This window comes from Ruditapes philippinarum, unplaced genomic scaffold, assembly GCF_026571515.1.
Source record: "Ruditapes philippinarum isolate M1 unplaced genomic scaffold, ASM2657151v2 ctg2581_1_1_1_1, whole genome shotgun sequence".
In the NCBI taxonomy this organism is placed as follows: Eukaryota; Metazoa; Mollusca; class Bivalvia; order Venerida; family Veneridae; genus Ruditapes; species Ruditapes philippinarum.
The window spans coordinates 1993-74081 of record NW_026852124.1 but is presented as its reverse complement, the minus strand read 5'-3'; the positions used below and the strand labels follow the sequence as shown (position 1 = coordinate 74081).

The 72089-nt window shown below is 32.5% G+C and overlaps 3 protein-coding genes across 4 annotated transcripts in view; 2 read left to right on the top strand and 1 right to left on the bottom strand.

Moving 5' to 3' along the window:
• Positions 1–6014, top strand: part of LOC132750041 (neurofilament heavy polypeptide-like) — a gene marked incomplete at its 5' end in the record, with an annotated part of 22935 nt that extends 16921 nt beyond the window's left edge. Inside the window, 2 exon segments of one of the 2 annotated variants that reach the window (XM_060739984.1) lie at positions 4–66; positions 5321–6014. In XM_060739984.1, the coding sequence (XP_060595967.1) occupies positions 4–66; positions 5321–5352 (95 nt within the window). 2 annotated transcript variants of the gene reach the window in all.
• A 10684-nt stretch (positions 6015–16698) lies between these two features.
• On the bottom strand, positions 16699–30954 carry LOC132750031 (lactase/phlorizin hydrolase-like). Its single transcript, XM_060739975.1, has 16 exons — positions 30589–30954; positions 29670–29788; positions 28930–29187; positions 28485–28668; positions 27606–27815; positions 25808–25931; positions 24860–25020; positions 24211–24423; positions 23569–23673; positions 22850–22977; positions 22095–22352; positions 20552–20735; positions 19748–19987; positions 19239–19365; positions 17890–18071; positions 16699–17177 (listed from the first exon to the last, which is right to left on the bottom strand). Exons 1-16 carry the CDS (start codon positions 30728–30730, stop codon positions 16978–16980), a joined length of 2835 nt encoding a protein of 944 aa, XP_060595958.1. The 5' UTR covers positions 30731–30954; the 3' UTR covers positions 16699–16977.
• A 200-nt stretch (positions 30955–31154) lies between these two features.
• LOC132750018 (lactase/phlorizin hydrolase-like) lies at positions 31155–70393 on the top strand. Its single transcript, XM_060739965.1, has 53 exons — positions 31155–31508; positions 31771–31817; positions 33516–33665; positions 33880–33963; positions 34377–34521; positions 35006–35215; positions 35663–35774; positions 36009–36193; positions 36675–36838; positions 38640–38805; positions 39784–39914; positions 40101–40221; positions 41191–41327; positions 41552–41741; positions 42299–42541; positions 42771–42903; positions 43227–43411; positions 44135–44301; positions 44845–45007; positions 45603–45706; positions 46320–46494; positions 46944–47026; positions 47616–47790; positions 48121–48360; positions 48831–48960; positions 49341–49525; positions 49900–50062; positions 50449–50600; positions 50883–51013; positions 51482–51739; positions 52289–52364; positions 52631–52738; positions 53091–53333; positions 53556–53685; positions 54798–54982; positions 55339–55501; positions 55873–56015; positions 56393–56523; positions 57140–57397; positions 57952–58027; positions 59087–59194; positions 59719–59952; positions 60484–60610; positions 61001–61185; positions 61463–61777; positions 62097–62224; positions 62393–62468; positions 63201–63382; positions 64617–64791; positions 65112–65354; positions 66802–66931; positions 67925–68109; positions 68550–70393. The coding sequence occupies exons 1-53, from the start codon at positions 31352–31354 to the stop codon at positions 68939–68941; spliced, it is 8679 nt and encodes a 2892-aa protein (XP_060595948.1). The 5' UTR covers positions 31155–31351; the 3' UTR covers positions 68942–70393.
• Positions 70394–72089: the final 1696 nt, after the last annotated feature.

The following is a 72089-nucleotide window of genomic DNA, read 5'->3' as shown; positions in this document are numbered from 1 at the left end:
CAGAGGTGAAGTCTGTTGAACCTGAATGGAAGAAAGCTGCTGAGGAGAGACATGCACGGCTTCGAAGTAAGTCCGTGCAATATGCACTCCTTAAACTGATCTGATCTGTCTCTAACCTCATCTATACATTCATACATCCACCAGACTTAATACTTAATCTGTAAAATAATTATGCCATATTGACTATGTAATAATTAATATTTTTGTTGAGATGTTGATATAGCCACCATTAACTCGTAAAAATGTTATATAATAAAAGATGTATTAAAGCTGCACACCTCCAGATATTTAACCATGTTTTAATATGAAATATAATTCAAATAACAAAAGATCAATCACTTATCAAAAATAGACATAAAGATTCATAATTATTTTACAACATTTTACATCTGATGTGAAGTCTTTGACTGAATAAAGTGTACAATTTTGATCAGTACATTTTTTTCTATTACAAAGGAATTAAGGCTATATATTTTTGTATATTTCGACATATTTGATGTGGATGAGAAGTGCCTTAACTTATAGAAGCTTATATTACTTTATTTGTTCATTTCACTTTACAGTGTAACTTCTGAATTCCGGACTTCTAAAATCCGGAAACTTCTCAAATCCGAACATTTTTCAGGGTCCCGAAATTTCTCCTTCTGTTTAATATCAATTAAATCAGCTTTATATATTTTTCATCATTTCTTACTATAAAACAGTTGTTGTATAATAATTGTACTTTTTTCAGATAATTCCTAACTTCTGAATTCCAGAAACTTCTAAATTCCGAACTTTTTGGCTAGTCCCACATGTGTTATTTACTACTTAAATATTAAATTAAAACAGCCTACTGTAAAGTGCTGGATCAGACTTTATGAATGTGCAGGCAGGCCTGTGTTCTACACACAGTGGCACAAATTTGATATTGTGGATTTTTAAGTGCTCAATAGATTGATATTAGATATAAAAAATGTCTCATTTATGTTACCAATTAAATACATGTATAAGAATATCACTTATACAGGAAGATTTATTATCATTCAATTATAAGAAATCTTTAGGTATGTAAGACAACTCTGTATTGTAACTGTAAAATAAGATTTGCAGAATTCTCTCCCTTTGGGATGGTTGCATGTACATGAAACATTTCAAGAAAATCTATATCAGATGATTACTTTGCAAAGTTTTAACACGATCAAAATCTATACAAATAATATTGTATTGTTCAGAAATCAGTCCTTAACCCTTTCCCCCATGAGCATATTGTGAAAAATGGCCATTTTCACTGAAAAGCCTCCTGTTACAAGTTCAAACTGCTATAAAACTATGACAAATGCTTCAATACTAATCAAACTTGGCACAAATGTTAACTGGACCATTGCCTTTGTAACGACATGCTCAGTCTTAAATTTCCTGTTACCATGGCAACGAGGGGACATCTCAAAATTGCCAAAAATCAGTTTTTTGCCTCGATTTTTTCCATCAAAATTTATTTCAAAGTGCTGCAACTTCTCAAGGGATTGAGATAGAGTCAAAGGCTTTTCAGCGTTGATTACACGTTACCTTATGATCGACCTGGGGTCATTTTAAGCCTCTCACAAGTCCAAAATTTTCTTGGCGATGAGGGGGACTCCGCCCCCCTTCAAACCCCCCAAACAGAAGGGGGCACATCCCCCTTCTGGCAACCCCCTGATGTAATATTTGGATGGGGGACGGCGCCGAAAAAATGGTCACTTTTTTTAACAACATTTCTCAAACAAAAGACAGTGTTTGGGGCCTAAATAGGGCATTTTTTCACTGTTTGAGGCCTCAAAAAGGGGGGGGGCAAAAAGCCGTCGAAACACGCTTATATAAGGGAAAAGGTTAAGAAAGAAAGAAGCATAAAATTAACCCAAGCCCTATATTTCATGTACATTTATGTGTCTTGAAAAAGGACATATTCATAGCAAAAATATCAAGAGACTATCCTTACATTAATGTATTTATTATTGACATTGATTGATGTCCACATTCTCTACAATTTGATCTCATAATTTTAGAACAGTGGATAATCAATATTGTTTATTATATGAATTTGTAGTTCAAAACTCAGCTAGGATTTTAAATTATAACTGGTTTTTGCACAAACATGTATCTGAACATAGAAAGAAAAAAAAATGAAAGAAATATTTCAAGAGAGTAAAATACATTGTAGACTCAAATGCATTTAGATTAGTGAAACAATGTCCGTTAGTTCATAGTTGATATATTTCTTGATTGCCAAATTTTTGTTGGTTGAATTTTTGAAAATCAGGGGATTTCGATTCCACGGCGGGAGATCGGGAGACATGGTCGAAAATCGGGGTTTTTGTCCCCCAGCGGGGGATTGTAAGAATCTTACACTGGCTGCCGGTACAGACCGGAATATCTAGCTCGAGGGTAACTGTTTACGGCGGTAACGAGGCTCTGCCGAGTTTCCACTTAAACAGTAACCCCAGAGCTAGATATTCCCGTCTGTACCGACAGCCGGTGTTTGATTCTTTTTCTTGCATATTACATACCAATTATTTTCAGAACAGAAATAACAAAACTTGATATTTTCATTATGCACTTTTTAGCTCGACTTTTCTATGAAAAGGGGAGCTATCCTACTCGCCCCGGCGTCGGCGTCACACCTTGGTTAAGTTTTTCGTACCACCCCACTTTATTTCAGAAGTATTACAAGTATGGCTTTGAAACTTACCATACTTGTTCACCATCATAACCTCCATCTACAGACAAGAGTACATAACTCTGTCAAGGTTTTTGACAGAATTATGCCCCTTTTTTGACTTAGAAAGTGTATTGAGCTTGGTTAAGTTTTTTGTACCACCTCACTTTATTTCAAAACCATTGGAGGTATTGCTTTGAAACTGACCATACTTGTTTACCATCACGACCTTCATCAACAGACAAGAGGACATAACTCTGTCAAGGTTTTTGACAGAATTATGCCCCTTTTTGACTTAGAAAATACATTGAATATGGGTAAAAATCCACTTATTGCCTTAACCCTTTGAGATATTGCTTTTGAAACTTTTAATGCTATTTCACATCATTACCCCCATCTGTACGCAAGAGAAGGTAACTCTGTCAAGGATTTGTTTTAAAAATTAAGGCCTTTTATCGACTTAGAATCTTGGTTAAGTTTTTAGTACCAGTCCACTTTTTGACTGAACTGTTTGAGATATTAATTTGAAAGTTGGAATACTTGTTTACAATCATGATTCCCAAACATGTCCAGGAGAAGGTAATTCTGTCAAAGATTTTATTTGAATTATGGCCCTTAACTGTCAATGTTTTGTATTATAGGCAAGCAGTGTTCAAGGGTATCACACAATTCAGTAAAATAATTCTTCACTAAATATCTTAATGCTCATGGCCATTGTTCACTTTAAAAATACAGAGATTCTTGTATTGCCTTTTACTGCAAAAACTTTTTTTATTGGCAAGCAATAAAAAAGTCGAGCGCGCTGTCTTACGGACAGCTCTTGTTTTTCTTATAGTAGCGTATGAACTTATAACTTCATTCATAACGGTTAAGTGACGTCATCCTAAGAACGAAATTCATTCATAAAAGGCGCGCAGCAACGACGTCATTTAAAGCACGCGACTTGTCTTACATGGGGGGTGTAGGACAGGGTTTTCTAGCACCGGTGTAAACGGTAGATAATCCTGTCTGACATGCAAGAAATGGCATGTATGATTATTAAAGAAAGGACAACAGCCTAATTGAAGAAATACAAACTTCATGTAATCTGGCCTAATTAAAAAAGATGTTTTACAATTTGGCCTAATTCATGGGACACCAATTTGGAATATGGCCTGGTGTTCTTTTAGTAATTTTTATTTTAAAAACATTGTTTATGCTAAATAACACTTCTTTTTCTAATTTACACCAATTTGCGGTCTAAAAGTAAAATTGATTTGTATAAGACTAATGTGTACTTTGCTTAGCCATCCTTGTTCAATGTGGGATTTATAATTATCTTGTTTTCTTGTATAAAGAATTAAAGAAGTATTCAAGGCTATTGCATTGGTTAACACAGGCAATTGAAAAACTACATTTCATGTAAAAATTAATTCTGATTTACTTGTCTGATAATTATTATACTGTAAATATACATTGAATATGACTATTATAAAATATATAATATATACTACTTATTAGTTATTGTGATAGCTGTATTTAGCATTCCATTTTAATGTTTGATTTATACATATGAATTTTTATTAACCTCCCTTTAATTACGTGGGGATGTTCTAATTTGCTCATTGTGAAAGGTCACAAGGTAGGTTACTGTAGCTTAATATTGTAGTGTTTATCCTTTATTGGTTGCTTTAAAAGTCACTGTAAACTTAATTTAGTTACAACCCCTTTACCTTAATATCTTTGGAGTGCACACGCTATGCTTGCAATTTACAACAACTAGTTGTTATTTTAAAATATTTAAATTGTAAAATACTAAAATCAAGAAGTCAAAAGTATTGTCTGCTCAGATTGGATAACCAAGGTTTGTTATTTTGAGTGTTCAAAGAATAACAACCTTTGGGGGTCATGGTCAAGGTCATTCTGAGACTGAAAACCATTGCAATCCAGTATAAGTCTGGAAGTCTTTGACATACAGTTGCTAAACAACATAGAATGACTGCAGATATTCAAATTGTGAAGCCTCACTCACAGTTGTTTAGGACAAAATGTCATAATTAAATTGTCCTAAATGGGACAAATTGTCATGATTAATTTGTCCTAAATGGGACAAATTGTCATTATTTAATTGTCCTAAATGGGACAAAATGTGATGATTAAGTTGTCCTAAATGGGACAAATTGTCATTATGAAATTGACTTAAAAGGGACAAATTAAATGTGATGATTAAATTGTCCTAAATATACTACAGGAGCTTCCTTCATGAATGCAGATTCAGGTTTTAAGCTTCCAAATTATCAGATGATCACCAATAATAATAAATTTTTAATTACGGCAAAAAAAACCCTCAAGAATTATTTAATTTATACGCACATGCAATCTGCACAGACACTTTACTATTGACACCTTGATTTCATTGAAACTTGTTGATAAACGAATTTTCTTTAATTTTATTTATAAGCAAGGCTAAATTCATATCAATCAAGGTCATTTCTTAAATTAAACTATACACTGGTGTTCTTGAATAAAAAAAGAAAGGAAAATTAATGATTTATTGATGTTTATAAACAGAACTTGTCACTATTTATGTTTGCTTTGGCTTTCTTTATGCCATTTTGTTTCATTATATAATGTGATATGTATATGTTACATGTTGTGTTTTTACAGACTCGACCGTGCATGATAAAGCTGACCAATGAGGTCAGACCGTAGAGTAAGATTTTATTTTACCCTCCCTGTATGTAGAATGTGTAGCAATGTGTGTGTTCATCATTAAACTGCTTTTGTAGCTATGGCGACAGTCATGATAATCATTTTTGATTGGCTTTTTTAATATGAATTTCTTTTGTGAAAATGGAATTTATGCCTATGTGATACAGATTGATCTTCACTCTGTAGGATTTCTTAGAAATTTTATTAATTTGCTTGTAATACATGTGTTTGGTATAATGTTTAATGAATTTTCAGATTGATCTATTATAAATCTTATGATGTCACTCACTGCTTACAATAGTTTAGTTATGATGACTTTTAATCTGTTAAAGCAAGGCACACCATTGTATTTAAATAAATATTATCAAATTGAATTGAAGTCAGAAACATACATGAAAGATCTTACAGGTATAGCCAGATTGTTTGCTGTTTGTAGTGTATGTAAAAAAAGATCTTAACAGTAACAAATTTTATTGAATTAATAATACCATAATCTCCCTGAAATTTAATAAATTATTGAAATCATTTTGTTAAAGTCCTCAGTTTATACAATAACTACCATAATAGTCTCTACCCTGCAAAGTAATATCCACCATATTTGCCCAGAAGTATTATACTCCTTTGAAATTCAATATTTCTATCTGATAAATGTTGCTAAAACCCTTGCACTCCAATTTTTAATTTTTTTTGCACTCCAATTTTATAGTCCCTACACAAAAAAGGTAAACTAATGCCTTTGAAATATATCCCTCCTATAAAACGAGAATTAGATTTGTAAAATATTAATTGTTACTTTTATGATTTGATGTAAGTTTATTCTATTTGTATTGTTATAGCACAAAATATAGTCCCACACTTTATATCTGTGTGTCCTGGTCACGGCACCAAAATGTGGTCAGTGAATGTTTGTGTTTTGTCTCAAGTTAAAATATTTATTAATGGGAACATTGCAATCAAGCAGACATCACCGAATATCTCGTCCTCCCACCAACTGAATGTTGCCTTACGACAAGTATTATTATAGCTGAAAATATAATGCCCACTTTATATTTGTATGTCCTGGTCAGGGCACCAAAATGTGGGCGGTGAATGTAGAAGCAACTTCTTTGTGTTGTGTCTCAAATGATTATATTTGTTAATAGGAATTTTACAATCAAACAGAAAGGACCAATTATCATCTCTTCTTCCCACCAACGTAATGTTTCCTAAAAGTCCCACCAACTGAATGATGTTGTTGTTTCCACAGTATTATTATAGCTGAAAATATAGTGCCGCACTTTATATTTGTATAGCACACCTTTGGTAGGAAATGTCATTGGAACAAGTTAATTTTGTCTGATATTTATAATTATAATCTTAACAAATTTGCAGTGAATGAATAATACTTACCTTATGAATACTAACAAAAATATAATGTTTGTAAAACCTCAAAATAACTAATTTTTCTATTTTATCCAATTAGATTAGAATTATTACAACTTTTGTTGACACTAAACGTTCTGGTTTTATATAAAAATAAGTTTAATGAATGATTATCTTTACAAACTGAATTGTACATTTATTTGTGTGTCTCAAAATCCATGAATGCAATAATTTTTGTTCAAGCATTGTTTTGAATGATTAATTGTATTGTTTTTCATAATGTAAACAGAAATGGTGTGACACTACAATTATATGTAAACAGTTCAGCATGTTACAGCATTTTGATAATTATATAATGCATATTTTGATAAAAAGAGTTGTTAGGGTTTCTATTAACAAAAGTGAAAAAAAGAAAGAATGATAAAATCAGCCCATTTGAAATATTTGTGTATTGAATTAAACAAGTAATGTAATTTTATTCTCTGAACATTTGCAATGATATTGTCTTCTCAGTTTTAATGTATTGATATCAAAATTATGTTTATTTACATGAAACATTTCCAAAATTTACATGAAACAATTCCAAAATTTACTTGAAACGTTTCCAAAATTTACATGAAACAATTCCAAAACTTTACATGAAACTGAGATCCTTAATTCACATGAAAGAATTCTAAAATTTACATTAAATAATTCATTAATTTTCATGAATTGATTTCAAAATTTACATGAAACAGTTCCTTTATTTTCATGAAACAATTCTAAAATCAGTGCATATGACGCATCTTAATGTCAGTGAGGGTTTAAAGTTTAAATATAACAGGCTCATTTTTAGAAAATAATTGCTCATAGCATTGCATTCATTACATATTCCTTTCACAAACCTTGTATGAAATCAAATCTTTAGCAATAAAACGCAGTTCAAAAATGTCTCCATTATTAACCCCAAAATTTATATTAAATATATATATGGTAGAAAAATGGTTTTTCAAAATGCTTTTTTTTTTTACATAATTTTTTTTAATTCAATATAGTGATAGTAGAAAAATGCTGTTAAAACTTCTTAAAGCTTCTTTCATAAACACTAAACTTTATATATATTCAATGGTGACAAAAATGCTAGTTTAGAAATGTGATGTTTGCTTGAATGTTTCAGTTCAGATCATGCTTTTCTATGTCTTGCTGATATCTATTTTTATCACATACCTGTGCTGCTTTTGCAACTCTATAGAAACGGTATTGCACGGCTGTGCATATATTTTGAAGTGACGTCATTTGTGTTATACAAACATTGCCTAAAGACACCCTAAAAGTTAGCGTTATACTATAAGCGCATCAATGTAAAAGTGATTCTTTTTCACTATAAACAGTTCTTATTTTAGGTATGTGATAAATAGAATATTATTTCGTGTAGATTCAATACTAAAATTATTGAATCCGTTGAATAAAGCAACATCGTGCATACCAGAGACTTGCATAATATGATTTTATTCAACTTGTTAAAAAAATTTAGTATTGAACCCACACTTATTCAATATCCTATATATAATATGAATGTTTGTGTTTTAGTGCTAGTCTGAACATGATGTGTTCTTTAGATGCTTTCTGTGTACATGTGCTGGTAATGTCCTCAAATTATCATTCTGTTATATCAACAAAACACTTGTTACTGAGTTAATACTATATTGTTCTGTTTCTTTCTTATGAAAAGATGCATACAGGTGCATGGACAGTTATGTCTTGAGACATAACTTGGTTAATTGTGTACAATTGTATTTTCATATTAATTTGTGCATTTTGTTGGATTTTAATTGTGTACATTTGTATCAAGTTAGTTTGTGTACATTAGTGTGTACATTTATTTCAATTTGTATTAAGTTAATTTATGTACATTGGTTACAAGTTAATATGTGTACATTCAGGCCTCTACATTAGCGGTGGTCCGTTGGTCCGAGACCACCTGATTTTGGCAAGGACCACCTAATTTTAAAATGCACTGGTCCGTCGTACCACTTGAATTTTCTGGTTTGTGCAAAGTTCATTTGGGAGAATGGCGATTTGGTCAAAAATATGTTATATATATTTTGTTTAAAACCATTTGTCCTATGAACATGTATATGGTTCATTAATAGATTAATCTGATAAGTTAAAGAAGGTCTTAAATCATCAATAACTTTCATTTTAAGTCGCTAAAATTGTGTCTATGCAAGTTAAAAGAGTTAAGAATTTGTGATATTAAGCTAGGTACAAATTGCATTCAAATGATGATTACTTTTTTTTTAATTTTTAATAAAAGGTTAAAAATACTCAATGTAAAAAATAAATATCAACCAACAAGCAATTGGGGGTAAGAATTCTGTATTCATAATAAATATGTGAGAAAAATAAGCTAAACTATAGTTATATATAAAGTTGTTTTTATTTTTTATCCTTTAGATATTTCCTTGTTTTAAGATAATTTATTAGTTTTTATTAAAATGTTAATCTATAAAAGATACATGTAATTATCATGATTATAAGACGTACCACGTATCAGCAATGTATATTTGAATAACAGTAAGAAAAAAACCCAGACACAAATGGTTTCACTATTCCCTAACTTGAGTTGAGACAGAAATCACTTCAATATATAAGTTAACACAAATAAGAGCCCTGTTGTGTATTTTTGAATGAGCTATGAAAAAAACAAACAAATAACTTCACGACAGAATTCCTACTAACTAAAAATATATATCTAAAATGTCTGTTTTCTTTAAAGGTTAAAAATACATCTTTGTCATCAATTTTAAGCATACTTTTTTCTAAACTTACAGTAAACTGATATAATAATAATAATTGACCACTTGACTTCTGGAAGGACCACCTTAATTTCAAATCTAGTGGTCCAGCTTACCACCTGATAAAAAAGTTAGTGTCGAGGCCTGTACATTTGTATCAAGTTGATTTGTGTACATTGTATCAAGCTAAATTGTGTACATTGGTATCGAGTTAAACTGTGTACATTGGAATAAAATTTTATTGTGAACATTGCATCAAGTTAAATTGTGTTCATATGTATCAATATAAATTGTGTACATTAATATCAAGTTAAATTATGTACATTGGTATCATGTTAAAAAGTGTACATTGGTTTCAAGCTAAATTGTGTACATTGGTATTAAGCTTAATTGTGTACATTTGTATCAAATAAATTGTGAACAATTGTATCAAGTAATATTGTGTACATTGGTACATTTATCATGATAAATAGTGTACATTTAAATAATAAGATGTATAATATTTGGGCAAATTTATATATATCCGAGGTGCTTAATAAAGGATTTGAAGCTAATATTGGCTTGTAGGTTATATTACTTTTTTGCATCTTGAAAAATAATCATTCCAAACCGATAAAGCTTCCTTTTTGGCTCATTATAATTTTTATGCTTGTGTTTCATTTGTTATTTTTCAGTTGATGTATTGGGTTGACAAATATTTGTTGCATCAACTCTGAAAACAATACTTATTGATTTGTAAAAATATTTTTGAAATACACTCATTTCAAAACACATTCCCTTAAAAAATGTGGTCTTACTGTTATCTGAGGATCACAGCACTGAGCCATCTGGATTACTTATCTGATGTTCTCCCTATTAAACTAAGCAAGCTAGAATTTGATTCAAGACAATCAAGTCTTTATAAAATATGTCCCTGTTGAGAATAAAATAAGTTTACATAGTATAAAATCTGATGTACAAATGAATATGTTTTTTGTATCATATGTATTTTTTTGTGCAAATATATTCTTATAATTATGCCCCCATTTTGAAAAAAAGGGGGTATATTGCTTTGCACTTGTCGGTCCGTCGGTCCGTAGACCAAATGGTTTCCGAGTGATAACTAAAGAACCCTTAGGCCTAGGAACTTCAAACTTGGTATGGTGATTGGTCATGACCAGTAGATGACCCCTATTTATTTTGGGGTCAAGGGGTCAAAGGTCAAGGTCACATTGACCTTGAAAGCAAAAACGGTTTCCGATCAATAACTAAAGAACCTTAAGGCCTAGGAACTTCAAACTTGGTATGGTGATTGGTCATGACCAGTAGATGACCCCTATTGATGTTGGGGTCAAGGGGTCAAAGGTCAAGGTCACATTGACCTTGAAAGCAAAAACGGTTTCCGATCAATAACTAAAGAACCTTAAGGCCTAGGAACTTCAAACTTGGTATGGTGATTGGTCATGACCAGTAGATGACCCCTATTGATTTTGGAGTCAAGGGGTCAAAAGTCAAGGTCACATTGACCTTGAAAGCAAAAACGGTTTCTGATCAATAACTAAAGAACCTTAAGGCCTAGGAACTTCAAACTTGGTATGGTGATTGGTCATGATCAGTAGATGACCCCTATTGATTTTGGAGTCAAGGGGTCAAAGGTCAAGGTCACATTGACCTTGAAAGCAAAAACGGTTTCCGATCAATAACTAAAGAACCTTAAGGCCTAGGAACTTCAAACTTGGTATGGTGATTGGTCATGACCAGTAGATGACCCCTATTGATTTTGGAGTCAAGGGTCAAAGGTCAAGGTCACATTGATCTTGAAAGCAAAAACGGTTTCCGATCAATAACTAAAGAACCTTAAGGCCTAGGAACTTCAAACTTGGTATGGTGATTGGTCATGACCAGTAGATGACCCCTATTGATTTTGGAGTCAAGGGGTCAAAGGTCAAGGTCACATTGACCTTGAAAGCAAAAACAGTTTTCGATCAATAACTAAAGAACCTTAAGGCCTAGGAACTTCAAACTTGGTATGGTGATTAGTCATGACCAGTAGATGACCCCTATTGATTTTCGGGTCAAGGGGTCAAAGGTCAAGGTCACATTGACCTTAAAAGCAAAAACGGTGTCCGATCAATAACTAAAGAACCTTAAGGCCTAGGAACTTCAAACTTGGTATGGTGATTGGTCATGATCAGTAGATGACCCCTATTGATTTTGGGGTCAAGGGGTCAAAGGTCAAGGTCACATTGACCTTGTAGGTAAAAACGGTTTCCGATCAATACCTAAAGAACCTTAAGGCTTAGGAACATTAAACTTGGTATGGTGATTGGTCATGATCAGTAGATGACCCCTATTGATTTTGGGGTCAATGGGTCAAAGGTCAAGGTCACATTGACCTTGAAGGTAAAAATGGTTTCCGATCAATAACTAAAGAACCTTAAGGCCTAGGAACTTCAAACTTGGTATGGTGATTGGTCATGATCAGTAGATGACCCGTATAGATTTTGGGGTCAAGGGGTCAAAGGTCAAGGTCACATTGACCTTTTAATTAAAAACGGTTTCTGATCAATAACAAAAGAACCCTTAGGCCTAGGAACTTCAAACTTGGTATGGTGATTGGTTATGACCAATCAGATGACCCCTATTGATTTTGGCGTTAAGGGGTCAAAGGTCAAGGTCACATTGACCTTGTAGGTAAAAACGGTTTCCGATCAATAATGAAAGAACCCTTAGGCCTAGGGACTTCAAACTTGAGATGGTGATTGGTCATGATCAGTAGATGACCCCTATTGATTTTGGGATCTAGGGGTCAAAGGTCAAGGTCACATTGACCTTGTAGGTAAAAATGCTTTCGGATCAATAACTTAAGAACCCTTATGCCTAGGAACTTCAAACTTGGTATGGTGATTGGTCATGACCAGCAGATGACCTATTGATTTTGGGGTCAAGGGGTCAAAGGTCAAGGTCACATTGACCTTGTAGGTAAAAACGGTTTCCGATCAATAAACTAAAAACGCTTAGGCCTAGGAACTTCAAACTTTGTGTGATGATTGGTCATGACCAGCAGATGACCCCTATTGAGTTTTAGGTGAAGGGGTCAAAGGTCAAGGTCACATTGACCTTTTAAGTAAAAACGGTTTCTGATCAATAACTCAAGAACGCTTAGGCCTAGGAACTTCAAACTTGGTATGGTGATTTGTCATGACCAGCAGATTACTCCTATTGATTTTGGGATCAAGGGGTCAAAGGTCAAGGTCACAATGACCTTGTAAGTAAAAACGGTTTCTGATCAATAACTAAAGAACGCTTCGGCCTAGAAACTTCAAACTTGGCATGGTGATTGGTCATGACCAGCAGATGACCCCTATTGATTTTGGGGTCAAAGGTCAAGGTCACATTGACCTTGTATGTTAAAACAGTTTCCGATCAATAATAAGAGAACCCTTAGGCCTAAGAACTTCAAACTTGGCATGGTGATTGGTCATGACCAGCAGATGACTCCTATTGATTTTGGGGTCAAGGGGTCAAAGGTCAAGGTCACATTGACCTTGTGGGTAAAAACGGTTTCTGATCAATTTACTAAAAACGCCTAGGCCTAGGAACTTCAAACTTTGTATGATGATTGGTCGTGACCAGCAGATGACCCCTATTGAGTTTTTGGTCAAGGGGTCAAAGGTCAAGGTCATGACCAGTAGATACTTTATAACCCTTATTAATTGTTTGATCACTGGGTCAGACGTCATGCATAATAACCTTATCACATGACTAATTGGCTGCTGATAGGGGGCATACATGTTTTACAAACATATCTTGTTGTACTCATTTTAGAAAATCATCAGGTCTTATTGCTGATAATTCTATATTTTTGTAAAGTTATTTCATCATGTGAAAAAGCTTTTTATCTTGTAAAGTCAGTTCTTCTTTATGCACAAGTAAAAGAAAGTGTTAACATCAAATGAGCAACTTTTTTTCAACTTTCTTTTTTTTTTTTTCGTTGTGTTTTTGTTCTGTGTTGAAACTTTCTAAAAGTTTTGAAATAAACATTTTAGTTCAAATGTAGTTATGTTAGACTATAAATAGGGTAAATAGTTTTATTTTAGTATTATTTTTGCTTAGTGATTTTGCTTCTTTGTAGATAGTTTGTACTTTACATATAAGAACATATAAACTAACAAAAACGAGGGTTTGAGGTAATATAATATTCTCAAATTTCTTAATAAAGAAATAATAAAAAAGGAAAGTCAGATCTCTTTGCTCTGTGCATTCAATGACTAATATTTAGTTTTTAGTTAAAGCTACATATATAGTACAACCTGTACAGAGCAACAACCTGTGGGAGACAAAAAGTTTGGATGTTGCCGAGAGGTGCTGCTCTTACATTTTAGTTTATAGTGTACTTCATTAATTAAAATTTAATGTAATAAGAATATTTGCAATATTCTGTTGTATAATGTCATCTTCAAATAATGATTTTGTTTAATAACATTAGACAAGGATGTCTCCATATATGTTGTCTCTATTGTTTTTAGGAAGTGTAGGAATTTGTAAAAATAAAAAATCTATTTTCCAATATATGATTTTATATTTCACATATCAAATGATTTCATGTTGGCCTAGATCATCTGCCTAATTATATTTTGCTTTGCAGACTTAATTTTGCTGATTTAAATGACTTGTATTAACTTTAAACCAGCATGCCTCCAGATTTTATAATATAGCAGACTTCTTTTTTGGTGAAAAAAGTGAGATTTCTTCATAAATAGACAGCAGCCGTGTATATTATGAGTTATAAAGATTTTTAACAGGTTATATGGCCCTATATAAATGATTTTTAACAGGTTATATGGGCCTATATAAATGATTTTTAACAGGTTATATGGCCCTATATAAATGATTTTTAACAGGTTATATGGCCCTATATAAATGATTTTTAACAGGTTATATGGCCCTATATAAACGATTGTTCTGGAGGTGTGCTGATTTAAAACTTGTATTTGAGTATATTAATATGTCACCATTGTCACAATAATTATATATAATCAGACTGTGAACTATCTACTTATTGTTGATACAAACTTATATGATAACTTTTGTAATATTTTATGGTAGCTTATTGAAAGTATAAGGTTATGTTTTGTTTAACATGTTTAAAATATCTCACTGAAGTAAGAACAGGTGCCTATTTGTAGCAGGTACCTTGCTAATGTTAGTTTGCCAGAATATCTACAACATAATATTGTATGTGTTTGCTTTTAAAAAGTCTGTAGAATTTTAGTTCTGTTTGACTATAAATCATGTCAACTACAGTTAAAATGTCTGAAGAATTTCAAGTTTTGTTTGTCTTGAAATAATGTAGAATACAGTTAAAATGTCCAGATAATTTAAGTTCTGTTTTGCTTGAAATCTTGTAAACTACATTAAAAAGGCTGAAGAATGTTTGTTCTGTTTGGCTTGAAATCATTTAAACTAAGTTTAAAAACTGGAGCATTTTAGTTCTGTTTGATTTGAAATCATGTAAACTAGGCCATCCTTAAAAAAATGTTTGTTTGCAGTAACCCGACCCAGAATTTTCAAGGTGGGTAGGTAGGTCGATTTTTTTTTTTTTTTTTTTTTTTTTTTACTGTTCTCCCAAATAAACATGGAATTTCAAAATGCTGGACAATATATGCTTTGATAATCTGGTAACAATTATTAAATTGATAACTGAATTCTAATTTAATAAGACCTACATTTTATTTCTTCCATTAACCTTTAAAAGAACGAAAACAAAGCACAAGGCATAATTTTCTGAGTCAAAAAAAAATTTTTTTATCCAGACCATGAAAAAAATTTTGAGTAGGGGCAAATTTTGTGAGTCGGTCGCGTTACTGCAAACGAACATTTTTTTAAGGATGGCCCTACATGTATAAACTTTGGAGCATTTTAGTTCTGTTTGACTTGAAATCATGTCAGTTACATTCCATATAATTAGATGACAATGTAATTTAGCAAATGGCTGGTTACAATTATATTATGTAGTGATATATATGTATAATGTTTTGTTGGTACCAATGGATGTTTATTCGACCAGATGGACAATGATATTGTATATTTTATATTGTTAATTTATTCAAATAAATACCATTATATTATTTATCTATTTAGTCTTATGTTTTTACTAATCTATGATTTATAAGCTCAACTTTTGCGCTATTGTCATGTCCTATTTTGCAGCAATAGCTATCCATGCACCTTCATAAGTGCTACCTGCCACACCCATTATCTGAGCAAAGGTCAATGTCACAGGGGCCTGTAATTACAAAACGTGAATAAAAGTGCATTGACCTAAAACTACAAACACATTGTATGTGGACATATCTTGATATAAGTTTTACTTACTATGCCCCTTTGTGTAGTCAAAAGGTCAAACAATTTTTGGAAAATATGCCGTTTTTAATCCAGCACTGAGAAAAATGTAGTGTGTTGGTTCGAGGACGGCTCATGTTTTAAGTTTAAGGGCTTAGTGTTGACTTTGAATGAACTTGAAATTGCCTCCTATGACTGGAAAGCATGTAAGACCATGTGAAAGAGCTATCAAGTTCATTTTGCTGTAGGTCAGTGGTTCTACTATTCTTATAAGGTACCCATTTGTGTGTGAAATGATATTGTATGGATCAGCATCGTAAGTCTTCCTCTGTAAGTGAACCTTTAAGGTTGGTATTTGACCATGAAAATGTAAGTATAAAAGAATTCCTTTTCTCCAACACCTTAACACCTGGAAGAATAGTCGTGTATCATATGTATATACCAGAGGTTGTGATATAATTCATAAATGAGCCGCGTCACGACATAACCAACATAGTGGGTTTGCGACAAGCATGGATCCAGACCAGTTTTTCTACTTGTAATAGAGTTAGTAAGTAAACAGCATGGATCCTGATCAGACTGCGTGGATGCGCAGGCTGGTCTGGATCCATGCTGGTCGCAAACCCACTATGTTGGTTTTGTCGTGACACGGCTCAAATTTAGATCAAGTTATGCAGTGCGGCCATGCAGGTCCATCATACAGAGTACACATGTACTGCTTTAGTTTCAGTTTGACTTAAAGCAAACGGCAGTAAAAATTGTAAATATTTTTGAAAAGGAACTATTTTTACCAGTACCCGGGACGATAATAACCCCAACAGCGTAATTCCTGGCAATGGAGATATTAAACAAAGAAAAGAAACACGCATATATACATGTATTTGTTAAGTCTTTATTCGAAATATTTTTCATATAATATGCTAGGTTATATTGAAATATAGGTTAATCGGATTAAATTATCATCGATGAATGATTTTGCTATAGAATTTTCATAACTGTTTTCAAATTGATTTTAACCAAGCAATTGTTTTCGGCATAACTGCTATAAAAATATATTCATGATAAAGAAGGAAAGACGTTTTACCAGAATATAACCAATTAGAAGTCAGTATATTGTAAATTATATTTAATCTAGATATTGTTAGTTTCTTAATTGCTAGAAAATCCGTTATCACGAACAAGTTTCGTATAGAATTTCCCAGAATCCTTCAGTTCCCTAGCTCTATTAGGATCTGTAAAGTTAACTTGATACAGTCCAAACTTGATAGTGTAGCCACTGGTCCATTCTAGGTTATCCATTAATGACCAGGCCATATAACCCTTCACATCACAGTTGTCAAGATGTATAGCTGAAAGAGATGATACATTTTAAAGGTTAAATTGAATACATGTATGTCACATTAAAGCAGCACGGACAAAAAACCGGTATGGACATTTCAACGTCATGATTTCACGATTTCAACTCTATAAATTAATGATTTCAACTTCATTATTCCACGATTTTAACTTTACAATTCAACTCGTGAATTAAACTTCACGAATTCACGAATTCAACTTCACGATTTCACTATTCCAACTTCACGAATTCAATATTTCAACACACATATCATAGTAACGGAAGTTTAATGACAAATGTTTGAGAATTAGCTACATGGTTAACTTATAGTTTTTATAAAGTAGATGTTAATATTGTTACAAAACGGAATCCCAAAAGAACGCCCAAAACGACAAGATTGAAAATGTTGCAGGCTCGGTTTGATTGAGCCGGTTCATTGACGGTAATGGAAAGTGCAAGTAACTGCGCACGCCCTATAGCACCGGCTTATGCAGAATTTAACATTTAAACATGCAAATGTTGACATTTTGAATTTAAAAACAAGCATATATGTGTTCTTTCAAAGAAAATCACCACCAACATCGCAAATGACTGTTGCAAAGTCTGTGACCAAAACAGACAATTACATTAAAAAGAGACAACCCCTTATAAAAGACCAACCGTGCATAGTTGAAAATGTTCAACCAAAGCAATTTATATAAAATAAATACTACCAACATTTTTACCTTTAAGCATCTCATTCGTGTAAGATTTATAATAGTTTAATCTTCCCATGTCATGTAAGCCACCATCATCCCCAAAACCATTCTCTGTTACATACACTGGGGGATTATTGTACCTATCCCGAATCCAACGTAACAAACTTCTTAATCCCCATGGATTGACTTTTAGCCAGCCCGCCCTCGATCTGTAGCATAGGAGATATAGTTTTTTGAATTACAATATATGTCTGATTCTTAACATGCCCTTGATGGGTATCATGCCTTAAAGGCACGCTCTGCCTCAGAAATCTATATTCATGAAATTCATTAGAAATGTGTAAATAATGTTTTAATAGCTGATTAAGAGCATGTAAGGTGTTTAACAGCTGAGAAAAGAAGCGGTAAATGTACAGTAATGTGTCAAAAAGGTAACAAAACGTAAACAAATTAGTATTTCGACTTCCATACAAAATACTAATTCACTATAATTATAAAACCAATTGCCAACAAAGCAAAAGGAGCAAAGGTAATTCATCTATATGGCAAATGAGTATTTTTTATGAAACTGTAACAAGATACCAAAAATAAAAACAGTTATTCAGAAATAAAAATGACAACATTTCTGAAGCATTTCAGAGGTAATATCCTCTTTCCATTAAAGGGACTCCACTGCGGTTTCTGGTTGACATAGAGGGGCTGAAAATATTTTCACGAGATTTGTGTACCATTTGATGAAGTTCTTAACCAATAACTTATGTGCAAAAATCAAATCATTTGCTCACTCCGTTTTTCCTAAATAATATTTTTATAGTTTAAAATAACCAAACTTGAAAAGCGTTGCAACGCTTTTAACTCAAAGTTGGTTAAACACCACACAAAATAATGATTATAGTTTATTAAAAGCATATTTCTCTTTTATCTCATAAATTGCATATTTATTCATTTTAAGTGAACCAATTGATATATATTCAAGAATTTAAAAGTTTATATGTTAAGGCTTCTGTATCTCAGTGGAGCCCCCAGCCTACTTTGATACTACATGTACAATACCGTAAAATTGCTATGCTAAAAGCAAATAATGTATTTAGGGAAACATATCTTTTTATGGAGTACATGCTTTGAAGAAACTCGGTGAAATATTCAGGACAGAAAGTATAAGTTTTATACGGCTTAGCCTTTATCAGGTTGGCTTAGATAATACTTGTCTTTGAAGATAAAACTATACAGCCATCTGTAGTTTAAAAAAATCAGACTATCCAATTCAACTACAATGGCCATTGAACTTGTTTCTTTGAAATAAAAAAGTATAATAGATTTTATTAGTCGATAAGAGTAATAAATAATAAGGTTGCATAGAACAGGAAAAAAATTACCCGGGCCAGCAATCGTCCGTCTTGGTGTACAGGTCCTGGTCGCCCTCATAGTTATCCCGCCTGTTGTCATGGTTATGTCTGACATACTGGGTGGTGTAATGATTCAATCCAAAAAAGTCGTAGGCGCCTTTATAGAACAAAATGAAGAGAGAAAAAGATGTTAAATAATGTATGCAAGATAATAATAACAAATGGGAACACACATTTGATTGATATTCAGTGAAAAGTCTGATTTACATTAAATTTTAACATTTCATGTTATTCTTCTTCCACTTCAATTTTATGTTCCTGAAAGTTCTGGTGTATTTTCAAGTAGACATCAGTATAGTAAAGAATGTCAAAGTTTTTGCGTCAGTATAGACAGCTATAATTTATGCCCCAACAGCAATAGTTGTCAGTGTATATAAAATTATAATGACAGGGATGACTTTTTTCTAAATCCTAAATTAAACAATTTTCTATAAACCACAGAAATATCTCTAAAACTAGATCGTAGACTACTAAATTACCGCTGTTCATTTTGATTTCCTCTTCCGTGAAGACTGGTAACCGTGACTTGCTTTTCCCTTCCTCCCGGCTTCTCTTGTCTACTACATGTCTCATAACCGCCGGGTAATCTCCGTTACCATATATTGGATTAGCAAACCATCCCAGTTTGAATTGTAGCGCGCGCTCAGCTGCGTAGCGATCCATCGATGACGTAGTACTCGGTTCCTTCCAGTCACAGTCCAGAGTAATTCCCACTTTTCCTGTAAAATTGAAATTGTTGTAGAAATGAATGCTTTGGTATTTGTTTACTAAATATTCAAGCTGCCTCGGGATTTTAAAATTTATTTGATATTTTTTAAAAGTTTGTTTGGTTTGGAATATTCAACAGATGCAATTTGGTTTGCGATGATGAAATAAGTCAAAGAAATATCATTTATACGAAACTGAAATAAACACAAACATCACACGACATATTGTTTTCTCTGAATGATTAAAGACAAGCCATAGTTCGAGTTTGTTTGAATCCAGTTAAGTAATATATCCGGCCAGTCTGTGGATATTCGGACGTACACAATGTAAGAGCGCCGACATTCGACATATCAGTGTCTTTAACTATATTTAGAAACTAATAATTTCATCTGACGTCTATGTATTTCTACTAACAAATGAAACAAATGTTGCATAGTAAGTTTGAGAAGTCCTTTCATAGATGGCAGTGGAAGTTTCAAGCTACTGTCAACGAACCTACTCCGATACCGGCTTAAGCAGCGGTCATACGTATGAATACATTATAATTTAGTCTAGAAAGCAACAGTTACACTTACCATGGTACATGTGTCTGAACAATTTATCGTAGGTATGGTAGGCTTTTACATGTGACCTGATGATGTTGTGTGCCACTCTATATACACCGTCACCAGGGCTGTTTACCCCTGGGGCAAACACGCCAATACCGTACCCAAGCCATGACACAACAAACGCTTCGTTAAATGTTAGCCACAATGGAACCTTTAATGTGTTTTATTACATGCTTTTCGGTGGTTTATAGAAATATATCAGTGATATAAAACTGGTAATTTCACTGTTTGAAACAGTGAAATTACCACTTTGATAATTTCACTGTTTTGAATTTAAGCCCCTTACCTTGTTTCAGTGAAATACAAGCGTGCACAGTACTGGGTACCAACTTAATGACGTGACGTCGTAAATGACGTCACGTTGTTTTATTATTTGGCGCGCTTTTCATTCAGTATTAGGTTTAATGTCTTTTTAAAACGTTTATTTGCATATAATAAAAAGAAAATTTGTTTAGTTTAGTGTAAGATCGAAATATATTTCACCTTGTGAACACCAAAAGTTCATATTTCACTCGTGGCTGCGCCACTCGTGAAATATACCTTTTGGTGCTCACTCGGTGAAATATATTCCGATCTTACACTGAACTAAACAAATATCCTCTATATAATATATTTTATGTATAATATAGAATGGTGGTTGCCTTTAGAAATACTTCCGAACCTTTTGAAGAGTGAAAAATGTACTCGATTTTTAATTTAAAAAAATGGATTTCTTTTGACTATTATATTACGTACCGTATGTTGATACTGACAATACATACATTATTAACTATATTTTTGTGTTTCAAAACAGCGGTCAGAGCTTGTCGTCAACGATTTATCTTTCACAAGTTAAAATCAGTTATAGCTAGTTAAAAACGTGAAAAAATCAATTTAAAAAAGTAACGTACATATTACATATTAAACAAGTTCAACGTTATTAATGTTAACCTTATTTTTTTTGTCAGTTCTTATTTCTAGTTATAAATAAGTTTTGACAATAATATAATAGCATTACTTTTGTAAAGTGATTAGTAAGGCCAGAGCTCACTATTTGAATAAAAAGTACTAGTAAACTTCTAGATCTATTTGACTGTGTGATAATTTTGGTATATGCCAACCACAAAGAATATAGAATAGAGAAAACAGAATCCATAAAGAAAGCCTTACACGTCAAGACCGAAAATGTTGCAGGTTCGGTTTGATTGAGCCTTGTAATGGACAGTAATTGTAATTGCAAGCTACTAAGCAACGCCCCCCCCCCACCCACCCCAAAACACCGCCTTAAGCAGAATTCAACATTTAACATGAACTGGTAAATTTTGAACTTTGAAACATTCGCAGGTTTTTTTTTCACATGGCGGTTATCATGGATTATCATTCCATGAAAGCGCTATATGGAACATTTAAGACTGTTCCCTGATAGAGATTCATATCATACCTACTAAAACTAACAATGTAAAAAAGCGAATTAAAAGCAAGACAAGCACAGTGCAAATGTAAACAGAATAAAATGTTCATAAGTTTTTACCCTATCACCAAATTGTTCAAAGCAGACTTGAGCATAGTCGTTAAAATAGTCAACTATACTATCGTTCTGGAAGCCGCCTATGTCCTGTAGTGCTTGTGGTAGATCCCAATGATACAGGGTCACCATTGGTGTAATCCCATTGGCTAACAGCTCATTTATCAAGTTATTGTAGTAATCAACACCCGCTTTGTTTAGTGACGTCGCTCTTCCGTCAGGTAACACACGGCTCCATGCAATAGAAAAACGGTAATGTGACGCCTGTGAATTAAAAAAAAGAAAATGTAGTTAACGATTCAAACTTATGTAATGGAAAACGGCACATCAGTTTACGAAATAACGTATTTCCTTAAATGGAAAATTAATGATAATTTATATGCGTAATTTAAAGCAGAATATCCTGTAACAAAATCTGTATAACTGATTGCCTCCTTGGATCAGGATAGAAATTGATACAAAATCTATCGTGTGAACGCCACGATAGCACAATAGAAAAATGGTATTTTTAAACTTATAGCAACCTTGCTGCTTCGTTGCAGATTTAATTGTCGCCCTAGTGCAGTAATGGGTTAACTCCTGAACTAATTCAATAGGAATTAACCCGTTACTGCATCAAGGTGTCGAAAGTGTTAAGCCAAAGACTCCATTAAGAAGTAGCTGTAAAATATATTGACCGATAAGAGGTTAAGAAACAGACTTTTTCAAATGTCATGCCGTACAATGTTGTCATATATTGTAAAAATATCAATCGGACTTACCCCTAATCTTTTAATATTTTGTACATCTTGTTTATATTTATGATAACTATCGCAGGCAACATCTCCTGTCTGGGAGTAGGCCAGTCTGTTGTTGTGGGCAAATTTATCCCAGATACTAGGACCTTTGCCTGAATAAGGAAAACACCTGGTTGTAAAAATTGTCAGAGTCATATGTCACGACAGGTTTATCATTCTATTTAAAAGACCCTGGTGACGATGAGCAGAAAGCTTCACGTTACTGTTTGACTATTTGTTTTATTAAGCAATAGTGCCAGCATGGCCTAGTGGTAAACAGATCAAACTAGTTATATAAGGACCACTAGCCGCATGGGTTCAAACCTCCTCAGTAGAACGCCGTTCTCTCCCTAGTTGGTACCAGGAACGTATTCGAGAATGTATTTATAAGCTTATTACCTTATACACAATCGAACTAAAATAAATTCTGCACAAACTCATTAAGAAATAGTAAAGAGGAATTTTCTTTTATTTACCAACTGTTACTAAAGAGTTTGAAGCAACAAGCTGTAGAAATTGCCAGGCAACGTATTCATTTGAATAACTTAAAATGTTTTACGTAAACTTTATAATTTTTCTAAATATTATTTCGTTTAAACACATTGATCGCCAAGAAAACGAATTCGAAATCAGATAATATTAGATATTAAAACAATCACTTATATATTTGAAATTTAGTACTATATTGAAAACATTAAGATTACCATCTTCGTTCCACCCTCCTTCAATCTGATATGCCGCAGTGGCCACGCCCCATGCAAAATCCTCAGGGAATTGCCTGTACATAAACTCATCTTTTTGGCGAATAACTTGAAAACAAACCATTAAATATTAGTTTGTTATTGGTGTAAAACATGAATCTGGAGCATTTAGTGTTTTTGTATTGTTTTATTAGATAAGATTCTGCTATTTTTCACTAAAATGATATTTTTTATAATTACATAAATATATGAAATAATTATGTTTTTCCACCGAAATATATCTGTGTAGCACGACTCCTATTTTCCAGTGAATAGCATTGGCTTTTATTTTCGATTTCGAAACCCTGGTAAAGGTTCCACCTCGTAATCATAGTCAGATGGTAAAATACTTTCCAAAAGGACCGGAAATAGGATTTGCGCACATCATCCGCCATTTTGTCGCCCAAATAAAACATCCGGCATTCCAAAGACAAATTAAAAAAGCAAGAACTCGCCTCCTTACCACCGATGTTTCTCAGCATTTCCCAGGGGTTGTCTGTTGCAACATCAGAGTGCAGCAGACGAGTCAGAGGCGGGATAAATATTTTCAATCACATAACCTGTATAACATGTAAAAAAACAATAACAACACATTCATATACGTACCTTCAGGAACAAAATATTTCGGATACGAAAACACGTCTCCGTTATGTGATATAAGCGTCTTGTAGTAACTTGCCGAAGCCTTTGGTATCCGTTCTTTATTTCCAAACTCCACGTGATACAGGCCGGATTTTGTTTTAAAGCCGTTTATCCAATCAAAACCGTCCAATAGCTGTGCGGCAAAGAAACCTTTTATATTAACACCATCATGCATTGCTGAAAATATAAATATTAATATCAAAGGCGTACATTTTATATAAAATGATTTTTTAAAAGAAAAATTTATAAGATAAGAAAATTTATCGTTTCTTGCAAGTGCTTTCCATATGTTTTATTCTAATATATAAAAAGCAGGACAGATTTATATAATCCAGTTTAAACGGCTGTATGTCAGTTAACAAAGGTTCTATAACAAGCGGCATATATCTCCGAATAGTCTTTTTAATTAAATAAGAATTTAAGACATTGCACAATGTCTTTCGTGGAGTAGCCATTACTTATACGAGTATATTTTTAGTTAAAAATATTTTTGACAGGCTATATTGCCTTATATAAAATGTTGTTTTCATATATAACCCGAGCCGCTATAGGTAATATTCAATAGACATTTGTGTTAAATAAACTTATATCAAATAATAATAATTCAACTAACCATTTCGTACTGCCGTCATAGTTTGTGTCATAAAGGTTATTCTGTCTTGGTCATACAACGTTCCACAATCACTGAACCCGCCATTAAACACGTGAACTACGGGGTTGTTGTATGACGTTTTTATCCATTCAAGTAAATCTCGTAGATCTACCTCAGGTGATCTGTAAGTGTTGCAAAAATGTTAATGAGGTTTCTGCATCTATTGTTAATGTATCTATACAATTTGATTCAAACATTATTGTTATATGTAAAAGTAGGATATCATTTTATTATCGCAATATTCTGCCTCTACTAGGAGTCGTATAATATTCTGAAATTTTATTCCCTTTTTTTTGTTCTTTCATTGCCATTTTGAGGTTATAACGATAACGACTTTTATTGTAAAATATATAGAGCAGTTTATGATACTGCACGTTTGTAACGTCACTTTTCATTGGATAATCGTGACGTTTATATAGTTTTATATACACGGCTGCTGTCGGCTCATGAAGAAATCTTACTTTTTTCTTTAAAAAATGATGTTTGCTGTATTATAAGTTCGTCATAAAGATTGTTGACAGGTTATATGGCCGTATATAAACGGCTGTTTGCAATATAACCCTCGCCTAGCGGCTCGGGTTATATTTACAAATAGCCGTTTATATAGGGCCATATAACCTGTCAACAATCTTTATAACTAATAGTATAAACTATGTATCGATGCACGGCTTATAGTTGCAAACTGGAAACAGCTAGTACGTATTTAGTGAGAAAATGAATGTTTCTAAAATTGCATGTATCATAAAAACCGTGTTTTGGAGATATTTTAACGTTTATAACCGTAAAGGGAAAAGAAATTCAGACACTCTTAAGCATGCATTGTTCATTGCACGTGTTTAATTGTACTGTTTTTTTAGTCGTCACGTATTTGAAAATTTTGTTTTTCCATTTACATTTACTTATTTTTACCTTTGAACAGCAGTTCCATCAATATTAATGTCGTTATAGTAACTGGTGTTAGTTTGTTGACCACGTGATTTTCCTTTTACTCTCAATGTCGTATCTTTTGTTACACCAATAAAATCGCTTGATCCTGCAAGTAATGTATTCTGTTATACTATATAGAGGATATTAAATGAGTTAAGTGCAAAACTGAATTTTAATCTTTTGAACTAGATAATAAAAATATATTATGTGAGCCTCTGGCAAGCAATTTATCACTTTTCCAAAATAAAGACTTTTTAAAGTGAAAAAGAATCATTTAACATTGGCGCGCCTATAGTATAACGCTAACATTCAGCACGTCATTACGCTAGTATGTTTGTGTAACGCAAATGACGTCACGTGAAAATATACGACTATACGGCCGTGCAATACCATTTTTACAGAGTCGCAAAAGCGGCACGGGTATGTTATATATTACAAAAAATTTTGTTTTCAAACATTTAACTGATATCACCAACACCGGTGATTGTATTGCAGAGTGTCTAAATTTAGACGTTCAGAATAGTTAAAGTTACACGTATATTTGAAATGAGATAGAACTCTTGCTCAATTCTTACACCAATAAAAAAAATTTGTTGTTGTTCCTTTTCTTTTTTTACCATTGATCACCAGTTGAAAACTCTTAGTTCATCAATTGAAGCAAACCTAATATGTATAAAGCTTGAAACGATAATTGTAAGTATTGCCACAATTAACATATATAACATGCCCAGTGATGTTCGTCACTACAGTATTATATATCAAATTGCTAACCCACTTTTGTTGATTTATGTAATATATATCTTATTAGGGATACATGGAAACACGTGAAATTCAAATCATTACTTGACAAAATCACAGATTGCTGTTGACAAAACCTTGAATAAAATAATTTATGAACTGTTGAACCTCTGACACCATCGGAACATTTTGGCTCTTATTGATAATTATCCGAAGTTTGACGGAAAAGGCCGACAAGATGCGATTATCTTTGAAATCTCTCCATGATAAAATAATGTTTTGAGAAAGTAACAACCCAAGAAAATGTTTGACCTTGGCTATGCCAACGATCCAAAACCAGAAAACTGGATCAATTACCTTTTTTTTGCGTTTTTTGTTGTCGTTTTTTTTTTGGGGGGGGGGGGGGGGGGGGCGTTTTCGAACCTTCATTCTTATCGGTCGCCACGTGACACACAAATGTATATGGCAGAAATCATTTGTTAAAACAATCATGTTGGGCTTTTACACTTACGATTCAATTCAGCATTTCTCAAAATGTTTGTTAAATTTATTTCATCTTTTGTTTAATAAAGACTTGAGCATTTATATAACAAGTTTATTGTATTTGTTAAGTCTTGGACCTGCATTGTGATATGAGATATTATCATGGTGCGGCGATTTGTCTTTGATGTTCCTCAGCTGTTATATGCCAGGAACATGCTTTATTGCTAATAAAGCACAGTGCGCTATGTCATATAATGCATACTTCTTTAGAAAAAAAGTGTACGTTATTTGGTATCTAAGTACACTTGGTTCATGTATAAGCGTGACCGTAGACAAATACCTAAGGGTCACTGGACGGTACTACATTCCGGCCTCGATCATTTTCTGTAGAGAAAACCCCTCGATGTCGCCCCAGGCCATGAAATTTCCACAGTCTCGTCGCTAAACTATAACTATAACTTAATATAATGTCCACCAAAAGATAGAATCAATTTATACATTTTTGTTCTTTGTAGCAAAACTGAATGGCTCAGTTGTCAAACATTTCTGGAAAGCTTACCTTGATTACTTTGTATTTCACGAGCAGTAAATGCCGGAAGTCTTGAATTTCCCGCCATTGTTGTTTTCATAACTTCCGGATAGTCACCAGTTCCAAAAATAGGTTCTGCAAACCAACCGGTTGTGAATTGCATAGCACGATTGACGGCCTCGCTTTCAGATGAAGATTCTGGGATCATCCACTCCGAGTTCAAAACGATTCCGGCAAGTCCTTTAATATCAAAATGAATTTATAATTTCGTATACTCAATGACGCATTTCTTTGGTGAAAAAAGTGTTTACAAATAGAAGTATTTCATTACATACGCCTAATTTATACCGTACTTCCGGGATTTATTATCGCTTCATATTAAAAGCAATTTGTCTAAATTGCACTTCTAAAAATCTCTTTTTCTTTCTTATCTAAATTTGATGATGTATTCATATTCATAAATTCCTTATTCAAACTGCCTTGAAATACTAAACTTCTTTATCATATTCTTATTAATGAAATATTGAGAATTATTGATAAAATAAAGTACGTAAACTAATTTTTCTGTATTTTCACTATGATTTTTTTTTTATCTAATTGATCTTGTATTTTTCTTACTTCAGCCAATACACATAACTTAAGGGGAAGTCTTTCGAATCGTAAGATAATAAAAGAAGAGAAAAGTATATAATAAACAGAAAATTCAAGTATTTTTACTATAAATACTGGACTTATTTTATTTCACAGTATGAAAATTATCATAGTTATTTTCATACCACTCGATGGAAATAAATCCTGTATTTATAGAAATATTGAATATCCTCTATGTACTGATATTCTAAGCATGCTATTTGGCAAGAACGGTCTTTATCCACAGTCGGACAATTTTTTTGATCATATGATTGTTACCTTTCTGTGTATTTTTGAACTCATCATTGTACACGTGATAAGCCCTAGCATGAGCTCGGATTAGGTTATGTGCTACAGTATACGGAGCTGTTCCTGGTTGTTTAATTCCCGGAGCATATTTCCCATCTACGTATCCTCTTGTAACTTCTTTCATAGGTTCATTGATGGTCACCCAGATTTTGACCTTAAATAATGCCATTGTAGCATTTTACAAACCAATCATTCCACAATAGCAGTCATATAGGGGTAGTATTATTAAGTAAATAAGTAGTTTCAGATTTAACTAATTGTTATCATTAAGCTCCGCGAGAGGGAGATGACATTGAAGGTAGGATATTAAGGGTGAATCTTTAAAATAACTATGAACCATATTCATATTTTCTTTTTCTTTTCATTTCTTAAAAACATATACAACAATATTATAGTACGTGTAAATAAAACATACATAGTCACCAAGCTCTTGGAACATCAGTCTGGCGTAAGCTTCAAACCTATCAACTGTTGTATTGTTCAACCATCCACCATTGGTTTGTAGAGCTTCCGGTAAATCAAAATGGTATAAACTTGCTACTGGTTGAATATTGTTCTTTAACAATTCGGCTACTAGATTCTTGTAATATTGCAAACCGTTGCTGTTCTTGTTACTTACAGAACCGGATGGTAAGACACGTGACCAGGATATTGAAAACTTGTAATGTGTCGCCTAAAAATATAAATGTTCAGCATTTATTATTTTTGACATAAATTTTTTTCCTGAAGAATGATGATGATAATGGTTATGATAATGATGATTAGGATGATGGTAATGATAATTATGATGATGAATTAGATGATGATACTGCTGTGATTGCTGCTGCTGTTGCTGCTGCTGATGATATTAATGATGATGATGGTTATGATGATGATGATGATGATTTAGAAGTGTCTGTTGTTACTTAAAAATGTTTAACCTTAAATAATTAAGTTGATCAGTGGTATAAATTTATGAGGTCAGATTAAAAAAGAAATTGAAAATTTTATCTAACTTCATACACATATGACAAAGACAATGCATTAATATCACATGCATTGGAAGACTTAGAATCAACCTTTCTTTCAAGTATAAATAAGCCTAACTGCTGATTACACCTGAACAATCTTTTTAATGTCATTTTATGACAAATGTCGCTCAAGTCACAAGCGTACCTTCAGTTCTTTCAGATGTTGCACGTGGTCCTTGTATCTATGGTAACTGTCACATGTATCATCACCATTATCACCTCCCTTCTGGTGCGTAAAAGTGTCCCAGATACTCGAGCCTTTTCCTGAAAACATGATAACGATAGGGTTTATATATACTTGTTAAAAAGCTAAGGGACTCAATTTCAGCTATGACCATTAGTGGTTGACGAGTCGGACTAGTAATCTAAGGATTGCTAGCTGCGTGGGTTCAAACCATGTTAGGGGCAAGCGGTTGTTTCCTTGAGCACAAAAATTCACATTCATTGCATAGTACTGGTTGGTTACAAGAACTGGTTCAAAGTATTTTAATACGCTTATAGCTTCAAACACAAACAAATTTAAATAAATAAATTTGTATAAACTAATTGCAAATAGTATTCTACAGATTTCACGTACCGCGTTTGTTGCTGTATCGTAATGACGTTATTCAACAGAGTAATGTAAGAAAGAAACAATATATTTCATGCAATTCTTTGTCTTAAACAATTCACGAAAGAAATCTGGGCAAAACCGGTAAAATGGAAATCTTACAGGTAGCCTAAATGGCAAAAATGAAAGATGTTCCAGACTCGGTTTTACAGACAGTACAAAATTTCAATTTAGTTCATACATATTTATTTAAGCTCGATTGCAAAACAAGTACCTTCAACTTATTAATGACTATTAAAACCTCTTCCTGGAATCATCCATTACTGGTGTCATATAAAGAAACATGTCAGTGACCATATTAGGGCTCGAACCAATGATCTCCGGGTTGCGAGGCAGATAGCATAAACCACTAGGTCACCATCCATTTTCTTAATGTAGCATTTATATTAAAATGCAGAAAAGTTTTTTTTTAATTGTGTAAATGATACATTATAACAAAAATTTAAATACACACCATCAGAATTCCAGCCGCCTTCAATTTGGTATGCAGCAGACGACACTCCCCATACAAAGTCATCTTGAAACGCTGCGTTAACTTCCGGTAGTGCTGCGATTGTTAAACACAAACAAGTCAGAACCACATGAGTTTGAAACATAATTGATCAATTACAGAAGAACTTACAACTTTGCATTTATTAGATATTTTAGTTGTAAGCGATTGGTAAAGAGTTATCAAATCTTTCCCATCACATCTACAGCACTCGCGCTATAAATGTCACAATTTTTGAACTTCAGGTTGTTAAATATTACGACATTTTGTAAGACATGGAGATATAGGCTCGTATTGTCCTGATATTTACTCAGAGTTTAATCCCTTAAATTTCTAACTCAGCAGACGAGATAAGGCGATATCACTTGAATGACGCGAAATTGGTTACAGAAGTATCCTTTATATATGTAGTTAATATACTTATATATAAACATATAAAATCTAGATACCGGATATGCAAAACAACCTAGCTATTCCAAAGGTGATCATGCACAACTGGAGTGCCTGTCACAAATATTTGTTTTAACAAATCCAATTTGATGTATATATATAGATAAGAGGCAAGTCATTGTACCCAGTGAAAACAGTGCAGTAAGTTTATCTAGAGGACATAGATATAAGATTTTATGCAGTTTCTTGTGACAATTTTGTCTTAAACAATACAATAGATAAAGTGGTACTTAAAAATGCATATTCTTTGATCAATTATTTGAAACATTTTAGTAAGATGGCATCTCGTGCCGTCTTTCTGTTGGTGGCTTTGATGATTTTCACAGACTACAGTGTAGCAGACGATAAGTTTATCTTTGGTCAATTCCCAGACGATTTTCGATGGGGGATTACAACATCCGTTTATAGAAATGTCACAAACGGGAACCAAACCGGTAAAATTTATAATATTCTTTGAGGTACATCTTAATGATTGAACTGGTTTTAATGAAGTCGTATTCATCAATTATATATTCCTTTAAACAGCATTTTTTTGGTAAACCTAAGTTGGTGATTATAAATTTGACAAATTAAATAAGCTAGTGTCATAATTCTAAAAATGAACATCGGCTTTTATAAGTACACATACATATGCACATGTATTCATATAAAATGCGATGTAATGTAAAATTTTGATAATTTATAATGTATTTATAGTGGACGAGATTGTTCAAGCTGACATAGATGGACTGAAGTACCTCGGGGTATAGTTTCTATCATTCTTTGTTATCGATAATATTTCTTTATCTATTCTTTATCTCAATGGGCAAAATATTATTTCAATGATTAAAGGGACTCCACTGAGGTTTAAAAGTCTAAAAACATAACATTTTAATTTCTATTATAAGTTATCTGGGAACTTTAAAGAGAAATGTTTGTAAAGATAATTAAGAAATATACTTTGAAATAAATTGAAAATCGAATTTTTGTGCTTTTCTTAGCTCGATTTGAGTGATAAGCGTTTAAACGCTTTTCATTTTTGGTCATTTTTTGACAATTTCAATAATTATTCTGGAAAAACGAAGTGCGCAAATAATCTGAAATTTTGCACAAAGATAAGTGCTCTTAACCTACATAAAATGGTACATTTATCTGGAAAAAATATTTTCAGTCCCATCATGTCAAAAAACCTCAGTGGAGCCCTTTAATGACTTATTTGTTTGCATGTTTGTTCCTAATGGTTTTTGATGTCTTACCAACTGAAAAGAACAATTTTTATTCTTCAAATCAGATTTAGCTCAACTTTTTCGAAGAAAAAAGATCGAGCCACTAGTATTGTTACAGTCATGCCGTTCGTTCAAGTACCCCAGTACCCGTTGTCTTCCATTGGTCATATGAGCCGCGCCATGACAAAACCAACATAATGGGTTCGCGACCAGCATGGATCCAGACCAGCCTGCTTATCCGCGCAGTCTGATTAGGATCCATGCTGTTCGCTTACCAACTCTATAACAAGTAGAGAAACTGATCAGACTGCGCGGATGCGCAGACTGGTCTGGATTCATGCTGGTCGCAAACGCACTATGTTGGTTTTGTCGTGACGGACGCGGCTCATATCTTTCTTTTTATTCAAACTTGAACACAACATCGCTTTGTACAAGACTGATAAGAAGACCAGACTTTACTTGACTTCTTGGTTCGACCTTTAAGGTCAATTTATTTAATTTTGCTACATTTTTGCTATAACTAGCTATATCTTTGTGATTAATCTTTAAATGATCTGACCTTTAAATGACATTGGCCGTCACGGTTGAAGTATTGTATTTTTTTCATTACTTTGTTGTTATTTACGCATTTGATTCATACTAGGACAAAACAACACATATGGCAACACCAGCATGTTGAATAGTTTAAGTATGACCTTGATCTGTAAATGACCTTGACTGCGAATGTCAAATATGAAGCCTATAATTATAATTTTCTACAAGAAATTTTCAAGATAATTATTTTCCACAATTTTCCACAATTTTCTTCATTTGATGTTTTTGATTTAGTTTATTGTGGCCCGCTTAACGGTGGCGATTGTTCATTTTTATACTTTTACATATTTGAATTTATGCACATGAATATCCTAAAATGAAAAGTGAAAAGCTACGAACAATGCATGATGCAATTTTCTGAATATGATTTCTGATACGACCTTGGAAAGAAATAACATCCCGTATGATTTTAATTGGTACCCGATTTGTTTAATACAAAACTATCTCCAAATGGAAGTGATGTTCGCAAACCGCCTTCGAATCACAGACTTAATTAATGTTTTATATAGTAATTTAACTTATTGCTTATCAGTGAATTTTAAAATAGTATTTCATATTGAAAAACAAATTTAACTGAATTTTTGTCCGACTGCCCGATTAATTATGCTTGTACCATAAGGTCTATCTTCACTTCTTCTACAGATATCAACGTTCAAGTTGGCCTTAGACTGGAACTACCTTGTAGGTGATAGACCTGGCAACGGATTAGATGAAGACGCAATCCTATTTTACATATCTTTGGTGGATCAACTTCAACAAAATGGAATAGAACCACATATCACTTTACTTGAGGTACATTTCATAAAATTAAAAAAAAACAAAAACAGCATAAAATGAATTTTTAGTCTATACATGAATATTGTATTAAAGAAACATTGTGAACATTTTAGCAATGTTTTAACTATGAATGGATTGGTGGAAATAAAAAGACACTCTTTTAAAAGTCCAATAGTTGGAAACAAAAACTTTTGTAATATTTTTTTGTCATTTCACTTTTATTTATAAGGATGCAGGTGAATGGTCAAATGCGGCCAGCGTTGATGCTGCATGTTCAGGGGCTAAAGTTATATTAGATCGATTAGGTTCAAAGGTGAAGAATTTTATTTTATTTTATTTATATTAATTAGAATCATACTGTAAAGACAAAGACTTTTGTTATAAAAGAATATTTTTTTTATAATATTACATTAAATTATTACTTATTGTCATTTATTAACAAAAACGTGAATTCGAAAACTTAAATCTTAATTAACAACGCAATATAAGTAATAAATACAGATTTTCAACGATCTTAAAGCTCAAGCATTCGATAGTTTTATTTATTGTTTATATTCACCAAGGATGTAGGTAATGTCCATGCTTGGTTGAATTAATAATAAAACATGAAGTATACGTTATTATACATTTTAATGTTCTAATAGGTATGGTTCATGCTCAATTTGAATTAATAATACATGTAGTATATCTTATGATAATTATATACTGTATTTATATTATTCAAAGGTTACCATTTGGAGCACGTTTTCTGATCCTATATCAGTTGTCAAGGAGAGGTATACAGACAAATCTAGTTTATACAACGCCGTGCACAATATGTTAAAAGCTCATGCATGCATCTTTCATGCGTACAATACAACTGGAGGCAAGGGTCGGTTGATTTGATTGATGATTGAATAAGATTTAACTTTTATATGAAATAAATTAGACTAATGTTAAGAAAGCAAAAGTCATGTCTTGTTTACTATAAGATTCTTCCTTACTGGTTGGATTTTTGTAGCATCAAAGTCAGTTTGAATTGGCATGCAATTTGGAAAGTCTTTATTATTATTATTATTATTATTATTATTATTATTATTATTATATTTTCACCTCAATGGTTAATTTGGTTGTTGCGTGTGTTGAAACGGTTTCAATTCAACTAACATTTACCTTGATTAGCATACACGCATTTTTAATAGCTATATCTGAGATTTTGTATTTTGTATTACATGTTTTCCGTTTTATACTGATATAAATACATCGTATGCACAACATGTATACCAAATAGTTATAAAATGACGAGTATCTGGTCTTTTACAAATATTGACATATTGACCCATTTTATAATTATATTTATGCATCATTGTTTTCAGGTAAAATTGGCTTAGATTTGAAAGGAAGTTGGTACGAACCGGATTATCCATCGGAACCGGAAGTGAACCAGACGCTAGACGCAGTGTTCCAGTTTAACTTTGGATGGATAGCTGAGGTTCTTAATACAGGGGATTATCCGGAAGTAATGAAATCGAAGGTCGGCAATATGCTACCAACATTCACTGCTAAGGAAAAGTCTAATCTAATAAGTAAATATCTCAAATGTTATACTGTTTATCTTAATAAGAATATAACCAGCATTTTAAATAAACAATTTGTTTTAAAGGATTGCAGTAAACAGTCAATGTAATGAAGGGAGATGAACGGCATTTTCAATAAGGAATGTCTACTTGAATCTTAAATTCTGAGTTTAAAATTTATCAAATATGTTATGTGAATTGAAGTACACATAAGTGCTTTCACAAAATACGGGTACAAAAGAAAGTTAAATCGTGTTGTTGCAAAAAAATGTCTAACACAGACTGCTCGATATTGCCAGGTATTAGTTACCCGCACTCCAAAGCATGCAAATTAACAGACTCGTTTTTTCTTGTGCTTACTTATTGTTACGACAGAGAAAGGGATAGCGATAGTATTATTACAAAAAAATAAATAAAAATGAATATTCAGGTTTGTTGTGTCTCTGTTTGTTACAGACTCCATTGATTTTCTTGGAATCGGATATTACGGGTCATACCTTGTAGCGAAAGATGACAGACCCGAAAGTGAAACCGGTTTCATTCAAAGAGAAAATCCACTGTGGAAAAAGTATTATATTTGAAACACAACTTTTTTTATTAATTCGTAAATTATACTTTGTTGGCGTCATTCAAAGATAAACTAAAGTCTCGTAAAAACTCTTACTATTTCACTCTTTTTTAATTTAAATTATGTAACAAAGAAAAATTATTGACTGCACAATGGGTTGAGAAAGAGTCATTTTTTTCAGTTAATATACAGTTACTTTAACCGTTATCTTAATCTGCTTCTTTCATTTTTAAGGCGAGATGATCCGGTGCTATACATGTATCCAAAAGGTTTAAGACTTCTCCTAGGACAGCTCAGTAAAAAATACCCTGGTATAGACCTTTATATAACTGATACGGGTGTAGAGGATGTCGCTGACGGCGTTCGTGATAAGATAAGAGTGGAATGGATCAGAGAACACGCTAATGAAGTCCTTAAAGGTAAAATAAATATAATATTAAATTATATTAAATTATATTAATGTAATTACTTCTGAAAATACATTATATTTTCAAACATGGCAATTATTGCATTTCGAGACGCTGGAATGCAAGTTTCATGATGAGAAGCTACGTGCTCTTCTGATTACACGGAGGGCAACGGGCCCCGGCTTGTACCACTGTGGTTTTTTAACACCATCGATGGCTGTTGTACTCTTTCGAGCTGCCTTGGTGGCTTTCTGTTTGCGTGGAGACTTTCCTCCGGTAGATTTTCTAGTTGTCTGTTTTATTCTTGCCATTTTGAATGTAGATGTAGAACGATACAATGCATTTTTTCTTTAATTAACGTAGCTGTGTTAACTTGCTCATCGTATTGAAATAGATATAAATGATCAACTTTTGCTATATAGCCATACATTTAATTTTGACATGCAGTAACACATTTTTAAAAATATTTACTTTGGGTTTGTGATTATTGCAGCAATAAAACAAGATGAGTTGCGTAATATCAAAGGCTTCTATATTAGGACGCTTGTGGATGATTTACCAACCCCAGTTGAGGAGAGGAGGAACTCTGGATTGTTTGAACTCAAACAAGACGGCATTGCAAGATCAAAGAAATCTTCAGCGGTGTATTATAAACAAGTCAGTATATCAATCGTGATAAAGTTATCAGCTGTTATTGTTTGTAATTTTAAAGTCTGGTTCTTACCGAATTCCGTTAGGGTCGTAACTTATAAATGAAATTATCGAAAACCTTCAAATCAAAAGGACGATGACAAAAACAGGCGAAAGGACGATGACAAAAACTCTGAAATAACAACGCGAACATATAAATCACGAAATGACAACGACAAACATCCGGAAATACGATGGTAAAATGTGGAAATCACGATGATATGAATTTATTTCATATAATTGGTATTTCCTTCAATGATATTTCGATATACTTTCGCGTTTTTCCCTTTCAGATGTTTTCACGAAAAGGCGAATATGTCGAAATCATTTTTTACAAAATTCCTTTCTATATAAGTTACATATCGCATCAATAATAATATGGAGGGCCTGGGGCAAATAGTAGACAATTTAACTAAAATGTCCGATCATAACCCAAAATCAATGTTGAAAATGAAATTGAAGAAGAATATACTAGGATAAAAAAAATGATTGAATGATGTATGGGTTAATTTATTATCAAGTTACTTGAATACATAAAAACGTCCTAGCGAATGCGTGTGGTTCATAAGCAATGTTTGATTTGTTTATACTGTACGGTGTATCAGTCATCAAATTGTTTGAACAAGTGATTTATTGGTAAGGGTTTATAACAGTATCTAAAATCGATGAACATCTGATATCAATTCAATTTTATCTATTTATCTATCGTTAACCAAGTGCATATTCCTTTTTTGCCTTTTAACACGATGAAAAGTTTTGTTTGTTCTTCAAGTATAACACATACAACACGTCGTCGGATAGCTAAAATATAAGTCTAGTTTAGACTAACCACACAGTGCTCTATAACACCAAGATTAAATTAACTAATACCTTAGTTATGTAATAGCCCAATATCGCTTATATTATACCACGTAAAACAGCTGATAAACTACTTGCTGATATTTTTTTATTATCAAATTAAAGATTGAGGTCAAATATCAACATTTATATGGAATATCACTGCGATTTATCATCAATATTTGTCAATCACTGCCCAAAAACCAGAAAATAAACGACTTAAGAAATTTTTTTTTTAATATATCCGATGAACGGGGGATATCAAAAGGTTTTAAAAGGTAGATCTCCCTGGTATTTCAAAAACTTAAAAAAATTATGATTTTGTCCCGCAATAACATGAATGTTTGTAGCGAACAATTTATATGTCCCCTTTTTTGCCGTCATTAGACTCTGTTTAAATGTTATCCCAAACCATTATTTTGTCAAATTTTAAAGAAAATTCCTTACTTTTAATATTCACATAAATTGCCCTTAAAAGGCCTGTCTGTTTTATAGATTTTTTTCTTAAAATTTATTATTAAAACTTCTAAGGAGTTAATTAAATTAACAAAACCCAAAAACAAAAACAACCCGCTTTTAACGCTAAAAAGGGGTCAACGTGCCCCCGGGCTTAAAATCTCTTTTTTCCTTAATAACGTTTATTACTTAAACATGTATGTCACTTGCAATAATCTTGGAGTAAGTGCTAGTGTTTTGCAGAATAATATTGATGTTATATTTTTTTCCAAGGTGATCGACACTTTTCTTCAGTTTTTATTCAACATTATATTATTCTATATTATAAGTTTTGGTTTACGAAACATTGCACAATGAAAAAATTACATTACAGAATCATTAAAACATCATAATATAGGTAATGATTACATAATATATTTAAGTAGTATGTGATGACAGTTAAAATTGAATAAAAACACCTTGTTAATTCATTCAGATTATCACTGACAATGGTTTTGAGAGGGGGTACAATGGTCCGGGAGGTTTTCCCAGCGGTCCAGTAGAGCACGAGGATGGCATATACTACTGCGACTTTCCCGCGGATTTTGCCTGGAGTTCAGCAACGTCAGCCTATCAGGTGGAGGGCGGATATAACGAGGACGGTATTAAATCATTTAAATCTTTCAGACAAATTTGTTCATCATACATATTTTACAAATTTTGGATTTTTTTTAAATGAAAAATTAATTTATCAGTCATCGGTATGTTTCTTCTGAGAACGCTGAGTGCATTCTGTATTTATGTGTTTAGGGCATTGTTTCGACATTCTGTATTTTTGGGTTAAGGTCATAGTTTTTGCATCCTGTACTTTTGGATTAAGTAAATGGTTTCGGCATGTTTGAGTTAATGCCATATTTTCGGCATCCTCTATTTTTTGGTTGAGGTAATAGTGTCGGCATCCTGCACTTATGTTTTCAGGTCATAGTTTCGGCATCCTGTATTTTTAGTTTGATGTCATAGTTTCGGCATCCTGCATTTGTGTGTTCGGATCATAGTTTTGGCAACTTGTATTTTGAGTTTGATGGCATAGTTTCGGCATCCTGCATTTGTGTGTTCGGATCATAGTTTCGGTAGCTTGTATTTTGAGTTTGATGGCATAGTTTCGGCATCCTGCATTTGTGTGTCCGGATCATAGTTTCGGTAGCTTGTATTTTGAGTTTAGGTCATAGTTTACGGCATCCTGTATTTTGAGTAGAGGTATTAGTTTCGGCATTTATATGTTTTTCCAGCAACGAATGGATCAAAATTAATAGATAACCACTATGATAAATGAATGGTGAGGCGAATAACTTCCGTGACTAATGGAGGTTGTGTTTTACATTAGTAAAGCTCACATGCTTAAATTTCATCCCAGATATTATTATAGCATGAGTGCATTGGCTGATTAAATCAATTACTAGTAATACCCGTAGTCAGTATACTCGTAAGTTTAAAATAATAGTAATGTTAACTAAACATGTATAATTTTTATGTTAAAGGTTATTGTTTTCCAATCCATATATATTGTGATGTAAAAATGTTACATGCTTGTAAAAATTGATGAATAAAATATGTTTAAACTAAAGGTTATTGTATTTCAGGGAAAGGTGAGAGTATATGGGATGTTCATGCTAACACACCAGGTGCTATTACTAACGATGATAATGGAAATATAGCATGTGACAGTTACCATAAATATATGGAAGATGTAAAGATTCTAAAAGATTTAGGGGTGCGTTATCTCTTATCTACAAAAATGTGTTAGATTCTTTTTTAATTTCGATTTTTTTACAATAATAATGTTAGTTACATATATGCTTATTGAAGAAATTTTCTGTCATAATATTCATTTAATACTATTTTGAAAATCATATAATGTTTAAATACATAACTAATTATAAGTGGTCATTTTTTGCAGACTAAATACTATCGGTTTTCAATAGCATGGTCAAGAATTTTACCTGATGGAACAACAAATAAGATCAATGAGAAAGGAGTAGAATATTACCGTAATCTAACCAAGGCCCTTAAAGACGCAGGTTCGTATAGCCTGCAACATTTTCAATTTTGCCGTGTTTTCTTTAGGGGTTCTGTATTTCTATACTGTACAGCACACAATAATGTTCAGAAACACGCTAAAAATTGCTTTATTTCTTTAAAGCGGTTTTTATTTCTTTAAAGCGGTCTTTATTTCTTTAAAGCGGCCTTTATTTCTTTAAAGCGGTCTTCAGCTTTTACTATCTGTTGTAAATAATTCTGCGGTGTTTTTTTTTTTTTTTTTCAAACTAAGTATTTCAATAATTTTATCTTGGAACAGTGCATAATATCACTGTTAAGCCTTCTTTGAGAGCTTATTTATAACACGTCACTGACATTTGTTTTTAGAAATAGAGGATCGGGAAACGAATTGTCCGCTTTAATTATATTTAAGTATAAAGAGCTGATTGGTACTCTAGAGGTTTCGGAGGGTTTTAATACTTACAGTTCATTAATTTATCCTTGATAAATTTCATTTTCAACCTTAATTGCTTTGATTTTACAGTAACATGAAACGAGTTATCTATAAGTAGACTTATTTAACATTTAGAAAAGTTGAAGGCATTTTTAATTGACGAAAGCAAATTTTCATGGAAAAGATAATGTATGAAGTTCACATGCAAGTCGATTCAGTCATCATTGGATTACTTCCCTTTGTTTATAAATATTCTGGTTGAAATTCCAATTGATTAATTGAAATTAATGGATTTGCCCGGTTTAAAATTTGTAACAGGTCATTTAGAATTTAAAGGATTCAAATATGAATAAAAAATAAGCAACCAACAAATATAGCAAATATGTGTGTGCACGCTAGCCTAGCAAAGTCTAATCAATTTCTGTTCCAGCAGGTTCCAATATGTCATTTCTTTTAGAAGAAATAACGTATTTTTTAAAGATTTAAAGTTTTATTGAATAACCGTTAATTTAATATTCAGTCTTACACATAGTTATGAAGTGAATATATTTTACAGGTATTGAACCAATGGTAACATTGTATCACTGGGACTTACCCGTCAGCCTCAACAAGACGGGAGGATGGTTGAATGAAAGTATAGTTGACGCTTTTGCTGAATATGCCAGAATTTGCTTTGAAAAATTCTCCGATAATGTAAGTATTTAGTTTCAAAAATTGATAATTACAATAACTAAAAAGCAATATATTTTGTTCCGATTTATTTTACTTAAATTTCGCGGAACGTGAGAGTTATCCCCATGTTGGAAGCCGTTCTATTTGGAATTGAGTTCGAATACCTAATCCGGTAGTTTTTTAAATATCATTGTTTTATGAACTGACCTTGTCAATAATTTCATTTTCCTTTTTTTTCCATTCAGGTTAAATATTGGATTACGTTTAATGAGCCCAAAATAATAGGTCAAATGGGTTACGCAGATGGTTCTTTCCCGCCAAATATACATTCGGCAGACGTTGGGGGTTACATTGCTGCTCACAATATCATTAAATCGCACGCAAAGGCATACAGACTTTACGAAAAGGAATTCAAAAATAAGCACAAACTGAAAGGTAACTGTTTACAGATTATTTAAAAATGTTCCTATTTGAATAGAAATATATAGATCTAGCATATAAACTTCGGAGCCTCGCTTTTTGTCAAATATTATTTATTTGAGTTAAATTATTGAAATATATAAGGTTTATGATGAAACATATTCTAATCTTGTACCCGTCCCCTTATATTACATATTAAAACTGGACATGGACTTAGTTCTGTAAGTTACACATGTTTAGACTTTGTGAATAAGTTCTGGTATAAATCAGATTAGTATTCATTGGCATAACACATATATTGATGTTGATATTACATATAACCTGTGCATGATGTAGGTATTTATTAAATTTTTATAATAATTGTCGCAAAAGCTCAATTGGTTTCTTTACAACATATAGATTACCACTATAATTATCATTGGTTTCTGAATAACTGAAAGATATCATTACACGAAGGTTAATTTGTTTCTTCAAAACTTAAGATTACTACTATTATTATTACACGTAGGTAAAATTAGTTTCTGAATAACTTAAAGATTACCACTATACCTCGGTATTACCATTATACGTAGGTAAAATTGGGTTCACTGTAAGTGTGGGATGGTCGGAACCCTATGATATGTACAACCCAGATGACCTTGAAGCTTCAGATAGGGCCATTGCCTTCAGTTTTGGATGGTACGCCCATCCGATCTACATCAACGGGGATTATCCGGAGGTTATGAAAAAAACCATCCACGAGAAAAGCATCCTTCAAGGTTATAATAAATCAAGGTTACCTGAATTTACTGACGACGAGAAGAGAGAAATAAATGGTAAGTATGATCAATTCTCTACAATATTTTAAATATGTGTCCAATATTCGTTTATTTATCCTTGGTAACCTAGATGGACTCTTGAAGTAAAATTTTCTGAAATATATCAGTAGTTTTTGCTTACATTTTTACTGGAAAACTTAAGCCTGAATGATGCTGAAATTTAGCATTTAAGCACTAATCTGTCTGACATTCTGCTTTGTAAGTTTATATTATCGTTTTGTTTCAGGTACTTTTGATTTCTTTGGATTAAATCATTATTCATCTGGCTACGTAACATCTGATAAGAAGACCGACTTGAAAGCCGCTAATTATTATGACGATCAAGACAAACGCGATATAAGTGACCCAACATGGATCGGGTTCGTTTCTTTTTATTTCTCCTTTTAATCTTGGCAATTTGAAATATACAAAGGAGACGGCACAGTGTTTTGGACAGCATATTAACTGTTTATTTGAACATCTGAACACACTAGAAAAAACACCTCATCATCAAATAATATATATATATATAATATAAAATGTGATGGTAAGAAATTGATTTGCCGTGTGCACAGATGTTCAAATTAGCATTTTTATGCTAGCTTAACACTTTGCCGGCTCCCTGTGAAAAAACACCTTTTAGTACATGCCCTTTAATCTGATTTTAGAGCATACAATCAGACAGTTTTATATTTTATTTTAGGTCTGGTTCAAGCTGGCTTAAGGTTGTACCATTTGGTTTGAGGAAGATCTTAAACTGGATAAAAACACATTACAATAACGTTGATGTTTATGTAACAGAGAATGGAGTATCTGATAGAAATGCTACTTTACGTGACTATCATAGAATACACTTTTATAGAACATATATCAACGAAATGCTGAAAGGTACCTGGTATATCTCATATTTTATACTGCTTCACTAAAATTTTAATAGGAAAGATAAGTGGTAACAAAAGTATGTAACTCCGTCACTCTAAATGTAGGGCTATATTAAATAACATCTTTTCAGAAAATTCAGATCATTTTGCTCACTCTGTTTTTCCAGAATAATTATTTAAGCTGTGAAAAATAGCCCCAAATACATGTTTTAACTGCAACGCTTTTCACACAAATCGGTCTAAGAATAGCACTAAAATACAATTTTCAAGTTATTTCTGATTTTTTTCTAAATTATACATGTCACTTTATTTAAGTGCTCCAGCTGATCTATGTGAAAATTTCACATTTTATGTTTTTACGCTTTTTTTGGACCTCAGTGGAATTCCTTTAGATTAAATGTGTTTATGTATTTATAACAGTGGATAAACTTAATCTCTGTATCATCAATGGGCGAGCCTGTACAAGTAAATGGGTATGGCTAATTGCCAGCACAAGCACCTTTTACTTTCGGTGATGTATTGCAAGCTTCCCTAATTGAAGTTTGTTTTTTGCGAGAACAAGAAGTAAACGGCTGCTTGAATTCCTTTTTTTAACTTGTTGCATTTGTTACAAGAACTGGAAGAAGCTGCGTACGTTTACCCACTGTGTTTTTAGTATGCTTGTCTTATTGTAAGAGAAAATTGCTTCAGATTGTTAATCATTAATTGATACATTTGCATTTCCGGATAGCAATAAATCTTGATGGCTGTAATGTGAAAGGATATACAGCATGGTCGCTGATGGACAATTTTGAATGGAACGTTGGTTATACTGAGAAATTTGGTATTCATTATGTCAACTTTAGTGACCCCGAAAGACAAAGAATTCCAAAGGGGTCAGCATATTGGTACAGACAGGTATATAAACATTGGTCAATTGTCTCGGTTTACGGTCATGATGAAAGAAGTTTTAACTTATTTATATCGTTGTTGTGAAGTGGCATGGCCGAGTGGTTAACGCGTCGGACTAGTAATCTATTAATCGTTTGCGCACAGGTTCAAACCCCGACACGGACAAGCCGTTGTTTCCTTGAGCAAAAAACTTTACACTCAAAAACTTTACACTCATTGTTCAGTACTTTTCTTTCCAGGAACGGATAAGAAAGTATGTCTATGAGATTATAGCTTCCTATGCAATTGAACTAAAATAAATTCTATATAAAGCTTTCTGATAAGCACGAAGTTAATTTTATAAGATATTATCATATATCATTATTACATTATGATATACCATTGGTTTATTACATTTTCACAAGTACGTAAATTTATACATAAAAATTATTTGAACGAAACCACATATAGACCGTTTTACTAGACAACAAAGACAAAGACTGAATGCAAGAAAGAAATTAAATAAATAAAAAGATAAAAATGATATTTCATTGTTATAATTTCATACAGCTTATTGACGAAAATGGGTACAAACCTGGATATCCAGCTCTTGGTGGACGAGGGACAGCTCCTGATTTCGTTGGAAAATTTTACTACGATAAATTCCAGGAAGATTTTGAATGGGGCGTGGCTTCGGCTGCTTATCTGACGGAAGGTGGAAATGAAAATGATGGTTAATATTTCAGTGTTTTTGTTAAGTCATGTCATAGACAGAGAAATAAATAGAGGGTATTGAATGAGTATGAGTTCAATAATTATTTAAATGAGCTGGTTGTGTTAAATAAATAATATTACGTGAGCCCCTGAACGAGTTGAATAAAATTATTTTAAACAAGCCTCTGTCAAGCATAATATTATTATTTTCAACGAGTCCAATACATTCAGTAATGAATTTACACGAATATAATAATATGTTGTTAAGAATTTTTAAAGTGAAAACTAATTGTTTTCTCATTGACGCGCCTATAGTGTAACACTAACATTTAGCGCATTCTTAAATTTGTACTCGTATAACACAAATGACGCCACGTCAAAATATGTGCACGATTGGCAATACCATTTTTACGGAGTTGGTACATGATAAAAAAGTTTTCCAAATTTGCTATTATATATACATATATTTTAGACACTTAAATGCTAAGCAGCAAGTAATACATTCATTTGAATTGGAATCTGTATTATATTTTTGACTCTGTCCACCTTTATATGACGTAAATGACTTGATCTTTATTTGTAAATGTGCAAAAGACTTCTTATATTTGTTTAAGGTCGTGGTAAGAATATATGGTACAAACAGACGAACGGTGAGCTCAGAACTGCTAATAGTTACAACAAATATAAAGAAGATGTCCAACTTTTAAGACATCTTAATGTATGTTACCCCTACTTTTTGTTATATCTCATAGATACAATGATATTTTAATACCCCACCGCTTGTACATGCACAGTCCACCAGCTTAGTTTAATAGGAAGGCCATCGCTGATTCGATACTCGGGAGAATCCGTGAAAAAAGCCGGTAAGGTTGACCGATCAGTGATATGACAAAATGTGTTGAAGTTGGCTGACTGAATACCAGACCCTTGACCAAAAGAAAACCGTACATTTATCATTTGTATGTCATACTTCACACTTCATACATTGCATTTAGATTACAAAAACTTATTTTTTGTTTAAATTGAAAAAAATTAGTGATTTCTTGTTGTTTTTCTTATTTTCAAAACATGACATATACATATATATGTGATCCAACAAGATATCAAAACACAATGTTTGTTGTTACTTATTATCATTGTGGCATATATTGCATACGTTTTGATCTTATATTATTCTATTGAATATAACTTAAAGACCTACACGTTTGTATTTACATAAATTTATTTCTTCGATATTCTATCTTCTCTAAATAGATACCATATCTACATAAACATACATTTGAATAAAAAATTAGTTTCAAAGGAGTAGCTTTATTAATAACTTATTCCAGGTGGACACATACCACTTCTCCGTCTCGTGGTCGAGAATATACCCTAATGGTACAAAGCCTGTAAATTCAGCTGGTGTTCAGTACTATAAAGACCTAATAAAAGAACTGAAGAAATGGAATATAAAACCCGTGGTTACATTATATAATTACTGGGAACTTCCACAGACACTGCAAGGTATCATTTTTAAACAATTTTCACAATACAATAGATTCTTCAGTGTTTTTCGCTAAATAATATTCTAAATATAACTGGAGAATACTCTAAAAATCTGGAGGATACTCGACATAAAACTGGCGGATTTTCCTTGTAGTGTTACAATCTGAAACGTCACACAACTAAACCGCCAGAGACAAACCGTTGTTTCCGTCCGTTGTTTTCGTGAGCAAGAACCTTTACACTCATTGCTTTGTACTTGTTTGTTCCATGAACGGATCCGAGAGTGTTTCAATAAGCTTATAGCTTCCAACACAATCGAACTTAAATAAATTGGTATAAACTAACCAAACCTCTGTACGCTAGATAGATACTTTAGATATAGATATGGAGGCAACTTTAATGTTATACGATTATTGTTACATGTCTGATGTTGATATTGATTGATGTCATTTCTTTTCATTTTTCAGATCAAGGCGGTTGGCAGAATGACAAAATTCTTAGGCAATTTGTTGACTTTGCCGACACATGTTTTAAAGAATTTGGATCTGATGTAAGTGAATTGTGAATATAGAACATATTAACAAACACTTAAACGTGAAAAAATATAACATACTATTTGTAATAGACATGGAACCAACAATACCGTATGCATAATTTACAAGAATATAGGCTGATGAAATGAAAAAAAGTGTTATCAGAAAATTGCAATTTTTAAAGAGTGACAAGGCGTCTGTTTTTCTCTATTTTACAATTATGAAAAGAATAACGCTTGCTTGTAAAGAAAGGGTAAAATAGAAGTTTTATAATGATCTAGAGCAAGCAAGATGCCTATTACCTGAAAAAATAGCACTGAATGTGAAATTATTTGTCATAAAAGTACCAAAATGTAAACAAAAGTACATGTAGTATTTGACTTACATACAAAATTCTACAACACTATTATTACTGAACTTATTCCCAGAAAGCAACATATACAAATTACGATTCATGTGTATGAAAATAAAACCATTTCTGGGACACAATGGGCCTTAACAGAGAATAGATAATTCATAGTTTCAATTTGTATAGACTGGAGCGTAATTCACCACAAACTACATGTAATCTGTTTTTCAAAATCAAATTTTATTACATTCTGCCAGGTGTCTATGTGGATAACTGTAAACGATCCATTCCGCATTAGTACTGTTGACATCGGTGATGACAGTAACAATTATGAGCCAGGGGTTACCAACTTCATCACAGCTCACAATCTTTTAATCGCGCATGCTAGGGTGTATCATTTGTACCAACAAAAATATGCCACTCAACAGAAGGGTAAAGTATTTCAAAGAATGAAAAATAAATAAAAAATATTAAAAGGATGTGAAAAAAGCATACTCGTTTAAAATATGTGATCTGAATAGATAACCTATTGATATAGAAAATAGTAATATTTGTATGAATCATTCTATTTGGTGCGAAATAAGTGCAGGGATGTTAAAGATAATTCATTTAAAACAATACACAGTTGTCACATGCCACACTGAAGAGTCTGGTATAAGAATGGTTGGACTATCTGTATCTCTTATATTACAGTTATGAAGTCACGAAGTCCTGGTTAACAAATTATGAAAAATTACATACAAACTGTTTAAATTGCTCTAGGTAAAGTTGGTATTGCTCTAGACGTTGAATGGCGTGAACCGCAAGATGAGTTTTCACCTTCAGACTTGACCGCTTCAGAGACCGCTATGATGTTTAATCTGGGCTGGTTCGCGGATCCTATATTTGGTGGCAATGACTATCCTATGGTTATGAAAGACAAAGTTTGCAACAGAAGTAAAAACCACGATTCAGAATGTAGACTTCCGTCATTGACAGACGAGGAAAAGATTAATTTAAATGGTTCGTCAAATTGATGTGTTTCTCAAATTTGAAAAATAGCATTTATCATTTAGGTAAACAATTCATTCAAGCCTCATAAAAAGTGAAAATATTTAATTTTTACCTCAACAGGATTACACAAGATTTGACTTGATATGTAACAACAAAATATTTTTAGAAAAAGATCGCAAACAGGCGAAGTTTGCCTTATAAATACGAAATGTAAATAAATAAAATATGGCTTTGCTCAGTTTGGAAGTGACCAAGTATATGTTCGAGGAAAAGGAATTATTAAAAAAAATCTACATATAACAAAAACTAAACATATCATCTCTGAGGTAAAACAAACTCTTTGCATAACATGTGTTAAAATATCTAATTTGACTGCCAATCCAATGATAATCATGATAACTTTCTCCGTCATATTCATAATAAATGGAACAGATACAAATTACAGAGTATTGTTTAATAAAGAAAATATATACTTTCAGGATCTGCGGACTTTTTCGGTGTTAATATCAAACCTGCTCAGTTATGTACAAGCCACGTGTACCGGTCAAATGAACTAGAACTGTGGTCTGACAGTGGAGTGTTGTGCAAACCAGATTTGCATTGGAACGAGTATGTAAATAATAACCAAATTAAAATGCACAATATGTACAAACTTAACTGTTTTTAATTTCCATGAAAAATAACGCTATCTACCTAGCTTACGGAACGTTGGTGGTTCTTCTTGGATAGATTTGCTAACAACGTTGATGATGACTTGTATTTTCGGTTGCCGACTATGAACTTGTTAAGTTAAATCAAGTTTACAACATTTTCAATTTTGCCATATCAGCTTTTTTAACGTTCAATTTTATCACTTTTTTATCATTTTATGCAATAAAGGATATAGGAGATATATAAAATTTATCTGGTTAGGTCGTTTTCCTAAAACATTGATCATTGATTTGTATTTTATGTATATTATAAGCGTAAACTTTGTTTCCGCTATCCAGGGAAGGTTCTTTAGTGCGAAAGGACAGTCCATGGGCAATGCGAAAAACTTTGAACTGGATCAAAAGTCACTATGGAGATGTTCCAATTTACGTCACATCAAATGGTGTATCAGACACTACAGGGAAACTAAATGACACGGAAAGAGTTAACTTTCATAAGGAATACATCGATGAAATGTTGAAAGGTATCTCGGGCACGGTTCTTACATTTGACAATGAATGTCTCTAATATTTTTACACGGAAATCTAACATTAACTTAAGGATAGGGTTTATGATTTAAGGAGTGATTTATTGTTTGTGTTTTAATCATATTGATATCCGGGACGTTCGTGGCCGAGTGGTTAAGGTTCGAATTCCGACAGAAACTTTGGATTTTTTCATGTGAGGAATAAAACACGAAAACGTAGGCCAAGATCATTTTTCTGCAACTAGATCATTTTTGGGGCTCAGCTAAGATTTAACTGTAAATGTGTTTTTTCGTAAATTTGCGGTACAAGACTTTCGGAATAAAACTGGTATTGATATGATGATTTTATTAGTAGAGTTATAACATTTCAGCTGCCAAACTTGATGGTGTGAATGTTAAAGGCTATACAGCTTGGTCATTGTTGGATTACGAGGAGAATTTTTACAATATAACACAATACAATGGTTTATACAGCGTTGACTTTATAAATGAAACTAGAACAAGAACACCAAAAGCATCGGCAATGTTATACAGGTTTGTGTTAGCTGCAACGGTTTATTTTTTTATACTTATACATTTTTCATATAAACAACTTAATGTTAAGTCATAAATTGCTATGATTTTTTTTGAATTCTTCGTAATCGGTGCTAGGGGGCGTAGACGTTAACTTGCACTTAACAGTACCGTCCATGATCAGGCTCAATCTAACCGAGTCTACAACATTTTTAATTTTGTTGATTTAAGCGTTCTTTAGGGACTCAGTTGTTCCGTATTTTTATGTCAATTTTCGATGGAAATCTTTGGAAAAGCATATTATTAACATATGCATTTCACTTTACAAGCATATTTATACATATTTCTATGGACCTAAACAATTTTCGTTTGAGAATAATAATTATACATGTTTTTATTTATGACAGAAATATAATCTACAATAATGGATTCAGAGAAGATGATTTAGATGTATTTATACCTGAAGAGCACGAGTTCTTGGAAGAGAATTTTCCTGATGACTTTGTTTGGAGTGCTGCAACTGCAGCCTACCAGGTGGAGGGAGGTTGGAATGAAGGAGGTACTCTAACTGTTAGACTTAACAATGTTTTGAACTTCTCACAATTTTCATAATTAATAACAAAGTTGTGTGTGGATTATGGTTTACTAATACCTCCCTGTGTAATTGCGTACCATCGTGTCTCTTCATATTAGATTAATTTTTAAAATATTTTTATTTTAACACTTGCCAACACAGCGTTACTTTAACGCTTCGAGTTTTGCCAGAAAAAATGTATTTATTTTAATTTATGATGTCTTTCGTTTTTGGCGGAAATATTGCTCGTTCTGTGTTAAATTTCAGGCCGAGGAAAAAGTATCTGGGACACATTCTCTCAAAAGCCGGGGAACGTGGACAATAATGAAACTGGCAACGATGCGTGTATGAGCTATAAGTATTACGAAAAGGATGTTAAAATTCTCCAAGCTCTTGGTGTAAGTTTCCATTTACTCAAGTTATGCATATGGAATACAAATCATGGAGAGGACTACCATGAGCTATTGCAATTCTCGGTCCAATTATTATTAAATATGTATATTATCAACATGTATCATGAATGAAAATATGTTTTTACCAAATCATGAAATAACTCCAAAAGGTCCAACCAATATACATGAAAACGATTTTTTTCAGAAGATACTCATTTCCCATATACATGAGCTTTATTTTGCCTCTACTGCATTTTTGGCAGTTAGTGCAATTGTAGTGATTATTATTAGTGATAATACTAGTTTATTTACCTATTGAATTAAAGTACTGGACTAACAAATACAGTCTTAGATAACTAGATATTGTGACGCACGCTTTCATATTAATTTTGAAACGTTTATATTCAGGCTTCTAGCTATGAACATCTTGACCATTTTATCTTTTATACATGGTAAGATAATTTAACTTTTCAGGTGAGTCATTATCGTTTCTCGATTTCTTGGCCACGTATATTTCCGAATGGTTATGGAGATAAGCCCAACCAGGAGGGTATTGATTACTATAATAGGCTTATAAACGCCCTGATAAAAGCTGGTATTACACCAATGACAACCCTGTATCACTGGGATCTCCCACAAGCACTAGAAGACTACGATGGCTGGAGGAACGAAACAACGGCTGATCATTTTGCAGAATATGCTGATGCCTGCTTTAATGCATTTGGAGATAGGGTATAAATTGTTATTACTACTACTCTTTTGCTACTTCTAACTCATTTAGCATTTGCTTCATTTTCTTGTTGAATGAGAAAAATAGATATTGCCTGTTTTATTTAACGTGAGGATATGATTATGATTTCATTACTTCGAATATTGTAGCTATTTATATTTGATATTGAACTTAAATATTGAATGATCTGTTCAAAAACCAAATCTGGGTTAATCCTTGACACAATTTTAGCAGGTCAATGGTTGTGTTCACAACAATACTAATTTGATCAAATAGAAGCGATTACTCAAGAGTCTTCTCGATTTATAACAAGTAACACAATGTTAATATTTCAAACATATATATGCTAAAATGTTTATGAAATAAGTGATATCTAAGTTTCATATGCAGATATTGTATGCTATTTACCAAGTATATGTTTTTATGAATTTGGTCATTGAACGCTGCCCTTCCTTGTTGATTTTGCTTATAATATTTTATATGTATTTTGCATACCTTTTGCTAAAAAACACGACCATATAACGAAATTTACTAAACATTTTGTTTTCAAGGTAAAATTCTGGATAACACTGAACGAACCATGGGTAGTATCTTTACTTGGACACGAATACGCTGCCATGGCACCAGGTTATATACCGCTTCAATCTTTGTTCAAACGTAGATAAAACACGTATTGATTTATTACAATATATTAAGAAAATTCAATATCATTGAAAATTAAAGGTAAAAGATAAGCTTTTTGTTTATGGCAAATAAGATATTGGTTAATGCTGATATAAAGATATTTCGAATATTGATTTGACATTTTCCCCTTGCATGTTGTGTTGCAGATATTTCCATTAAAATGCATACAATTTTAGTGGACAGAAAATACATTTATGCTTAATTTTCAGGACTGAAAACAAGTGGTACAGCCATATACAAAGTCTCAAGAACACTTATCTTAGCACATGCTAAGGCCTATCGTGTGTATGAAAAGAAATACAGATCTACACAACACGGTAAAATAAACAAAACAGTTCTTGTATTTTCTATTGAAATGTATGCGTGGTTACATGACTGTAGAGTCATAACTGTAACACAAAGAAGATTATCATTCATATTAAATGTTTTTAAGTCATCCATTTACATGATGCCTTACCACACTGGTTGACGACAATTTTTACATACATATGTACTTGTATGTCCTATTCGCATTGAACGGAAAAAAGGAATTGTGCACAGGCATTTGAACACCTATTTAGATATATTTAGATTATTATTGTTTTCGCTCAATTAAGCATGGATGTCATTTTATTTTGTAATTATTTTGTTTTGTTTTCAAAGTACTCTTAAATATATTTTTTGAAACAGGACAAGTTGGTATTACCATGAACTGTGATTGGTGGGTACCAAAGAACCCATTTGACCCGGATGACAAAAACGCTGCTGAGAGAGGTCTTCAGTTCCACCTGGGTTGGTTCGCACATCCTATTTATGTTAATGGCGACTACCCAGAAATCATGAAAGAACAGATTGATAGAAGAAGTAAAGTTGAAGGACTGAACGAATCTAGACTTCCGCCGTTTTCAGAAGAAGAGAAACGTTTAGTTAATGGTTAGTATGGAAAAAAAAATAGCAGTTATGTAAATATTTTCTGACACCCTTTAAAGGCACGCCACATACGTGGGAGACATATGTTTCTTTGATAAATCCTTTCAAGTTCATAATTTTTGATGATTGTGTTGTTATTTTTGTGTTCTAATTCCCCTTTCTTTTTTAATGTTGTTCTGCGTTTATATTAACTTTTGCATATAACTAATTCATCATTTTTTGAAGGTTCGTTTGATTTCTTCGGTCTCAACCATTATACCTCTGTCTGGGTATCACATCACATGTGTAATGACTCCGACACCTCATATAATTGTGATAGAGAACTTGAAGAAGATAAAGATCCTAAATGGCTGGCGTAAGTTACAAATATATATTTATTAACATTACCTGTTTTAACATGATATACTCAGCTCCTCTGAGTTCATGGTACTTAACACTTTGAAGCAAGAAAGAAAACAACACATGAAACTTATGGTACAAAATTTGTCATAAGCTGTAAGATATGGTTATTTTGCTGTATAACACAATGAAACAAGAATGTGTTTAGCCAAATTCAGTTTAAATGAGCCAGACGTAGACCATATGTCGGCTATTTTGAAAACAGTTTGTCATCATTTAAATCGCGGTTATGGTGTTTTAATTTCAGTTTTTTCATGTTTCAGCTAAAATTTTTACATTTTAGTTTGTATAATTTTAAATATTACAAATATCTTTATATTTTTAACTCAAAATTTATTTTTTCAACAAACAAGTACATTTAGAAAATGATGATTGTGTCAGACGTATCCACACATTTAACGGACTATTGATGCTTTTTGCAAAAGTTTGTTAAATGTTGTTCTGTTTTACGTAAAAATCTATAGATTTAAAATATTTTGCACAAAAACTTTGTTGTTTAGGTGTTTGAAAATATATCACTTCTGACCAATTTTAACGCTGGTTACATGAAAATATGCCATTACCGTGAAATAAGTGATGACGCGGAATTAGTGATGTTAAGTATATATATATATCTTATATATTTAGCTGTGATAATATCTAATAAACAAAGTCTTTTCCAGAAACATATGGCGGTAATCTGTATAAACTAGCCTTTTATAATAAATAAATATTTTGTTTCTCGATAACGAATACTTAATTTGAAAATGCTTGGTACTAATGTTTTGCTATTTAACTTTGTTTGTTCTAGTTTTGTTATGGGTTTTTACTTCACATCGACCCAGTATGGGTAATATCGCGACGTTCCAGCTGTTACTGGTGGAGGAAGACCTCAGGCGCCCTTCCGTACATTATTTCAGGCACGAATAGCTTCCTCACATGACAGAATCCAAAGTCCCTGTCGGGATTCGAACCCACAGCGGTGAGGGGCAAGTGATTTGAAGTCAACGACCTAAACCACTCGGCCACGGACGCCCCATTTAACTTTGTAACAGTACAGCTACCTAATTAACGTATTTGATATTTAAGGTCGGGTTCTGATTGGTTGAAAGTGACACCCTGGGGTATACGACGAATGTTGAACTGGATAAAGGATCAGTACGGAGATGTTCCTATTTATATCACTGAAAATGGAATCTCTGACAAGAATGGTTCGCTTAATGACCAACATAGAATATATTTCTATAAAAACTACATTAACAATGTTTTAAAAGGTATGCCGTTTTAAGTTCAATAAAAGTATGGAATTAAAAGAAAAAATCATAGATGGAACAAAACAGTTAATCAGCTATTTAGATGGTATTAAACCATGTAAATCACCAGATATGTATGATCAAATAAATGCGGTATCAAACTGTTTTCTTAACAATTTTATTATAAAAAAATCCTTTGAGCATTACAATGAATCCTCGCTGTCTTTTATGAATTACAGTAATTTCGTTCTCAATAAGTGCGATTATATATTCCAACAATTTTTAAAAAAAAAATAAGGATATTGCTCTCTGCAGATATTCTGTTATTGTACATTGTTTAAATATTATCTTTCTTTTTTCTGTTGTCCATTATATAGCTATCAAATTAGATGGATGTAATGTGAAAGGGTATACAGCATGGTCGTTGATGGATAATTTCGAATGGGCTAGAGGATATTCGGAAAGGTTTGGGCTTCATTTTGTGAACTTTACTGATCCTGACAGGACAAGGACACCAAAAGCCTCAGCACTTTGGTACAGGTATGTAAAAGGAATTTTTAGTTGATGCATTTTTTCCCGAGTTTTCGCTTATCAAACTCACAATTGGTGTATAGCGGTTTGATGGAAAGGATAATTGTTATATACTTCTTACAATAGTTTGGAATTTTCTACATGCATTCATGAATAATTCGAAGAACAAAAATGGTACCTATTTTCGGTGTTAATGTTGTTGGTATTTGGGCTTATTAAAAAAAATACCGAACACAATGTCAAAGAAAATGTTGAAAATATGTATTATAAGAAACTATTTTGGATCAATGCATTAATGAAATGAATTATTTTGTAATGTATTCTACAAGACTTAATTACCAGTCTTATGATTTTAACTATAATGTAAACATCTGTCTCAGAAATTTAGTGGAACGTCATGGATTTGTACCTGATTCAAGACTACAATACCAGAACAAGATGTTGTACGGACAATTCCCTGAAGATTTTGTTTGGGCTGCGGCAACTGCGGCATACCAAATAGAAGGTGGCTGGAATGAAGGAGGTATAGCTTTTTGTTTACATCTCATTCTATAGAGGTTTTGCTTCTTCTTAACTGATACAGTTGGACTTTAAGAGGCCCAAGTTTTCTTGCTGTAAACCATTTATATGATTCCTGAATTTTTTTGAAAATAAAGTTTATCTATTTCTTTTATTTTTCTATTTTATTACATTTATTGTTGATTTGTTTTTGTGTTCTTGTTTTGTTAAATACTTGATATGAAATCATATAATATATATATTCGACACTCATTCATACCATCCTTTTGCAATCGTGATATTTTCATAATCAAATCTACTTTCGAAATCTGCTATAAAACGTGATATGAAAATACGTTAAAGATCATGAAACCTTTTAAATTTATACTAAATCTTCTACAGGTCGAGGCCAAAGCATCTGGGATGTATTCTCCCATAAGCCTGGAAATGTTGTTGGAAATAACAACGGGGACAAAACTGCCGACAGTTATCACAAATACGCGGAGGACATCAATCTTCTTAGAGCATTAAAGGTAAATTTGACATAAATCATCGTTGAAATTTGACATTGGAATATTTTCTTTTTTTCAAATATTGATATAAACAATAGAAATGTGTCATTTGGATATTCTTACATTTGTATGATCAATAATAATATTTTGTTCTACAACATTTTATTATCTGCCATATAAATAATATATATAATATCGGATCGTGTATCTTACAGTTGCCAACAAATTCCATGTATATTTTTTTCATGGTTTGTTGTTTAACCGGGGAGTGGTGGCTTTAGGTATACGCTCCGCCATCTGTTAATCCGTCCGTAGTTCTTGTGTGGTTTGTTGTTTGGTCTGATATTGAATGCTTACAACTAACTATTTATTGTATCACAAACCTTCCATTACAGACCAATTAATAATTATATCAATCTCTGATTAGACAAAATTATGTGTACACCCTGAAGATTGTGGAAACCGTTATAATAATTGCACTTGAAAGGGTCATTTAGTTGATAGAATATCAGATGCATATGAAAATGCAATTGTTTTTAGCTTTTCATGATAACATCGTAATTTGTAATAATTAGTATCTCAATATTTTTATCATCTTAACATGTGTAAATTTCAAACACCTTTATCTTGTGACCAGGTGACACATTATCGTTTCTCTATATCTTGGCCGAGAATATTACCTAATGGCTATGGTCGACCTAATCCTGAGGGCATCGAATACTATAACAAAGTGATTAACATGCTTCTTGCTGCAAATATCGTTCCAATGGTAACGTTGTATCACTGGGACCTTCCTCAAGCTATACAGCAACAGTACGGGGGTTGGGTAAACATGACAACAGCTGATTTGTTCAAAGAGTATGCAGACGTTTGCTTCAAGGAATTCGGTGACCGGGTAAATTATAATAACATTTAATTAATTTGTTCAAAACCAGCATTGTCTTTGGATTGATTGAACTCTTTACTAAATGACTCTTGAATGGGAGAAAGGGTTGATGTGGGTTTTTTTAATTTGAATAATGTTTTTTTATAACTTTGACAGATTATTTATTATCCATATTTGTATGTTTAATATCATTTAACTTTGACTTTTGAGATTGTCAGTGATATTTGGTATTTAAATATTATTTGAAATGGCAGCATGGCCAAGTAGTTAACACGTCAGACTGTTAATCTAATTATCACTAGCTGCATGTGTTTAAAACCCATCAGGGGCAAGTCGTTGTTTCCTTGAACAAGAAACTTTACACTCATAGCACATTACTGGTTGATTCCGGAAACGAATTTGAAAGTTTGTCTATAAGCTTCTAGCTTCCTACAGAATCGAAATAATGTACATTTTGTATAAATCAAATATAAGCTAATTTCAAATATTTCAACGTTCGTAAGATTATGATGATTAGATAATAATATCAGTATACGTGCATATATATTTTATTATGTTTACAGGTTAAAATATGGATTACAATAAATGAGCCATGGGTAATTTCGTTTAAAGGATATGGTAACCGTGAAATGGCCCCAGGTAAATAAATACACCATATCTAAGTGCATTCTTTTAGGTTAATTAATTTAAAGCTTTTTGCAGGAAAAGCTTCAGAGCTTTTGCAATGACAATAAAGGTATTACACCCCAGGTATAGAGCTGAACAAGACTACAAACACGCCCATGCTAACTGAAAAAAGTTCAAAATTTTGGCTTCTAAATTTTATTACCTTGATTCTTAAATCCATAGAATTAGCAATCCATAGTGTATTGTTCATTGCAAGTACATTTCCAGCAATTTAAAGATCAGCAAACAGATAGAAATGATATAAGAAGTAATATGACCAGACCATACTTTTATTGAAATGCTTATAGTTTGATAATAATAATAATACAAATAGATTACAATAATATAATGATCGGTTGTATATGATTTTGAAATTTGGATTCAGACTTTTGATGGTCCGCCGAGCTCATTGCTTACAAAAAAGATTGAGAAGTGGTTAAGACGGTGCTAGGGAGCGTAATTGATGTTCCACATTTGTTTCATTATTTCTCATGAACAGACTTAGTCTAACAGAGTCTACAATTTTCACTGTTTAACTTTGTTTTCGTTGATATCGGGGAATCTCCAATTTTCTCCAGATTTTCAAATATTGACTAATTGACCAAGACTTAAACTTTAAAACAATAAAACAATAATTTATTCAGTCCCTGATTGAGATGAACAGCAAAGTAGATAAACAAGTGACCTATTTTTATAGATATGTTGTCATATTCAATCAGTCATAAGCCATATTTATTAAACATAAAAGAAGTCTGGACACAAATTGCAACATATTTTTTTGTTGTTGTCATGATGTAAGTATTTCTGCAAAGTTTCAACACAATTTGTGCATACTTTAACAAACATGTTTATCAACCAAACTTAACATGGCGGAGTTTGGTAGTTTTCTCTCCGTATTACGACTGTAAGCAATAATCCAGTTTAGCCGCCACATCGTAAACATAACACTTTTTATAAAAACATGTCTTTGTACTATACTATACATATATACATCTCTAATTTTTATGTTTTTTTATTGTTTTTGATATGAAGGTATAGCTAAAACTGGAACACTAGATTATCAAGCAAGTCACACACTAATACTGGCACACGCAAAGGCATACAGACTTTATGAGACGAAATACAAACCTACACAAAACGGTTCGTTAATGTTCAGTTTGTTTCAAGATTGTCATCATTGTTTAGTTTATACTTATTTTAGCTTGATTGTGTTGAAAGCTATTAGCTTATTGAAACACTCTCGAATCCGTTCCTCGAACCAACCTATACTAGGCAATGAGTGTAAAGTTACTTGCTCATGGAAACAATGGCTTTGAACCACTCGGCGACGCCGCCACTCATTATCATCATTAAGCTTTAGTAAAGAAAATAAAGCTTTTTTATTGTCTTCAACTGTTATATAAGAATGACTTAAAACGAGCATAAATTCAGGAAATAGCTATTGTTACTCCAATTATATTAAATTGTAGTTAGATGTTTTACTCAGAAAAAATCATGTCGTTTAATTTCACTAAGACAATTATTTGAAATTTAATTTTGCTGGAACCTTAAGAGTGAATTTTTTTATGACTGTGATTTTCCATTTTCCTTTCCCCATATTTCAATCAGTTATCTACCACCTTTTATGATAAGTTGTTTTTTTAATGTTTATATATATGTTACAGGAACTGTTGGCATAACTCTTAATTGTGACGCAGCAATTCCGAAGAATCCGAATTGCACACTTGACCACGAGGCTGCCGATAGACGGACTCAGTTCCATTTAGGCTGGTTCGCACATCCTGTCTTCGTCGATGGCGATTATCCTACAGTAATGAGACAGTATGTTGATAGGAAGAGTGACCAGGGTCATTCACGTTTGCCGAGATTTACTGAAGATGAAAAAGCAATGATCAAAGGTATGTTTGTTTATTATCTTTCCAGATTTTGAGGTGACAATTAAACATACTAAGGAAAATAAATTAAAAGTACATAAATATGTTTTTACCTCGTTAATATATGAAATTTTTATGAGAATTTCTACTTAGAAATAATCGAAACGAAAACTGATCTGAAAGAGTATTGTTAGCATGTACCTTAGTCTTTCAGTCTTTTGTTTCGTCTACTTCATGATATGGTTACAACTTTATTTGAATTTATTGCGTGAATATCAAATGAATAACATAACCACCTAATTTTCAATTGAATTTGGTAGCATTTTGTTTCAAATTTTTCAAAAGATTTGACGAAATGTTATATTTTTAAGGTTCGGTATAGTATAAAGATCAAATATGCATAAAACATGACTAGGGAATAATAAATAGAAGACTTACAAATAAAATGCTTGATAAAAAAATGATCAAGTTGGTAGATTTAATAATAAAACACTTACTTTTATTATTGTCGCTTGAAGATGATAATTACCAAACGACTTTGTTTAATGTATTAAGGATCGTCTGATTTCTTTGGGTTAAACCAGTATACTGCTGTACGAGTTGCGGACGCCGAGGAAGCAGACGAACGGACCTATTATTCAGACATGAGTGTGAAACAAGACGTAGATCCAAGTTGGCCATCGTAGGTTCTTTTGTCTTGAAAACACAATGTATTTCTAAACAATTATATCAAAATGCATATTTATTTATTTATCTATACGAAGCATACTGTATACTGTTCGAATAATCTTTTAGTAATTATGTCAGTTTGCCTTCTGAATAGCCTATGGTGAAACGTTTGTTAAAGTATACGGTTGTGTTTATTGGGTCGAAATATATCATTTTGTTATTGGTTTATTAGGGTTAAAGCTAACGTGAAGATAGATATTATCATCTTACATAAATTGAAAGACGAAGTTAGATAGCTCTCTCAAGTTTCTGTTTTTAAGCTTAATATGTTTTAAATATATTGCATCCAAGCCATTGTTTTATATTTTTATAAAGATCATTTAAACTTTCTACCACATTCTAGTTCTGGTTCGGAATGGCTTTACGTGACTCCATTTTCAATTCGCACAATGTTGAATTGGATCAAGAAGGAATACGATGATGTTCCAATTTATATAACAGAAAATGGACTCTCGGATAATAACGGGACTATAGAGGACTATCATAGAGTCAACTATCTTAATAATTACATCAATGAAGTTTTAAAAGGTAGGTATACATTTATTTTGATAACATAACAATTTAACCAGTTAAAAGTTAACATATTAGATTACTAACTTTATATACTACATGTACATAGCTAAGTTTTTTACTATGTCATTACATGTACGAAATTTCTTATTTGGAATGCGTATATTGTTATATTGGAATATTTTTATTATACCATTTCATTGTGTTTTGATTGATATAAAAGTTTGATTTGTTTAACGTTTTGATTTATATAACATTTTGATAACTATATGAAATGTTGGCTCTTTTTCTGCAGCAATTCAGCTTGACAAAGTAAATGTCAAAGGTTACACGATGTGGTCTTTACTCGATAACTTCGAGTGGTCGAGAGGTTATTCAGAAATATTCGGTATACATTACGTCAATTTCTCGGACCCTCAACGGCCAAGAACGCCTAAGCTTTCCGCAAGTGCATTTCGGGAAATAATACTACGGAATGGATTCCCGCAACATCCAGTAAACCAGACCTGGCTATACCAAGGCGACTTCCTTTTTGGCACTTTTCCAGAAAACTTTGCTTGGAGCGTTGCCACTGCAGCGTATCAGGTTGAAGGAGGTTGGAACAAAGATGGTAAGTAGACAAACGTAAATGTTATTTCTGATGTGCTCGGCTTTTTGATTGGTTGGAAATAAAAAAGAGCTTATTGCTTATGCGACTTAGCCTGTGTTGGGCGTGAACGGAAGCTTGAAATTAACACAACCGTTCATGAACAGACCCAATCAAATCGAGTCTGAAGCATTTTCAATTTTGACGTTTTGGGGCGTTCTTCACTATTTTCACAAAAAAACAATAATTTAGATCTATTGTGAACTTTGTTTATATAGATATATAATAATTACAAATGTATTTTCATAATAATCGTAACGCTTGTTTTGGGGGTCTATTTAAGGAAAGGGAGTCAGCATTTGGGATACATTTTCACACACCGACAGGATTAAAAATGGCGACACTGGAGACATCGCTTGCGACACATACCACAAATATTTGTCTGATATAACACTGCTGAAGAATCTAAAGGTTGGTTTGATATTTTCAAAGTATTACATAAAACCTCACTTTTAATGTGTTTTCATTAGATGGCAGAAAAGGGTGTTTTATAAAAAAAATCCTAACATATAAAAATGATAAAATTAATGATAAATGTATATATAATTTGTTTTTAAAGGAATTCATTATTGTTTGCAGATCTCACACTACCGGTTTTCAGTGTCGTGGACAAGAATTCTTCCCGATGGTACAAACAAAACAATCAACAAAGCCGGTAATGCTATATTTTCTATACATCTATCTATCCTTATTTTCTTACCTGTTGACGGCAAAAAAACGCACGTCTTTTGATAAAAATATCTTTCCATAATGCAGGTTCAACTGGGGTACTTAATACAGCTGTAAAAGAACTAAACTAAAAATGTATCTAGTCGGTCAAGATATTGATATATATAGTTGGTCACTATGACACCCCCTACAATAGTTATATTCATTAAATACCGATTAGGCTTAACAATATATGTTACATGTTCTTGGGAATAATTGTATGTGATTATAGCTTTTATTTTTAAAGCAAACACAGCTACATCTTCGAGCAGGCTTTAAAATTACTTAGGATTCTTTTTTATTATTATTATTTCATTGGTCCGTCCTCCAGTGTTATTGATTTTAATTTGGTTCAGTATTGAAAACTAGATACTAATTTATTTTGTGCAAGCGGCTAAAGGGATGTTGGCTTTTGAACAGACTCAGTTATTCACATACAATTTTTTTGTTATTTGCTTAGACCGGTGCTAGGGGGCGTGGCCGGTAGCGTGACCTTGCCACTACCGCTGTGGGCGTTCTTTAGGGATTCACTTTTTTCCAGCTTTTTTTTCATCAGTTTTCGGAACATTTCAATATGACAATTAATAAAATTAATTGGTATATATTAGTTCTTTTTTAATATTTATCGTAGCATATTTATTTTCCTACATGTGCTACATGTGTTATTTTGCTTTTTCAGGTATTGCTTATTACAATGATTTAATTGATGCTATTCTTGACGCTGGTATTGTTCCCATGGTAACCATATACCACTGGGATTTGCCTCAAGTTCTCGAAGATGATGGTGGTTGGACGAATGACAATATTGTTGACATATTCGTTGACTATGCTAAAGTGCTGTTTGATAACTTTGGAGATAGGGTAATATTTAGTTTTCTGCAGTTCTGAACTTATAATAGGTTTTGATACTTTAGAAAACATCTAGAAAAAATTAATTGTAAACAAGTTAATGATTGTACTTCTTCATCGATCATTCTGGTGATCAGGATATCAAAGTTTTACTACATACAAATCAGAAAAAAAGGTTTAAGATATTAATATCATGAAAATGCATCTTAAATCCTTTAGGAAAATTCAAAGTTAATATAATTTAATTATTTGTTTAATAAGTTATACAATTAGATTATTATACTATCAGTCTGGCAACTTTTTTTTCAAAATTAACAAATATTGAATTGCATTATTCCCGCTTCTTGAATTCTATGAATGCGTTTTGATCCCCTTTCAAAATTCCATTTTATTTAGTTTCGCCCATTGTTTTCTCGTTTAGGGCACACGCTTTTTATTACTTGGGGACCATACGCCGCTTTTCATGGAATGGCACGTAAGTGTCACATTGAAGGTTTCATGATAACCGCCGTATGAACACATCTGCGGATGTTTCTAAATTCAAAATTTTACTATAACATGTGTAAATGTTGAATTCTGCTTAAGCCGGTGCTAGGGGGCGTGGACGGTAACTTGCACTATCCAGTACCGTCCATGAACAGGCTCAATCAAACCGAGCCTGCAACATTTTCAATTTTGCCGTGTTGGGCTTTCTTTAGGGATTCTTTTTATTAGTCCCCTACCGGTTTAACCGGAGGGGACTTTAGGTTTACCCTCCGTCCGTCTGTCCGTCTGTCTGTCTGTCCGTCTGTCTGTCTGTCTGTCTGTCTGTCAGTCCGTCAGTCCGTCCGTCCGTGGTATTTTCACTCCAACTTCTTCATTCCTTATAGGATTTACTTTAAAATCCCACATCGTAATAATATGACAAGGTTGTATAAACATAATTTCCTTACTAAGCATGGAAACTTAACACATTACTGTGATATAGACAAACTTATTTTATTATGTTTTGTGGTCGATATTTTCAAATACAGACTTCATCCTCAAATTCATTATAAATGGCAATACACAGGAGTGTATGACAATTAAAGAACTTTTTGAGGGACCGGTAGGGGACTACTGTATTGCCCGCAATACTATCAAATGCTTGTTTTATCTATTTTATGTATATAAAATAATAAAATTAGAGCCTAAAATAGTTTTCCATACTGTTTGAAAACAAAGCAATATTAAAATATTAAACACGATTAAGTGCTTGCTTATTCAGGTCAAATTCTGGATAACACATAATGAACCTTGGGTGGCAGCTCACCATGGATACGAGACTGGAGCGCATGCGCCCGGTAGGAAAGGTCAAGGTTACAAAGCGGGTCATAACTTACTGCGGTCACACGCTAAAGTATATCGACTCTATGAAAAAGAGTACAAGCCATCACAGAAAGGTAAACTGTTTAAATGCAAGACAGGAAACGTTTCGGATCTTAAAATACTTTGTTCAGTTAACTTGGAAGGACATCATGTTGACACGGATGATGTAGGTATGCAATGCAACAAATTATAAGTGTTGTATGAACGAATGCCAAACCTTACAAATATGATTATTGGTCGCTTAGACTTTCGAAGAAACTTTTTTTTCTAATTCTGCAAAGTAATGCTAAAGTTCTAGATAGGTCTTCTGTAATTAACATGAATTTATAAGATACATTAAAAAATGTGTCGTGTAAAATCTGTCGTATAATTAAAATGTAAGCCAATGTTACAGGCCAGGTTGGAATCACATTAAGTCACATGTGGGGTGAACCACGTGACAACCAGAGTCTAGCTGACATAGAAGCCGCTGAGAGGTTTAACCAGTTTAGTCTAGGTTGGTTTGCTAATCCCATATATGGAAATGGTGATTACCCGGATGTTATGAAATGGCAAATTGGTAACAAGAGTTTAGAAGAAGGATTGACGCAGTCTAGATTACCTGAATTTACAGCTTCTGAAAAGGAGACCATTAAAGGTAAGTAGATAGTCCATTAGTAAAAAAAATATTGTTTTAGCATCATGTTTTGATATAAAACAGGATAAAAAGATAGTCATGAATTACGATATGGTATTCAAATGAAGAGGAGGCGTTTTTAGCTCGAATAAGTAGAGCTATTGTAGTAACCCGAGCGTCGGCGTCGGTGTCGGTGTCGGCGTAACCACTTATGTTAAAGTTTTTGTAATTCTTCAAATATTTTCAAAGTCCATTGACATATGGCTTTGAAACTTTGCACAATTGTTCACAAATATGACCCCAGCCTGTAGACAGGAGGAGATAACTGTATCAAGCATTTTGACAGAATTATGCCCTTTTTCGACTTAGAATTTACGTTAAAGTTTTGTAATACCTCAAATATTTTTAAAATCCATTGACATATGGCTTTAAAACTTTGCACAATTGTTCACCATCATGACCCCAACCTGTAGACAGGAGGAGATAACTGTATCAAGCATTTTGACAGAATTATGCCCTTTTTCGACTTAGAATTTACGTTAAAGTTTTGTAATACCTCAAATATTTTTAAAATCCATTGACATATGGCTTTAAAACTTTGCACAATTGTTCACCATCATGACCCCAACCTGTAGACAGGAGGAGTTAACTGTATCATGCATTTTGACAGAATTATGCCCCCTTTCGACATAGAATTTACGTTAAAGTTTTTGTAATACCTCAAATATTTTCAAAGTCCATTGACATATGGCTTTGAAACTTTGCACACTTGTTCACCATCATGACCCCAACATGTAGACAAAAGGAGGTAACTGTATCAAGCATTAGGCAAAATAATGCCCCTTTTGCGACTTAGAATTTACATTACCACCTCAGATATTTTCATATACTATTGACATCCGGCTTTGAAACAAGTTGAAATTTTATACTCTTCTTTGAGAGCATTATAGGACTCTCTTCAAGGCCTATAACTGTAACATGGATTTAAAGAAAAAAATTGCCCTTTTGTTAACTTAGAAAATTTTACATTATCAAGGCTTTTTTTACTATCAAGCACTAAGAATAGTCGAGCGTTGCTGTCCTACCGACAGCTCTTGTTGACCTACAAGTAAAGTTGTCTGCCGTTCAACTCGGCTGGATCGTGGAGTCCAGCCCCTATTTTATTATATGGCACCATTACTAGTTGAATCCAGGAAGCGGACTATGGAGGGAATAAGTTATAAGTTAAAATCTTTCAAACATCTACACAATCGACAAATATTGTTTTAACAAATTACGTTTTGATCCAAATCTCTGGTACTGATTACATTTGAAGACAGTAGGTCTTGTTGCATTAAGTAATGTTAGAGTATGGTCTCGGAGGTGACAAATTTCCTTTTAATACTATAATAGAAAATGACAGATTTTATTTAATTATTATATTCATTAGTTATTTTAAGCATGCTGTCATTTTCATATTCTATTTCAGGCAGTGCCGATTTTCTAGGATATAACCTGTATACTTCCGCCTTGATAAAGGCAAATGTGAACCCCTTACACCCAGCTAGCTATGAAAGCGACCTTGACCTCATAGAAAGTGAAGACCCTTCATGGCTGAAGTAAGTGTGTATCAAGTCTTTACATTAAAACCCCTGTAATTCAAATGATATAAGGAAGGGGTTACAATTGTTTTGCATCAATGCCTGGTTATATAGGATAATGTTTGCCTTAAAGGGAATTCGATTCGAGTTGCATAATCTTATCAGTCTGTCTGGCTCGTCCAAAACACATGATCATTTACTTTGGCGGAAACACCCTATGCATAATAGTCTTATTGGCCTCCGGAGTATCAAAATAGTATACATCGCATAAAACGACTTGCATACATAATTTGTATCATTCAGTGAATTACTGAATTCAAAATTTATAGTTCACCTTTTGGGATATAATTTTTTTGAAGGACATGCATGGTTGGGGTCCGTACTCTCAGTGCCTGAAAGGGCGGGTGGACCCTCATTAAGCAAAGAATACATTTTGTCTACAATGGACATATTTTTCAGAAGTATTTCAAATATTGATAAAAACCTATAGAAATGTATCATTTGGATATTCTTATAAGAAATTGCTGGAAAGGAAAAATGTTCATACAGTTCTAAGTGATTTAGTATGAACATTTTTATGATAAATATTTTTTTTTGTTCTAGAACAATTTATTATCTGCTATATAAATAAATGTAATTGCGGATCATGCATCTCAAGCCTATGTGTGATACTAAATACAAGCAACGTAATTATTAAATTATTTATTTTTAAAGACCTTCTATTATTGGCTAAATTTACTTTATCTGTTAATTATGTTCAATAATACAATAGAAACATTAAGGCATGTTCATAAAATATTTTTTGTTTTTTTTTTAGTTATAAAGAAAATGCTTTAAAAAAGAACGCACGTCGAATAATTAAAACATTTTTAACATGTATATTTTGTATTACATGTATATGTATTGGAATTTTCATGCCGAAATCAATGGTTTTGTTTAATAATTTTAAATCGTATATTATATCTTAATTAACATTCTTTACCTTTAAAGCTACATTTTGTCTCTTCTAAGGTCAGGTTCAGAATGGCTTCGCGTGACACCTTGGGGATTACGTCGAGGTTTAAACTGGATCAAGTCAAATTATAATAATTTCCCAGTCTACATTACTGAAAACGGTGTCTCTGACAACACTGGTACAACTTCCGACCAGCATAGAATCGATTATTATAGACAATATATCAACGAAGTTCTTAAAGGTATATGAAAACATGTGTGTCAAAAAACGCACTATATAATTATCTTTGATAGTAACAATGAAAACACAATTGAAAAGAGAAACGCTAGTTACAGGTAATTTACCGTCTCCGACAATGGTCACTTTCATAGAATTCGATTTGAGCAGTGCCTCTAAATTTGAAAGAGGCTTGTGTGAGCACAACAATCTGTAAAATTATACTGAAAGCGGCACGATCAGTCTGTTAATTCTTTATGCTTTTTATAATGGCATTCAATATGACCGGACAAAGGATCGCACCCTCGACCTCCTTATCAAGAAGCGAATATATTATAGACACACCTTTTGCCGATTTCAAATTTAATATATATTGTATTTATTTAAAGACAAAAAAATTTATATGAAAAACAAGATTTTGACGGCATTTGTGTTAACAATATAATTATCATATTGTTATTTCAGCTATACAACTGGACGGATGTGACGTCAGGGGTTACACAGCATGGTCATTCCTTGACAATTTTGAATGGATGGAAGGATATTCGGAACATTTTGGTCTGCATGCTGTTAACTTCTCGGACCCAGAAAGGAAGAGAACGCCGAAGTTATCCGCTTCATATTTCACCTCAATTGTTGAAAACAATGGCTTTTTTAAACCTGGACAAGGGGGCGGAGTTTCCACAACAGTGTCAAGTGTCACCAAAGTACCACAAGTTATCGAATTTGAGGAAAAGGATAAAAATAAAGACGTTTCTTCCAAGTCAACTATTAATAAATTAAATGTTGAATACGTGACTTTAATATGTGTTATGACTCTTGAAATGTGTGTAACACAACTGTATTGGCTTATTTAGTCAATGATTATTGACTTTAAATACCCATGTAGTTTGCCTTTAAGGAATGTTCAGTCTGTCACAATTATTTCATATGATGAGATGCTATGTCAGTTTTCCATTATTCTGTATGATATACTGTAAAGATATTTTATTTGGGTTCTTTCCCCTGATTAATATGAGATGCAAGTAATGTTTATATGGTGGGTAGAACTTATATTGTCTTCTTTTTCAATATCCTTTATGGTGAGTTATAATTACAATTTCTGTTTCCATTGTCTACATGATATATAAGAATTATTCTGCTTGTTTACTCTGTTCCATATGATATACAAGAAACGTTTTTTTCTTCTTTTCTTTAATATAATGCCTCATTTTCCTTTCTTTTATATGATATACAAATGTATATGAACTATATCTACTTCCATTCTTTTTCTTGACCAGTTAGAAATATAACGACTATTTCCCTTCCGCCACTTGTCGCTTAAAGAACATTACTGTATAGATATTGCCATTTGACATTTGCATACAATTTTTTCCTTTTGCATAATAATCGCGCGATTATGTGTGATCACACTCGTGCTTATATATCAAACTGTATTTTGAGTCAGATCGGTTTATAACTCGTTCACATAGCAAACCGTCCAATTTAGTTATAACATTAACACTACTACGACATTTATAATATTTGTTGAATAGATTATTATCATGACATTATCGTTAGTATACATATATACTTGTGAAAAATGTTATCATAACTAATCATAATTATTTTGTATTTATTGCAATTCACATGACATAGAAGACGAATATCATTTTAACATCACACTAATAATTAAACTTACAATTCTACTATAAATGTAACAGAAGTCTATATGGTCGACTCATCGCGCGTGTAAAGTAAAACGATAATTGGTGGTATCGATTAATCGCAATTGAAAAAGGCACGATAATCAGCAGTATCAATTTATCGCGATTTCAGAAGAAGCGAACAAAGATAGTATTGACAAATCTCGTTGGCAAGAGACACACTAATCGAAAGTAACGTATGACGAAAGAGTGCAATTATAAAGGTCTCTACAATTGATAGTAAAATGAAACTATCGAAAAAATCGTTTAGATTTGTCGCAGGTATCCGGTATTTGGCAAATTTGCGAGGAAAAAAAAAGAAGCGATAAAACATATATTGCCGTATTTTACCTTTATCGATTATTATTATTATTATTATTGCAACCGAATACGTCATTTGTCAAATACCTAGTGTTGTGTTCTAAACAGGGGGATGTTGTTTAATTTTAATATTGATAAATCCGTCTATATTGTATGTGTTGACTCTTTGTACAAGAAATTTACTTTAATCAAAATGCTTTGAAATGCTTTAGATGTTTGCCGACAATACATATAAGCAGTTATTTTTTTTTTTATCTTTTTAAGAATACATGTACATTTGTATATATTAAAATCTAAACATTTGTTGCTTTCATTTTGTTTATTTATTTGACTTGAATTTTGTAAACGCTTAGCTATAGCCCACTGTTGGTAACATATTCTACCTGTGCGTCCAAAACAGACAATGGTCCGGTGCCAACAGACCATGGTCTGCACTGCTCACTGTTATTTAAGTGACTTTATACCCATTTATGTGTATATAGTGAGTGAACAGGTAAAAAGGAAAAGAAGTTGACATTTTATCATAATTCCTGTCAATTTAAGAAATTTACTTCCGTGAATAATAAATAGGTCACATGACCTATCGAAATTTCTGTAAAGATCCACCGGAATTTCCCTGTAACATTTAAAGGTAAAGTTTTAAATTTTTATTTCGGGGTAAGGATGAATCAGAATTTATATATAGCAATGAACTATAAAAGCCGTGTCTTTGAATAAAGTGTACCCATATGCCCTTTATATACAATACACTTACTGTATGATCTTTGTATTGCTAGATTGTCGTGTTAACCAACAAAAATAAATTAAGTTTCTATTTAGCCTATTATTCCTAGAACCTTAAAAGGAGTTATTATTTAGAAATTTACACAATAGGGAAGAAGGTAAAATCAGTCTTTCAATTACCCCATATGACGAACAGAAAACTTCCTTGATAAAATTACATTCACATTTAAATTATAGCAAAATGATATATTGTACTATGGTGCAAGAGTCATTGATAATTTTCAAATAGTGTAAAGTTTGTTGGCTCAAATTTCACACCAATTTGTCGTCTGCTGCAGCGTCAGGTGCGTATAACACTGGTGAATTATAGATGTGACTCATAATTAGTTTACAATACAGGTGTGTACAGGTGCGTATCTGTAACGCGGGATTGTGATTTATACATACTGAATTTCTGTTATCAAATAAAGAAAAGAGCTTACTTTTTCAATTAATTCGCGTTTAAATTTTTAGAACAAGTCGTTAAAATGTTTAGAACAATTCATTCAAATTTTAAGAACGATTTGAACAATTCGTTAAATGTTGAGAACAATTCGTCCAAATTTTTAGAACAGTTCGATTAATTTTTTTTTAGAACAATTGTATCAAATTATTAGAACAATTCATTCAAATGTTTAGAACAATTCATTCAAATTATTATAACAATTCGTTCAGTTTTTTAGAACAGTTTATTCAAATGTTAAGACCAATTCAATCAAATTTTCAGGATAACTCGTTTTTTATATTTTAGGGTTTTCAATAAACTGGTTAGACTGTTCAGATATACAGATTGGCCTTGTTCTAAACCGTTGCTAACGGCTTATCACTTTCGGGTTAAACGTTTACCAAACCAGTTTAAAATCTTAAAACGGTCTTGTTGCTCATTAATACAAAATAAAGGAAATATTTTATACATAGTGATAACTTTTAAATTATTGTAAAACTATTTTTCTTCAGATCATTTCTTATTCAACCTTATCATACATTTTGATAATGTAGCTACATCTATATCTGTCATAAATATGTTCAGTATATCATTATTACTTTGTTTAAAATGTGACTCTGATGTAAAGGTATAACCATCTTTGAACTGACAGAATTATAACGATATATAATTAAACGATAGACTAATTAACGCAAATTTTACACTCGTCTTTTTTTGTCAGTTTATTTCTTAGACCATCTTTTGTTTTCATATAATATCATAAAGGAGTTCAACATCAGAATTCACATACAG

What these genes read in the sequence shown, in the direction of transcription:
- LOC132750031 (XM_060739975.1), bottom strand. Translation starts at nt 30,730, where the DNA reads ATGTTTCAAACTCATGTGGTTCTGACTTGTTTGTGTTTAACAATCGCA. An exon ending in AACATCTGAAAGAACTGAAG is followed by an intron (nt 29,188 to 29,669) that starts GTACGCTTGTGA and finishes TTATATTTTTAG; the next exon opens with GCGACACATTACAAGTTTTC. An exon ending in GAAATATTTTGTTCCTGAAG is followed by an intron (nt 23,674 to 24,210) that starts GTACGTATATGA and finishes TTTGTTTTCAAG; the next exon opens with TTATTCGCCAAAAAGATGAG.
- LOC132750018 (XM_060739965.1), top strand. Translation starts at nt 31,352, where the DNA reads ATGGCATCTCGTGCCGTCTTTCTGTTGGTGGCTTTGATGATTTTCACA. An exon ending in ACTTCCACAGACACTGCAAG is followed by an intron (nt 46,495 to 46,943) that starts GTATCATTTTTA and finishes TTCATTTTTCAG; the next exon opens with ATCAAGGCGGTTGGCAGAAT. An exon ending in TTAAAGAATTTGGATCTGAT is followed by an intron (nt 47,027 to 47,615) that starts GTAAGTGAATTG and finishes ACATTCTGCCAG; the next exon opens with GTGTCTATGTGGATAACTGT.